This window comes from Coregonus lavaretus, assembly GCF_964263955.1.
Source record: "Coregonus lavaretus genome assembly, chromosome: 4".
Classification (NCBI taxonomy): domain Eukaryota; kingdom Metazoa; phylum Chordata; class Actinopteri; order Salmoniformes; family Salmonidae; genus Coregonus; species Coregonus lavaretus.
In genome coordinates, this window is record NC_139991.1 from 8874165 (window position 1) to 8946253 (window position 72089).

Consider the following 72089-nt stretch of genomic DNA (forward strand, 5'->3'; position numbering starts at 1 on the left):
TGTAGCCCATTCCAGCCTTGTGTAGGTCTACAATCTTGTCCCTGACATCCTTGGAGAGCTCTTTGGTCTTGGCCATGGTGGAGAGTTTGGAATCTGATTGATTGATTGCTTCTGTGGACAGGTTTCTTTTATACAGGTAACAAACTGAGATTAGGAGCACTCCCTTTAAGAGTGTGCTCCTAATCTCAGCTCGTTACCTGTATAAAAGACACCTGGGAGCCAGAAATCTTTCTGATTGAGAGGGGGTCAAATACTTATTTCCCTCATTAAAATGCTAATCAATTTATAACGTTTTTGATATGCGTTTGTCTGGATTTTTTTGTTGTTATTCTGTCTCTCACTGTTCAAATAAACCTACCATTTAAATTATAGACTGAAAATGTATTTGTCAGTGGGCAAACTTACAAAATCAGCAGGGGATCAAATACTTTTTTCCCTCACTTTAGGTCAAAGGTGAAAGCTTTTCAGAGAAGGATATTTATTTTGAAGCGTAGGAGTATTCCTTTCACTGATTTACACATCTACAGTAATAATAAGACTAAAATGTCTTTATCTACAGTGCCAGGGCTGTAGGGCTGCAGTCTCTCTCCTTTTCTCTCTCTCTCCTCCCCTACTCTATCTTGGCACAACTTAAAGGTAATTTCATATATCCTTATTTATGCCCACTGAATATATCGTTTTCAGGATTGTTTTCTAAGGGGGGTAATCCCTGTGCTTTAAATCTTATGTAATTAAAAACATTGCTGAGGAAGACAATCTCCAATACACAGACTGGGGGGGTTGCTATCCTCTGATTGCAAAGTAATGACTGCCAACTTTGAGCAAAAGATGTCATTATTACAAAGATGGAATAGTGTGCCGTTTGGCCCTGGCTGATGTAAGGTACAGTAATGCTGTCATTGATGATCATTTGTTCCCTTAAAATGAAGAAGTAACTGATACATTCTTAGGGATTTTTCTACCTACCAGAATTATAGTTGAGTTGCAGCTGAGGCAATCATTTTAATGCCCTAACGTACTTCCCCCACTTACATTATTGCCTCTAAATTGGTCACTCCTGAATGTGGAAATCTCTATTGCATTATAACACTATGTCTAAGAGAATAGACAGCTGCTGGAAAGGAGGTTGCACTCCTTGCAGTGCAGCCTCAATACTACAGCTGACTGCAGCAGAGTTTCTGGCATTACCAAAGATGGGGAAATTTAAGTTGTGTTCAGTACAGTTCTGCTCCAGATTGCTGAGCCTGAGATGGGGAGATGACGCAATCTGAGGTTTTCTATATGCATTGATTCATAAATAAGATGAATTTGTCATTTTTTAGCTCTTTCTGTTATTCCTGCTTTTTAATGCAGAGAGACCTTTCCCTCTCCACCCCCTGCTGGGTAACAGTGGTGGAGCAGAGACATTCTGTATGCTGAGATACAGCGTTGGATGTGGAGGGAGCAGATTGAGAATGTATCCCATCCCCATACACTAAAGGGCTGAATGAGGCTGTGTGTGTGTGTGTGTGTGTGTGTGTGTGTGTGTGTGTGTGTGTGTGTGTGTGTGTGTGTGTGTGTGTGTGTGTGTGTGTGTGTGTGTGTGTGTGTGTGTGTGTGTGTGTGTGTGTGTGTGTGTGTGTGTGTGTGTGTGTGTGTGTGTGTTACAACTACAGAAGAAACACTCTCATGGGGGTTAAACAGAGCTCTGGACACGGCCCATGCAGCTCTGTCCACCTCTCCACACCTCTCCTCATGAAGTCTTTGGCCTGGGGCTACATACAGTACCTAACAGAAACAGTGACCTATGAATAATGTAAAATAATAACTACCTTAAGATTGGGCATAACTCTAAAATAAGGCCTATTTTTGTACTATATATATGGTGCAGTGTAATTTTCTTGTAATTTAAAGATTTTTTTTGCTCTTGTTAAATTTGTCCTTTTTATTTAATTGATAGATTCTATGAAAAATAAAGATCTATGCAAACTTCAGGATTTGTCATGTGCTTTTCTATGTGATTGATGGATAACTGTATTACAAAAATCTATATTGTGATTGATACCTGTATGACAATCATCAATATCGTGTGTCCAGCTAGATTCAATTGAGCAGAGTACTTTATTTCACCTGAGTACTGTGCTCCAAGAGAATACAATGGCAGTTCAATAGAGTCAAATAGCCCTACAGGAGTTGTACCATTGTGGTAGATGAAAAGAAAAGTATAACCTGTTTCTTACATCAGCAATACTGTGTATCGCACCAAAAGAGCTACGGTATGTGGCCTTTTGGTTGGGTAGGTTACCTTCTAAATGTAATCCGTTACAGTTACAAGTTACTTGTCCAAATTTGTAATCAGTAACGGAACTTTTGGCTAACGCTACCCAAACTCAGTAACGTACTTTCAGTTATTTCTGGATTACTTTCCCCTTAAGAGGAGCAGGTTAGCGTTTTTCGTCATTAATCTTTTTCTGGAGGCAGCTCTGCAGAGTGGTCACTAGCTGGCACAGGTACAGTCATAAAATATGATTTTAAACCTAACCTTAACATTAACCACACTGTTAACCCCTAATACTCCCCCAACCTTGCCTCCACCCTTCTGGATGTTTGACTGCTTTTTGCAAAGGAATGGTTCCCGCAGATCACATGCACAAGTTGCCCCAAGGTTCGCCAAAGTATACGTCGTCTGGTCTTTACACGACTTCAGGAAGAACTACTTCTAGGGGTCTCGGCGCTACTGCACAGGTACATTGAAAACGGAGAAATACAAGAATTGGCTTTGGTGCTTAGCTGTGAAAACCATTGGTGAAAACCCTAACATTTCGGTGTCTAAGCACTTATGACACTACTGTGGAGGACCAAACCTACCGTAATTATAATTAAATTAAGAAATAAATGCACACAAATAGATACAGAAATATGTGAATGCACACAAGTGGTGGAAAAAGTACCCAATTTTCATACTTGAGTAAAAGTAAAAATACCTTAATAGAAATTGACTCAAGTAAAAGTGAAAGTCAACTAGTAAAATACTACTTGAGTAAAAGTCTAAAAGTATTTGGGTTTAAATATACTTAAGTATCAAAAGTAAATGTAATTGCTCAAATATACTTAAGTATCAAAAGTAAAAGTATAAATCATTTAAAATTCCTTATATTAAGCATACCAGAAGGCACCATTTTCTTGTTTTTTTTATTTACAGATAGCTAGGGGCACACTCTAAAACTCAGACATCATTTACAAACGAAGCATTTGTGCAGTAGAGCTGACCAGGGATGTTCTCTGGATTAGTGTGTGAATTGGACAATTTTCCTGTCCTGCTAAGCATTCAAAGTGTAACAAGAAGTTTTGGGTGTCAGGGAAAATGTATGGAGTAAAAAGTACAACATTTTCTTTAGGGATGTAGTGAAGTAAAAGTTGTCAAAAATATAAATTGTAACATTTTATTTAGTTAATCTGCATGTTTGTCATCTGATTTCTTGGAGCCTGGTGGAGATGGATGCAACCATACTACAAGGCAGGACATTTTTCTGCATCCAGGTTGAGGCTTTCGATCAGCAGGAACATGGAGCACTCTGTCTCAGTAAAGGCGGCCGCATTCTTCCCTGCCGAAACAGTTGACAAAAATCTGATTTTGAGCTAAGAAAGTAACCAAATTTGTTTTTGCGTTGGCATCACCTGCTATGTGGTTAGATTCACCAAACTTATATCTGGTTTATAACCAGTGTGTGTAGACATATTTGATGTGAGTTAGCAATGCTAAAGTTTGAAGTTGTAGCTATATTTGAAGATAGCTAATGGCTGCAAGGGTCAGGGTTAGTTGGAACAAGCCTAAGGAGGTCTGGGTACTGGGAATGCAAATGATGGGCCCACCAAGCCTGTACCCCAGGACTACCATACCACTGTCACAACTGTGACTCTGATTGAGTGAACATGTCCAACATTCACTCACACACCGCTCACATACACACACACAGTCTTGTACAACTAACCTTGTGGGGACACACAATTCAGTCCCATTCAAAATCCTATTTTCCCTAACCTTAAACTGAAAACCTAACCTTAACCCTAAACCTAATTCTAACACTAATTCTAACCTTAATCCTAAACCCCCTAGAAATAGCATTTGACTAACAAAATGTCCCCAGTTGGTCAAATTGTTCATTTACTATTCTTGTGGGGACTTTTGGTCCCCACAAGTATAGTTAAAAGTCCACACACACACGCAAAAAAAACGTATTTTTGGAACACTTCATGTGACATTTCACATGTGAATTCATGTGTTTTTAGAACAGTTCATGTGACATTTCACATGTGAAAAATGTGTTTATGATACACACACAGTGCTTTTAACAAAGTGTTTTCATCTTACATATTTGACTATGTTGTGTATGTTTATTTATACAGTCATTATTATTCAATGTGTCATCTGGGATTTGAACTCAAAACCTCTTGGTTCACGGCATTATGATATTTCTGCTACGCCACCACACCTGTATGCCTGCACTTTGGACTACAAAGTAAATCTCAGCTTTGTTAAATATACACTCAAGAAAAACTATGATATTGTATTTATCGTAGTGATTCAGGAGTAATATTGAAACTGAATAATATGCCCCACCAACATTAGACAACTATACAGAAACCCTAAAATTGCTGAAATAAGTCAATTAAATCAATGATGAGAGAATAGTCAGATTAACTGATAACTAAAATAGCAGTGCAGATGGCACATTTGCCAAGTACATAGATGTATTATAGGCAATGAATGTGTAGGGAAATGCTACAGACATTATTGCTCAGCAGAACGATCAGCACACCTCAAATCAAGAGGTTGTGAGTTCAAATCCCAGGTGGGGTTATGTTTTAGATGAACAGCTTACCACTTACTTTAAAACCACCATAACATTACTTTACTTATAATTGTTTGCGATGGTTTGGGACCATCACGTGACGTCCTGACTAACTGGTAAAACAAATGTCTTGAGAACATCCACGTGCTTAATCTACATCACTTTTGTTTTGAACAGACTTCGGCGTGGGCTTGGAACGGGGAACCTGGCTCACGCCCGGGAGGAAGCCCGGTTCCAAAATGAATGCAATCACTTTTTACCTGAGGCAAACTTCTCCCACCGGGGCAACCTGTGTCAGATAATCAAATCCCTTCAATATCTCATGTGAAGTGTTCCAAAAACACATGATTTCACACATGAAATGTCACATGTAGTTTCATGGTATCACATGTTGAAATTTCGCATCCCCATGTCACATTTATTTAACATGTGCTCACGTTGTCACATGTAGTTTCATGTTATCACATTGCTTCACATGTGATTTCACACGTTCACATGTGGAATTCATTAGTTTTTTCCATAAGGGACACCACAAACATTCAATTGTTTAGTCCAGATGTTGTTGTTTAGTTGTCAAGGGTCAGTTAATGGAACGTAGAAATAATAAACATTTTATGATTTGTATTTTATTTCTGCTGCATAAAATGTTAAACATGGCAATGTCGTTCTCAATAAAGGCTTTAAATATTTATTTGCATGTCCTGATTTATGCATTTTTCAAACTGTAACATTTCACCCCAAGCCCTGTTACAACTGACCTGGGAGGTGGAGTAAAGACAGTTCCCTGTAGAAGGATGCAACTATCAAGGCTTTCAAAAGGCCACATTTTGGGGATGACCAAATGCAATAAAGTTTTGTTTCATAGCATGTTTGTCAAGTTGGTCTTCACACTCACTTTTACTAACTTCTGTGGTAACTTCAACACAGACAACACTTGGAGCTTATTATTCAAAAGGTCTAAAGTAAATGCAAGTCTCATTTCCAGGCTGAATACATTTTTATTAATGTATATCAGATACATCACACAGGCATGTCAACTAAAATATATATCCCAGACAAGATTGAAGAATGGGACAAGTAGACAAAGTGAATATAAGTCAGTGATTGCGTCCATAGCAGTTTGTATGAATTTACATAGAATACATGTTGACAGAATGGAGAGAGAGACTGTTGCTCTACTCCCAGGTAAAGCCCTTGCTTCCGGTACCATTGAAGGCCACAGTTTTCAGTCAGGCAGCTTGAAGATGTCCCCATCCAGGCCCATGTCACAGCATGCAGTGGGCTGATAAGGAGATGACAAATGCATTATGTACCTTTTATCACCAAAGCCATGTTAGCATTTACTGCACATGTTGCTGAACAATTTAACCCTTTTGTTAGTGTCACTGATATATGGAAATTCACATACAATATTCAGTTCATAAGCATTGATTAATACCTCTAGGGCAGGGGTAGGCAACCCAGGTCCTGGAGTGTCCGCAGGCACTTCATCTTTTCACCTGGAAGACAAGGTGTGTTGAATTTAGGCAATCACTGAACTGATCAATTAGGCCAGTTGATCAGGGCTGTGTTCAGCACATAAAAACCTAATTGAACATTCAGTTGAAGGGCGCTGTACTGAACGACCAGTTGAAAAACAGGGAGGGGTTGGATTAAAAACACCCACTGAACGGCACAAACGTATCTCAAAGTCTGTTCGAAACTGTTTTGGGAAAACCTTGCGTTCAGTACAAACCGTTCCGCAACGTCGCAAACGTTCCAGCGAACTTAAAGCAACTCTGGTGTGCGGCACTCCAGGAACAGGGTTGCCTACCCCTGCTCTAGGGTCATGTGATGAAACGACTGCTGTGCAAGGTATTGGGCAACAGCTTTCTTCCAGGGCCCATATCCACAAAGCGTCTCAGAGTAGGGAGAGTGATCTAAGATAACCTCCCCTTTGTCAATGTAATTGTACTAAGGCAAAACGTATCCTAAAATCAGTACTTTGTGAACATGGGCCCTAGCCTGTCAGCAATGTCACATTTTCCTAGAGAGATTTACACGGTTATCAAAACATCACGCCTACACGAAACACAGCCCTTATTTTAAGTGTTTCGAAAATCCCCAATGAGGAAAACGATTGGAACCATTTCCCTGTTTGCCCGCTAGGTTTTATGGGTATTACTCTATTGACGTCATTAACAAGTCCTTTCATTTATATTTATGGTGCATTCTTATGCATGTACATCTCATACTTTTATATTTCATTGTGCTGTAGGCAGGTGTTCTAGAGTATTTTCAGAAAGTATAATTTTGGATCATGAGAATGTCACTAGCGCAAGTAGGACAACCGCTGTTCAAGCTAATGCTGTGTTCCAATTTACAGTCACCTGCTTACTTGCAATTATTGTCCCGTTTATCCACCCAGTTAATGAGCTGCTATGTTCTTGTACCGTGCTGTACCCATAGACATTAAAACCAGGGCTGTACCAAGCCATCCGTCCCGAAGAGGACGCAGTCACTCACCTCCCCAGTCAGTCCCGCTGTGGTAGGACAGCGCTGGCTTCCTGCTTTCAGATTTTTCCTGATGTGAGTTTGGTCGCGGTGCCTGACCAGTGATATAAATACTACCTCACTGTAACAGTTCCTGTCCGCACAATTAATGCCTCCTCGATAAGAATCGTCATAGCCTACAAATGCTATAAATACTTGCAACGTCGGAGTGGACTGCTTGCAATAACCTGAGGTGAGAATATTCTTTCAGACGACGTAGGCTCATAGTCGGCTACACTACAGTATACTATTATTGAACTCGTAATGATAGCCTACATGGGGTATTGATAATGATACAATTTGTATCGGACTTAATAGCTAACTACACATGCACATCTCCCTATGAAGTTAGACAAAGGATTTTGTGTGATCGAATTTCGATCAGGGTAAACTCATCAGCAGGGCGGTTTTACATGTTCAGGTGTAGGTTTCGTCAACACATTCCTCATCCCTGTTGTATGTACACAGAACAAATATACAAACGCAACATGCAACAATTTCAAAGGTAATATAAGGAAATCAGTCAATTAAAATAAATAAATTAGGCCCAAATCTATGGATTTCACATGACTGGGAATACAGATATGCCTCTCTTGGTCACAGATACCTTTACAAAAAAAAAAGTAGGGGCGTGGATTAGAAAACCAGTCAGTATCTGGTGTGACCATCATTTGTCTCATGCAGTGGGACACATCTTCACATAGAGTTGATCAGACTGTTGATTGTGGCCTGTGGAATGTTGTCTCACTCCTCTTCAACGGCTGTGCGAAGTTGCTGGATATTGGCGGGAACTGGAACACATACACGTCGCTCCAGAGCATACTGAACATGCTCAATTGGTGACATGTCTGGTGAGTGTGCATGCCATGGAAGAACTGGGACATTTTCAGTTTCCAAGAAATGTGTACAGATCCTTGCGACATGGTGACATACATTATCATGCTGAAACATGAGGTGATGGCAGCGGATGAATAGCATGACAATGGGCCTCAGGATCTCGTCACGGTATCTCTGTGCATTCAAATTGCCATCGATAAAATGCAATTGTGTTTGTTGTTCATAGCTTATGCCTGCCCATATCATAACTCCATCCCCACCATAGGGCACTTTGTTTACAACGTTGACATCAGCAAACCGCTCACCCACACGACGTCATACAAGTGGTCTGCAGTTGTGAGACCGGTTGGACTTACTGTCAAATTGTCAATAATGACGGTGGAGGCGGCTTATGGTAGATAAATGAACATTCAGTTCTCTGGCAACAGCTCTGTGGACATTCCTGCAGTCAGCATGCCAATTGCACGCTCCCTCAACTTAAGACATCTGCACATTTTAGAGTGGCCTTTTTTGTCCCTGGCACAAAGGGCACTTGTGTCATGATCATGTTCTTAATCAGCTTCTTGATATGCCACACCTGTCAAGTGGATGGATTATCTTGGCAAAGGAGAGTGGTTATGGATGATGCCAGAGTTCCACAGTAGGCTGCACTATATTAAGCCTCAAATCCAACTTATTTTACCGTTCTTCTCTGTAATAGTGTAATAATTCACTTAGTAAAATTACGTACCCTAAAACCAATAAACAGTTTAGAACCGTGTCACACTTGTCAGCTGTTCTGTATATCAAGAGGAAGTGCTGCCTAACTGTTTTCCCCCTTGAAAATAAATCACTGGGAAGTGAAACCCTCCACATGCCACATTTGCTTAGAGTTACACAACTACAACTTGTTTTAATAATCAGTTGTGTAGTCTTGGAATTATTTAAACCCCTTTCCTCTTGCCTCACTAAGTTTAACTAATTCACCTGACTACAGTCCAGTAAAGAAAGTACACCCAAAGTCCAGAGTCTAATCAAATCAAATCAAATTGTATCAAACACATGCACCGTTGTAGACCTTACAGTGACATGCTTACTTACAAGCCCTTAACCAACAATGCAGTTTTAAGAAAAATAAGTGTTAACTAAAAAATAACAAATAATGAAAGAGCAGTAGGAAGGCTATATACAGGGGGTACCGGTACAGAGTAAATGTGCGGGGGCACAGGTTAGTCGAGGTAATTGAGGTAATATGTACATGTGGGTAGAGTTCAAGTGACTATGCATAGATAATAAACAGATAGTAGCAGCAGTGTAAATTTTTAGGGCCACCCTCTGACACCGCCTGGTATAGAGGCCCTGGATGGCAGGAAGCTTGGCCCCAGTGATGTACTGGGCCGTACGCACTACCCTCTGTAGTGCCTTGCGGTCGGAGGCTGAGCAGTTGCCATACCAGGCAGTGATGCAACCAGTCAGGATGCTCTCGATGGTGCAGCTGTAGAACTTTTTGAGGATCTGAGGACCCATGCCAAATCTTTTCAGTCTCCTGAGGGGGAATAGGCTTTGTCGTGCCCTCTTCACAACTGTCTTGGTGTGTTTGGACCATGATAGTTTGTTGGTGATATGGACACCAAAGAACTTGAAGCTCTCAACCTGTTCCACTACAGCCCCATCGATGAGAATGGGGGTGTGCTCAGTCCTCTTTTTTTTTTTTCGTAGTCCACAATCATCTGTCTTGATCACATTGAGGGAGAGGTTGTTATCCTGGCACCACACGGCCAGGTCTCTGACCTCCTCCCTAAAGGCTGTCTCATCGTTATCGGTGATCAGGCCTACCACTATTGTGTCGTCGGCAAACTTAATGATGGTGTTGGAGTCATGCCTGGCCATGCAGTCATGGGTGAACAGGGAGTACAGGAGGGGACTGAGCACGCACCCCTGAGGGGCCCACGTGTTGAGGATCAGCGTGGCAGATGTGTTGTTACCTACCCTTACCACCTGGGGGGCGGCCCGTCAGGAAGTCCAGGATCCAGTTGCAGAGGGAGGTGTTTAGTCCCAGGGTCCTTAGCTTAGTGATGAGCTTTGAGGGTGCTATGGTGTTGAGCTGTAGTCAATGAAGAGCATGAGACTGAGAGGATAAATCCCATGCATTCTCATTCAGTTTTTCTTTTAATCTTCCTGCACCTTATCAGCCAGATCACGTGTGTGGTTCATTCTCCCACATCCACCCCAGTATCTACAGTCTACAGTTTGACTGGGTTCCCACTGCTCTGGGTGCAGATCTGATGGGGTTTGGAGAGGACCTGTGGTGTCCCCAGGCCCACACGGCCCTGATGCGGCTGCAGGACTCGGAGCTGCGTCTGATGGAGGTGATGAAGAAGTGGATGAGCCAGCGGTCCAAGAGTGACCGGGAGTTCTCTGTTCAGCTGCACCAGATGGCTGCCATGGTTGAGAAACTGGAGGGGCCCCAGCCTGGGGGAGGACTGGACTACATCAGCCAGCTCAACCAGGTACTCTACGGGTCCTTCCATTTGATTAAGTAAAAATAACATTGCCCGCGCCTCTTTTGATTTGAATGAAACCTTCTATAAATATTTGCTCATCATAGAAGTGGTCCGAAAGTAACTTTTTGGACCTGAATGCCAAAACATTTAGGAGGTAGAAGTGCTCAATGTTGACCCACTTTGCATACCCCACCCTACCATGAGAAATCCATGTCTTCATCACTGGAAAATATAAAAGGTTGGGTTTGATATCATTTAAAAGCATACAAACAGGGTTGTCATTATTTTATATGTTCTTGAAAAAACATTATTTTTAATAACAATGGTACTTTTTGTAACCTTTTAATATAAATTATTAAAAACACGTAAACTCCGATTTTTTAAAATTTTCGCATATGTTGTAGCTTAGACCCTATTTTACATCATCTGAGGTGTTTGTATTGTGCCTGCCATCGGTTGATACACAGCATGCTCTTGAGGATAGGGTGGGTGACAGTTGTTTTAAATTATACTGTCAATCTTCCATAGGAAACATATTGAAATATAGATAATATAATAGGCATTCCTATTTAAGTTGACATTTGACGGTGGGTGGCCATCTTTGTGGTAGTAATTGGAAGTAAAAATGATTATATTTCAATGATGTACCGGCTAAATTGCAGTGGTCTGGGATATGTCCGTTCTATGAATTCTATTTCTATGATTGAAATTACACCCACCCTGTATTCAAAAGTATACTGTGTCTCAACCGACAATATAAACATCTCAGATTATGTAAAATAGGGTCTAAGCTACAACATAAGCCAAAACCAAAAAAATCGTAGTTTACTTGTTTGTAGGTAATTGACGTTAAAGGATAAAAAAAGGAAATGTTTTGTTTGACAACCCTGTTTTTAAATGATGTCAAACTCAACCGTTTATCTTTTCCAGTGATTAAGACATGTACAGTATGTCTCATGGTCGGGCGGGGTAGGCAAAATGGGTCAACTTTGAGCACCTCTATCTCCTAAATGTTTTGGCATTCCGGTCCAAAAAGTCCCTTTCTGACCACTTACTTCTACCATAGGCAAATATGAATGGGAAGTTTCATTCAAATCAAAAGGAGTGCGGTCAAAAAGTGATTGAAATCAAATGGAATGACCCCTACACTATATCAGTGGGTTTTAGCAAGCTCACTGGTTTGGACATTAGACTACATCCACCCCCAGCTGCAAAGTGGTCTTGACCTTTCAAACAGTATTGATGATTGATTAGGGCCAGTAGATAGCGATACGCAGAGTATTCTCTTTATTCATTCTGTCTCTCTCTGTCTCTTTCTCTCTCTCTCTGCCCTCCTCCCTCTTTCAGTCGTGGGGTGTGCTGGTGTCTCAGACGGAGAGTTTGAGTCGTGTGATGCGGCGGCAGTCTGAGGACCTGCAGGTTGGGCCCCTCAGCAAACTGACCCTGCTGATCAGAGACAAGCAGCAGCTCAGGAAGACTTATGCAGAGCAGTGGAGCCAGCTCAGCCAGGAGCTCAGCAGGGTCAGACACACACACACACACACAAACACACACACACACACGACTGCACGTACACACACACAAACAGATGAACATATCACTCTGTAAAACTAAATTTGCCCTGATAAATATTACCAGGCACTTTGTAGTCCTCCGCTAAACACCTTGTCAGTTTGCTTTCAAAATGTGAAGTAGCTTCCACTTTCACATACTGGCTTTAAGCTATATGCTTGTGTTGAGAAATATGCAGTAGCCTACAGTGTTGAAAATAATCACCCACATTTACTGAGAGTGGTGCTATTTCTCAGTCTTGTTCATAGCTCATACTGTATCTGGTTTGTTTGTTAATGTGTTAAGATGGTTTCTTTGGTTACCACTCTATTTTAGAGACAGTTTACATATCTACAGTGGGGAGAACAAGTATTTGATACACTGCCGATTTTGCAGGTTTTGCTACTTACAAAGCGTGTAGAGGTCTGTAATTTTTATCATAGGTACACTTCAACTGTGAGAGACGGAATCTAAAACAAAAATCCAGATAATCACATTGTATGATTTTTAAGTAATTAATTTGCATTTTATTGCATGACATAAGTATTTGATACATCAGAAAAGCAGAACTTAATATTTGGTACAGAAACCTATGTTTGCAATTACAGAGATCATACGTTTCCTGTAGGTCTTGACCAGGTTTGCACACACTGCAGCAGGGATTTTGGCCCACTCCTCCATACAGACCTTCTCCAGATCCTTCAGGTTTCGGGGCTGTCGCTGGGCAATACGGACTTTCAGCTCCCTCCAAAGATTTTCTATTGGGTTCAGGTCTGGAGACTGGCTAGGCCACTCCAGGACCTTGAGATGCTTCTTACGGAGCCACTCCTTAGTTTCCCTGGCTGTGTGTTTCGGGTCGTTGTCATGCTGGAAGACCCAGCCACGACCCATCTTCAATGCTCTTACTGAGGGAAGGAGGTTGTTGGCCAAGATCTCGCGGTACATGGCCCCATCCATCCTCCCCTCAATACGGTGCAGTCGTCCTGTCCCCTTTGCAGAAAAGCATCCCCAAAGAATGATGTTTCCACCTCCATGCTTCACGGTTGGGATGGTGTTCTTGGGGTTGTACTCATCCTTCTTCTTCCTCCAAACATGGCGAGTGGAGTTTAGACCAAAAAGCTATATTTTTGTCTCATCAGACCACATGACCTTCTCCCATTCCTCCTCTGGATCATCCAGATGGTCATTGGCAAACTTCAGACGGGCCTGGACATGCGCTGGCTTGAGCAGGGGGACCTTGCGTGCGCTGCAGGATTTTAATCCATGACGGCGTAGTGTGTTACTAATGGTTTTCTTTGAGACTGTGGTCCCAGCTCTCTTCAGGTCATTGACCAGCTCCTGCCGTGTAGTTCTGGGCTGATCCCTCACCTTCCTCATGATCATTAATGCCCCACGAGGTGAGATCTTGCATGGAGCCCCAGACCGAGGGTGATTGACCGTCATCTTGAACTTCAACAGTTGTTGCCTTCTCACCAAGCTGCTTGCCTATTGTCCTGTAGCCCATCCCAGCCTTGTGCAGGTCTACAATTTTATCCCTGATGTCCTTACACAGCTCTCTGGTCTTGGCCATTGTGGAGAGGTTGGAGTCTGTTTGATTGAGTGTGTGGACAGGTGTCTTTTATACAGGTAACGAGTTCAAACAGGTGCAGTTAATACAGGTAATGAGTGGAGAACAGGAGGGCTTCTTAATGAAAAACTAACAGGTCTGTGAGAGCCGGAATTCTTACTGGTTGGTAGGTGATCAAATACTTATGTCATGCAATAAAATGCTAATTAATTACTTAAAAATCATACAATGTGATTTTCTGGATTTTTGTTTTAGATTCCGTCTACCTATGATAAAAATTAAAGACCTCTACATGCTTTGTAAGTAGGAAAACCTGCAAAATCGGCAGTGTATCAAATACTTGTTCTCCCCACTGTATGTAGAGCCTTTAGCCTCTGGTCTTGTCAAACAGGAACTGGCATAGGTTGCAAAGAAAGCTGTTTTAAACTCTGGGCTTGAAATGGTTAAAATAACCACAAATGTGTGAATTTAATGTGTTCCCTTTTCATCAGTGTGGATATGCAGCAGGCGCTCCTCTTTGAGATACAGAGCTGCACAGTTAATGCAACTTCATTAACAGACAGCACTCAGTTGAAATTAAAGCCAATGGGCTGTAACTGAGTTTGGCCATTGTTGTCTAATTGAGAATTTTTCTTGCATAGTAAATGCATTTTGATGAGCAAAAGCCATCGGGGACTTTAATATGACAATAGTTTTTGCCCTTTCCATGGTTTCTATCATTACCCTATTACGGCGCGCAAATGATGTGTTAATCTTGAATGAATTGTTGGGTTTATGGGTTGCAGTTTGTACATTTCCTGGGTCAGGTTTTGCCTTAGTACCCTGTACAGTGCATTACAAACAGGTCACCGGCCTAATGCAGACATCCTCAGCACTTTGCAAGATACAGTGCATTTGGAAAGTATTCAGACCCCTTCCCTTTTTCCACATTTTGTTACGTTACAGCCTTATTCTAAAATGAATTAAATAAAAACATTTCCTCATCAATCTACACACAATACCCCATAATGACAAAGCAAAAACAGATGCCTTATTTACATCAGTATTCAGACCCTTTGCAATGAGACTCAAAATTGAGCTCAGGTGCATCCTGTTTCCATTGATCATCCTTGAGATGTTTCTACAACTTGATTGGCGTCCACCTGTGGTAAATTCAATTGATTGGACATGATTTGGAAAGGCACACACCTGTCTATATAAGGTCCCACAGTTGGCAGTGCATGTCAGAGCAGAAACCAAGCCATGAGGTTGAAGGAATTGTCCGTAGAGCTCCGAGACAGGATTGTATCGAGGCACAGATCTTAGGAAGGGTACCAAAACATTTCTGCAGCATTGAAGGTCCCCAAGAACACAGTGGCCTCCATCATTCTGAAATGGAAGAAGTTTGGAACCACCAAGACTCTTCCTAGAGCTGGCCGCCCAGCCAAACTGAGCAATCGGGGGAGAAGGGCCTTGGTCAGGGAGGTGACCAAGAACCCAATGGTCACTCTGACAGAGCTCCAGAGTTCGTCTGTGGAGATGGGTGAACCTTCCAGAAGGACAACCATCTCTGCAGTACTCCACCAATCAGGCCTTTATGGTAGAGTGGCCAGACGGAAGCCACTCCTCAGTAAAAGACACATGACAGCCCGCTTGGAGTTTGACAAAAGGCACCTAAAGACTCTCAGACCATGAGTAACAAGATTCTCTGGTCTGATGAAACCAAGATTGAACTCTTTGGCCTGACACCATCCCTACGGTGAAGCATGGTGGTGGCAGCTTCATGCTGTAGGGATGTTTTTCAGCGGCAGGGACTGGGAAACTAGTCAGGATCGGGGGAAAGATGAACGGAGAAAAGTACAGAGAGATACTTGGTGAAAACCTGCTCCAGAGCGCTCAGGACCTCAGACAGGGCTGAAGGTTCACCTTCCAACAGGACATCGACCCAAGGCAAACAGCCAAGACAACGCAGGAGTGGCTTCGGGACAAGTCTCTGAATGTCCTTGAGTGGCCCAGCCAGAGCCCGGACTTGAACCCCATCGAACATCTCTGGAGAGACCTGAAAATAGCTGTGCAGCAACGCTCCCCATCCAACCTGACAGAGCTTGAGAGGATCTGCAGAGAAGAATGGGAGAAACTCCCCAAATACAGGTGTGCCAAGCTTGTAGCGTCATACCTAAGAAGACTCGATGCTGTAATCGCTGCCAAAGGTGCTATAACAAAGTACTGAGTAAAGGGTCTGAATACTTAGGTTTTTAGACAGTTTTGCTGAAGATAAACTGAAATATCACATTTACATGTTTTTGCTTTGTCATTATGGGGTATTATGTGTAGATTGATGAGGGTAAAAAACAATTTCATCAATTTTAGAATAAGGCTGTAACATAACAAAATGTGGGAAAAGTCAAGGGGTCTGAATACTTTCCGAATGCACTGTATAATTAAACCTTTTGTGAAACATCACAGCACAGTTGAAAAATATATGGCTAATAGAAATCAAAACTGGATGGTTTTCAGAGATAGATGGGAGGGATTGAGTGGAGTTGAAGGATGGGACTAAAAACAAATGAAAGATTACTATTGTAAAATATACTGTGTCTGTAAATTGTATATAGTATGTAGAAACCTAATTGTTGTTCATTAGTTTACTCCAATTAGGGGAGGGATGGTAGGGTTAGGGGAAATAATAAAGGAAAATATATTTACAATATATATATATATATACACTACCAGTCAAAAGTGTGGACACACCTACTCATTCAAGGGTTTTTCTTTATTTGTACTATTTTCTACATTGTAGAATAATAGTGAAGACATCAAAACTATGAAATAACACATATGGAATCATGTAGTAACCAAAAAAGTGTTAAACATATCTAAATATAATTTAGATTTTAGATTCTTCAAAGTAGCCACCCTTTGCCTTGATGACTGCTTTGCACACTCTTGGCATTCTCTCAACCAGCTTCATGAGGTAGTCACCTGGAATGCATTTCAATTAACAGGTGTGCCTTGTTAAAAGTTAATTTGTGGAATTTCTTTCCTTCTTAATGCATTTGAGCCAATCATTTGTGTTGTGACAAGGTAGAGGTGGTATACAGAAGATAGCCCTATTTGGTAAAAGACCAAGTCCATATTAAGGCAAGAACAGCTCAAATAAGCAAAGAGAAACGACAGTCCATCATTACTTTAAGACATGAAGGTCAGTCAATACGGAACATTTCAAGAACTTTGAACGTTTCTTCAAGTGCAGTCGCAAAAACCATGAAGCACTATGATGAAGCGCTATGATGAAACTGGCAACTGGTAACCCGGAGTTACCTCTGCTGCAGAGGATACGTTCATTAGAGTTACCAGCCTCAGAAATTGCAGCCCAAATAAACATCACTTCACAGAGTTCAAGTAACAGACACATCTCAACATCAGCTGTTCGGAGGAGACTGTGTGAATCAGGCCTCCATGGTCAAATTGCTGCAAAAAAACCCACTACTAAAGGACATCCAATAAATAGAAGAGACCTGTTTGGGCCAAGAAACACGAGCAATGGACATTAGTTTGAGATTTTTGGTTCCAACCGCCGTGTCCTTGTGAGACGCGTTGTGGGTGAACGGATGATCTCTGCCTGTGTATTTCCCACCATAATGCATGGAGTAGGAGGTGTTATGGTGTGGGGGTGCTTTGCTTGTGACACTGTCTGTGACACTTAACCAGCATTGCTACCACAGCATTCTGCAGCGATACGCCATCCCATCTGGTTTGGGCTTAGTGGGACTATCATTTGTTTTTCAACAGGACAATGACCCAACCCTCCTCCAGGCTGTGTAAGGGCTATTTTACCAAGACGGAGAGTGATGGAGTGCTGCATCAGATGACCTGGCCTCCACAATCCCCCGTCCTCAACCCAATTGAGATGTATGAATCGGACCGCAGAGTGAAGGCAAAGCAGCCAACAAGTGCTCAGCATATGTGGGAACTCCTTCAAGACTGTTGGAAAAGCATTCCAGGTGAAGCTGGTTGAGAGAATGCCAAGAGTGTGCAAAGCTGTCATCAAGGCAAAGGGTGGCTATTTGAAGAATCTCAAATATAAAATATATTATTTTGATTTGTTTAACTATTTCTTTATTACTACATTATTCCATATGTGTTATTTCATAGTTTTGATATCTTCACTATTATTCTACAATGTAGAAAATAGAAACAAATAAAGAAAAACCCTTGAATGAGTAGGTGTGTCCAAACTTTTGACTGGTAATATATATATATATATACACTGCTCAAAAAAATAAAGGGAACACTTAAAAAACACATCCTAGATCTGAATGAATGAAATAATCTTATTAAATACTTTTTTTCTTTACATTCTTTACATTCTTTAAATGTGCTGACAACACAATCACACAAAAATTATCAATGGAAATCAAATGTATCAACCCATGGAGGTCTGGATTTGGAGTCACCCTCAAAATTAAAGTGGAAAACCACACTACAGGCTGATCCAACTTTGATGTAATGTCCTTAAAACAAGTCAAAATGAGGCTCAGTAGTGTGTGTGGCCTCCACGTGCCTGTATGACCTCGCTACAACGCCTGGGCATGCTCCTGATGAGGTGGCGGATGGCCTCCTGAGGGATCTCCTCCCAGACCTGGACTAAAGCATCCGCCAACTCCTGGACAGTCTGTGGTGCAACGTGGTGTTGGTGGTTGGAGCGAGACATGATGTCCCAGATGTGCTCAATTGGATTCAGGTCTGGGGAACGGGCGGGCCAGTCCATAGCATCAATGCCTTCCTCTTGCAGGAACTGCTGACACACTCCAGCCACATGAGGTCTAGCATTGTCTTGCATTAGGAGGAACCCAGGGCCAACCGCACCAGCATATGGTCTCACAAGGGGTCTGAGGATCTCATCTCGGTACCTAATGGCAGTCAGGCTACCTCTGGCGAGCACATGGAGGGCTGTGCGGCCCCCCAAAGAAATGCCACCCCACACCATGACTGACCCACCGCCAAACCGGTCATGCTGGAGGATGTTGCAGGCAGCAGAACGTTCTCCACGGCGTCTCCAGACTCTGTCACGTCTGTCACATGTGCTCAGTGTGAACCTGCTTTCATCTGTGAAGAGCACAGGGCGCCAGTGGCGAATTTGCCAATCTTGGTGTTCTCTGGCAAATGCCAAATGTCCTGCACGGTGTTGGGCTGTAAGCACAACCCCCACCTGTGGATGTCGGGCCCTCATACCACCCTCATGGAGTCTGTTTCTGACCGTTTGAGCAGACACATGCACATTTGTGGCCTGCTGGAGGTCATTTTGCAGGGCTCTGGCAGTGCTCTTCCTGCTCCTCCTTGCACAAAGGCGGAGGTAGCGGTCCTGCTGCTGGGTTGTTGCCCTCCTATGGCCTCCTCCACGTCTCCTGATGTACTGGCCTGTCTCCTGGTAGCGCCTCCATGCTCTGGACACTATGCTGACAGACACGGCAAACCTTCTTGCCACAGCTCGCATTGATGTGCCATCCTGGATGAGCTGCACTACCTGAGCCACTTGTGTGGGTTGTAGACTCCGTCTCATGCTACCACTAGAGTGAAAGCACTGCCAGCATTCAAAAGTGACCAAAACATTAGCCAGGAAGCATAGGAACTGAGAAGTGGTCTGTGGTCACCATCTGCAGAACCACTTCTTTATTGGGGGTGTCTTGCTAATTGCCTATAATTTCCACCTGTTGTCTATTCCATTTGCACAACAGCATGTGACATTTATTGTCAATCAGTGTTGCTTCCTAAGTGGACAGTTTGATTTCACAGAAGTGTGATTGACTTGGAGTTACATTGTGTTGTTTAAGTGTTCCCTTTATTTTTTTGAGCAGTGTGTATATATATATAAATAATATGGGGGATTTGAAATGATGCAGACAATTACATTGATGGAAGCCACAATCTATCTGCAATATTAAAGCTGATCTATTCCCTAAATTATTTATATTTTTTAAATAGTTAAAATTAACCTTAGATCAGTGGTCGATCGCAATCGACTGGTTGATCTCCAAGGCATTCCTAGTCGATCACCAAACATTTCTGTAAATAAAACTACGATAAAGCCTTGCGTTCCTATTTTTTTTATTTGTTTCGTGCTGTTGGCAGTAGGTGCACTTGATTCAGCAGCCCTAGCACCGGGAAGGCAAAGTGTTCTCATTTTGAACCATTTCATGTGTCTGTAGATAGAACTCCACCTACCCGGCGGACGCAGAGAGCTAATTATGTGCACTGTCATCGTCACAGAAAAGTTGATCCTGTGAGATTCAAAAACTTTTATTAAAACCATGACTAGAAAGACTCAATGAATACAGCAAAGATCTGCTGTTTTTATGAGTAAGTTCATGTTTAAGTTGTTATTCAACACTGTCAACACTTTGTTCATCACGTTTATAAGCCATAAAATACGCATTCTCCCTACTTCCACTCATGCTACAACCAGCACTGCAGCTGCAATGAATGAGTGTAGCAAAGTTTCGATAAGCTTGCGTTGTTATTGTTAGTGGCTTGTCTTTTTTTTTTTATCGAGGAATATTTCACTTTCTCTGGTCATAGGAATACCAACATGAATTGGTGCATGAGGCAGAAATAATGCAGTGCGACTTGAGTTTTGCCATCAGCTGGAAGACTCTGTCCTCTTTCTCAGCGGAGAAAACAACAACATTATTATGCTCACTCAGCTCACTGCCTCAAGGAATACAACAGATGATCTATTACCAGTGTGATCATATACCTACATTTTTAAAATATCATTTCAAAATTATCTGAGAAGAACATCATTGGCAGGGCAATTCAAGCATAGCCAATATGCACTGATAATGTATTGGGCCTATAGCCTACTGCACAAACATCATTGCTACAGAACTGTTTTTAATTGGTTAATGTTACATAGGCCTACGTTTTTTAAAGTCATGTTAAAAAAAATAAACATGCTTGCATTTTGACTCCGAAAGTGATCTTGACTCAGAAAAGGTTGGAGACCACTGCCTTAGATGGTGGCTTAGTGGAAACGTTAAGGGTAAGGAAATGCAGGAAGACCAGTTTCTGTTACCAGGGCCTCTCTGACGTAACCAACCACTTCCTGTGTACTTCTACCTCTGAGATGAGCGGTGTTGGGCCTTTCCTGTCTGGTCTTTCTCCTCTCTCTCTCATCTGTCTGTTTTGTCTCAGAGGTGGCAAATCCTGTTTACTGGAGGGCCACAGTGTGTGCTGGCTTTATTTCAGCCTAGTACTAATATACCTGATTCAACTGTTAAAGCTGGTTCAAACAAAAGCCTGCACTGTGAAGGCACTCCCGCTTTTAACAAACCACACCCGTATCACTTGTTTGTACAGTATCACCTCCACCCCTTTTAAGTACATTTGTGATCCCCTCCTTTCCCTCTCTGATGACCGTGCTGTGTGGTTAGGTGACAGGATGAGTAGAAATGTATTTGAGGACTCTCATTGTCCTCAGAGAGTGGCTGAATATCTCTCTACGCATCCCATTTGTTCTTCAATTTATGCACCTTGTTTGGATGGTGAAGTAACTCCAATACACCCTTTCCATTTGTCAGGTGACCCAGACGGAGCTGGAGAGGCTGAAGGTCAGCTACAGACAGCTGGTGAGGGATGCAGTGCAGGCAAAGAGGAAGTACCAGGAGACCAGTAAAGGTGGGGAGGCTCAGTCTGTCTGGCTCTGTCTCATTTCTCCAAACAGCACAAATACACTCTCACTCTGACTGGCTGAAATGATTACATGCTGGACAACAGATGACCATTACCTCCTGATAGTTCTGTTTAGACAACTGGTGTCCTAATGATTCACCGAATTAACACAGTTGATCATATTAGTAGTGACTATTTGTCATGTGTGTTGTTTTTCCACTTCTATGCTACAGATGTGTGTTCTACTGATATATCGTGTCTTATGTTTGTTTAGATAAAGAGCGTGAGCGGGCGAGGGAGCGCTATGTGAAGGCTACTCTGAGGCTCCATGAGCTTCATAATGAGTATGTGCTGTCAGTCAGAGCAGCTCAGGTGTACCATCAGCACCACTACAGCCAGGCCCAACCTGCCCTGCTCATGGCACTACAGAGCCTACAGCAGGAGATGGTACTCGTACTGTAAGTGTGTCTCTGTGTGTGTGTGTGAGGGGAAAGCACAACTCTCAGCCAGTGACTTCTCAGTCAGTGATGAGATCATATTGTGTGTGTGTGTGTCCAGCGCGGTAGGGAAGTACTGACTCTATGGTCATCCCATCGTTACACTGCATGGTTTTGTATCTCACCTAATATCCTTCCCTTCAGATAAGATTTCAAGCACTCATGGGAAGTTTGATATAATAGTTTCTGGCTGTTGTCCAAATCCACATAATGTAATCTAAACTGGCCCTGGAGACCCACAGGGTGTGCAGGCTTTTGTTGCAGTCCAGTACTATACATACCTATTTAATAACTGATCATCAAGCCTTTGATTAGATGAATCAGGTATGTTAGTGCTGGGCTAGAAAAAAGCCTGCAGACCCATTGGTTCCCCAGACCAGGGCTGAATAATACTGCCCTGACCACAGACTTTTGCCCTGTAACCCAGGAAGGAGATCCTGCAGGAGTACTATGACATGTCCAGTATGCTCAACCAGGAGGTGGTGTCTGTCCACAAGGAGATGTCTACTGCTCTGAAGGCCATAGAGCCACACAGAGAGTACGAGAGCTTCATCCAACAGAACAGGTATTCAGCTGCAAGCCTCTGTCTCCTGTCTACTGTCTACTTTCTTGAACTAACACTTGCACTTGTCTTTTCTTACTAGTACTGACTTTGCTGACAGCTACTTATTGAGGAAAACATTGCTTGCTATGACTGTCAGATGCAGTTCTCTCTCTTAGTGCATTCATGTTAAGGTAGCTAACTGTAAGTTGCTCTGGATAAGAGCATCTGATAAATGACTAAAATGTAAATGTTCTGATCTTAGTGCGGTCAAGAGGCTGAAAGGTTGACCGTGTGTGTGTGTGTGTTCAGGTCTGTAGGGGAGGTTCCGGTGTGTGTAGAGTTTGACTCTGGTCTTCTGGAGGACTCTGATCGGCTAAAGGCTGGAGAGCTGGAACTAAATGAGCTCACAGTGGAGGGTATCCAGCACAGGTTAGTTTACACACACACACACACACACACACAATCTCAACATCCCTCCTCCCTCCTCTTCACTTCCTCTCTCGTCACCCCTTCATCTCCCCTCTTACACCTCATCTCTCCCCATGTCTCTCACCCTCTACCAGGCTGACTGCAGTGGAAGAGGAGCTGCTATCTCTAGCTGGTACTGTGAGTTCCCAACAGGCCTCAGTCAACCAGCTGGAGTTGGAGCTGGAGGCAGAGGAAGAGGGCATCAAACGGGGTCAGAGGTGAGGTGATATCCACATATACAGGAAGGTCCAACTTCACATGGGTAAGCATACTTGGTAGTTACTTACGCAGGTACAGTGTAAATAGATAGTACTTACAGCTGTTATACCTGATAATATGGTAATTTATCCTGGGTCTAAACAGGAAATAATTATATTTCTATGGTCTGAACCAGGATAAAGTTGGCTCTGACTGCACCAAACCACTGTCTTCACCAACACTGACTGAAAAAAATTGAGTCATGTATTTTGGCATTGCCCTGCGTCATATCTTTGCAGTGTGTTGGTGTATCTCCTCTCAATGGTGGTGTTCATCTGCAGGCAGTCTGTCCTATCAGAGTAGTTTAGTCTGCTCTCCTCTCCTCTCTGCTATGGCTGGCTAAGCTGGATGCTCTCTGGGGGACAGACTCACTATGCCTTATGAATATAACATGGTGATATGAGGAGACTTTTCAAGCTTGTCCTCTCATTTGTCTTGGTTTAGATGCCTGTCCATTGTTATTAGAAGTGACTAATAAGCTCTTAGTGCATAGATGGAGCAGCTGTGTTGACTGACACGAGGCTAATGTTCAGTGGTGCCGAGGGAAACATGCCTCTTCTTAAGGAGTCATGGGTTTGATGAAACACTTTGGAAATCAACAGAGACAGACAGGAGTGACTGAATGCTTCCTGGATTAGTAAAGAACTCTTTTACCCAAATGGTGATGTTAGTTAATGTAGCAGTGCAATATTTGAAGGCTGAGTGAGTAAGAATTTTGTCCACAAATATACCCACATTTCTATTATATGTAAATAGTTTGTGTTTAGTGAATGCCATAATGTTGTTATTTTGTTAGATACTCCCTATTAGCTGAAATATTTTTTCAAAGCCATTTTAGCTGTCGCGCTAGCTGTTTGTTCCAAACAGATTCACAAATCATGGGAATTTCTCACGCTATGAAGAAGTCTCCTTCCAAGGCACGTGTTGCTAGGCAACCCCCCTGCACTTGCCTGGGCAGGTCTGCTCCCTCCATGGCTAAAGCCAGTGTGAGAAACATGCTAACAAATGTTTGTCCTATGAACTAAATAAATACTGCACTCTGACCCACAAAACTTATTTACTAGATTCATGATAGTGTTGTTAGACAAAGCAAGGAAAGTGAACTTCAAAAGGTTTCATTGGAATTTGCAGCTGTTGGTAAGTAATGAATCTGCTAGCTTCTGACATGACTTACTGCATCTTTAACCCTACTTCTCCCCTATAGAATATCTCATTTAAACTATACTGTTGGTGAGTGTCCTGCAGAAGTGATATGGTCATGGCTAAGGTGTAGGAGATGGGCCAGTTAACCAGCATTCTTATGTAAAACCATCAGACATGTCAGTTATGCTGTAAATATATTGACAGTGAGGCGACAGTCAATGGAATTGTTATTATGTTGAAATGGAGACACATTGTTCCACAGTAACATCACAATGTTTTGTTGATGAGCTGACAGGCTGCTCCTCTCTCTGCAGGGTGTATCAGTTCAGTAAGAGGCATGCGCTGGAGGAGAGCCGACAGCAGGTGATGCTGTCCCTGGGAGCTAGAACCAGGCTGGAGGCCCAGAGGTTGCTGCTGAAGGGGAAGCTGGAATGGCTGGGGTCCAGTGAACCCCCACCTGCCCTGGGGCTGGAAGAGGACCGTATCTCCCTCTCCTCCATCACCTCTAGTGTAGGCCCTCTCTCTCTCTCTCTCTATCTGTCAAACACACACCCTCTGTATATCTGATCACTGCCACTCATCTGAAAGAGATACCATGCTTCCTGTGGTTGAGATTATCTCTGTCCCTTGCTTCTGTTTTATTGTCTTGTCTCCCGTGGGAACCTGACCTGTGATTGCACTCATTGTGTAAGATCTTGTAAAACATGTTGAAATGGGCTAAAAGTTCATTTCTAGTTCTCCATTGTTTTTTCAGGTTCTGCTCATTCATTATCAGATGTGATTGTTGTGTACCTTAGTTTATTAGCTTGGTAGTTTGCTGCTTTCTAAGTTAGACAAATACGTAATCACTAAAAAGTGAATGTACTGTGGGCTTATGAAAATCAGTGGGCGATATATAAAAGCTTTTGAAATCACATTGTTATGAAAACGAAAGAAATGAAACAAAAGGTTAATTGGTTTGTCTTGCACTGACTCTATGCACACTAACAATACTATATATACACTATATATAGACTCACTCACAAACATTGCACTGACACTCTCACACAAACCAACACATTCACATACACTACAAACACACATTTTACAATCATCAAATGCTGCTGCTACTCTGTTCTTTATGTTACTCTTATTATCTATTCTGATGCCTAGTCACTTTACCCTGCCTTTATGTACACGTCTACCTCAAATACCTCATACCCCTGCACAGTGACATGGTACTGGTACTGCCATTATATAGCTTCATTTTAGTGTATTTTATTCCTCTTGTGTTACTATTTGTATTTTTCTTATTTTCTTATTTTTAACTCTGCAACGTTGGAAGGGCTCGTAAGCTAGCGTTTCACGATAAAGTCTACACGTGACAAATACAAATTGATTTGATTGAGTACAGCACAGTAAAGAAAATCAGAGTATAGGTCAGTACTTTACTGTACAGTACAGTAGAGCACACTAGAGTACAGTATAATTTACTGTATAGTACTGTACTGAACTCTACTCTGCTGTACTGTACTCTACTGTAATGTACAAACTTGTGAAACATAGACGTCTATGATTGGTACAGATTTGGTGCGGTCCGGACCAACCAAATGTTGTCTCGTTTTGGGGTGGAGCTCATTAGAATAATAGCCAGTATGTAGAATAATACCCAAACATGCAAAGGAGGATATAACATGTTTCTACATTTGTGTACCTATTCAGGATACATCACCATGAAGATAATGCATTTCTGTATAGTACAGATCAGGGACCCATGATGTCATTCTGTTACCGTCACTCTGTTACCGGGTGTTAATCCACTTCACTTACTGTACTTAAATATCCAAAATATATTTTTTCAAACTCAAGGTGTCGTTTCATAGCTGACACCTTTTAATCTTAATTTGGAGTAGATATTTAACCGAGTTTTTGGAAAATGTGGTCACATAAAAAAACTGAAGATTTTACCGTCATTCTGTTACCAAACTTTACATCTGCACTGATTTTCGAGTAAATGTGTTTTTGTAAAATTCTGTGTAAATGTTTAAAAGTAGTGCTTGTGCATAGTTGTATGACTTGTTTAACTTTACAATCAATGGTTTTTGTTTGGCATACTTTGAAAGTAAAACATCTCAGCGTCATACTGCTATCGTGGAATTGCCCTTATCTAACCTTACAGTTAAACTACAAGGCATCTGAACTACAGACTGACTCAACCAGTCTGTTCTGTACTGAGAAAAACCTATCCTCATCTCATTCAGACACAGCCATCTCTATTGAAACAGAGGCATGATTGAGGATTCTGGTGCTTTGCATACTTTGCTGTGTCATTGTGTTGACTCAAGTGCATTCCTTCACCCATTTTCATAATGCTGTTTTATCCAGAGCCACCCTAAAGCAAACAAGTATTTTGTTCTTTGACATTCTCTTCTCATCATTTGTGTAATGTTTTGTAACATTCTCTCCTCATCTGTGGATTATGTCAAGTGTTTCTGAGTGCTGTTACACATTATTGTAAAGACAGGTAGTGGTGGTGATGAGCATTCCTAAAAGAGAGGTTGATGATGGTTGTGCTCTGTTTTGTTTCAGGAGAGGGACGGCCTCAGAAACCTCAGTGTGGACGGCATCATAAGCCACCTTAGCGGCCTGTTCAAACCCAAATACACGGTCAGTGATGTAACGTACACAGTCAGTGTTCATAAATAATCAGCTATGGTCATACATAGGACACAGTCAGTTATAGTCATACCACTGATGCAGCATACACAATCTGTTATGTTCACACACGGTCAACTATGGCCATAGATGGTCAATGAGGCATCAATTGTGATCACCCCTCTCACAGATGGACCAGTTCTGTTTCCCCCACCTACTGCCTTTGATTTATCTGTCTCTGTCTATTAGTCAGACAGTCAGACTGTTCCCTTGTCAAACAGCAATTGGTTGTGTTTTCTCTGTAAGTAATGGTTTTCTCTGTAAGCCTAACTGTTCAGAGTAGGAATCCAGTAGTGAAACGCCTTGTTACTCATCTGGCTTTCCTCTATTTTTATCTATCTTATCTCTAGAGATGTTTGTTTAAAATGTTGTAGTATGCCTTATCTTTTCATCTGAACAATAGTATCTTTTTGAATTGGCGCCATGTTGTCTGTAGTAAAAAAATAAAAAGACTAGCTATCCATGTGTGGTCTTTAGAGATGTATTGTTTTTGAGCGGTGTATTTTGTATCTCCTGATTTAATGTATTTTGTAGCTGTATCTACCTTGTATCTAGTCTCCTTAGCAGTGTATTGTTACCCTGTCTATTTATTCTACTGTGATGTAGTTGTAAAAAAATAGGTGGGTAAACTCTGATTGCCGGTTGTGGTGAAAAAAGTAACCCTTGATGTACTTTAGTAGTGTTTGTTCTCCCTGTGCTGAATCTCATCTAGAGATGTGAGTCTCTTGCATCTCAAACCGCACTAATCTCTCAATGATTTATGAATGAGTCTCAGTGGGCGCTGCATGCCCAGGTCCCCCCTTGACCTTGCTGTGTGAACCCCCTCCAGGTGCCCCCTGCCCTGTCCCCAGTCCCAGAGGTAGAGCGCCCCCTGGAGCAGCAGGACTGGTACCACGGCGTCATCCCCAGGCTGGAGGTCCAGGAGCTGCTGAGGAGCGATGGAGACTTCCTGGTCAGACAGAGTCAGGGCAAACAGGAGTACGTCCTCTCTGTCCACTGGGCTGGCTCTTGCAGGCATTTCCTTATCCAGAGCACAGACGTGAGTGTGTGTGTATTTACAATATGATCATGTCTGTACAGTTTTTGTATGGTTATATAGGGGCGGCAGGTAGCTTAGTGGTTAAGAGCGTAGTGCCAGTGACCGAAAGGTCGCTGGTTCTAATCCCCGAGCCGACTAGGTGAAAAATCTGTCGATGTGCCCTTGAGCAAGGCACTTAACCCTAATTGCTCCTGTAAGTCGCTCTGGATAAGAGCGTCTGCTAAATGACCAATTTATTTATATTTATTTATTTATAAAGTGTGTGTGTTTAGAATATGTACCGCCTGGATGGAGAGGGATTCCACACCGTTCCCATGCTGATGAATCACCTGGTCTCGTCACACCAACACGTCACCAAGAGGTCTGACATTGTCCTGAAGAGACCTGTCCTAAAGGTAACACACCTGCTGCCCACACACACACACACACACACACACACAAACAAACAGGTAAACTGTAATCTATTTTAGATCCTGTTTTACCTTTGTTGAAAGGTCCCTTGTTTTGTTTTAGTGTGTTTAATTCAAGGTTCTCCAATAATGTATTTGTCTAAGTATTTCTTAAATATTAACGTTTCACTTACCTAAATAATGATTAAATTACACTCCCACATGTTTAGTTATTATCTTTCTCTAGTAGTACTGTAATGACATAATGGACTCCTTTATTTTTATTTTTTTGTCTTTCATTTATCAGGGAGTCATACTGAGACTGTCCCTTTTACAGATGAATTACATACCATTTTATCTCAGATGGTGTTCTAAATCTGTCCTTTGCAGGACTACTGTAAAAACCCTCAGCTGCCCTTCTCATTCTGTGCTGTGGGACAAGAGGCTGTTGCTTAATGCTTCTAACAGGTTGAGAAGTCAGGGGCCTAGCAAAGTGTTAATGGGGCCCCGTGTCTCCGGTCCTGTGTGTTGGTGTTGATTGGACCTGTGGGATTAACTTTATGTCTGTGGGAGTAGGGAGATGTGTGAGTCAGGGGGTGCTCTTGTATGTATATACACTGCTCAAAAAAATAAAGGGAACACTAAAATAACACATCCTAGATCTGAATGAATGAAATAATCTTATTTAAATACTTTTTTCTTTACATAGTTGAATGTGCTGACAACAAAATCACACAAAAATTATCAATGGAAATCACATTTATCAACCCATGGAGGTCTGGATTTGGAGTCACCCTCAAAATTAAAGTGGAAAACCACACTACAGGCTGATCCAACTTTGATGTAATGTCCTTAAAACAAGTCAAAATGAGGCTCAGTAGTGTGTGTGGCCTCCACGTGCCTGTATGACCTCCTTACAACGCCTGGGCATGCTCCTGATGAGGTGGCGGATGATCTCCTGAGGGATCTCCTCCCAGACCTGGACTAAAGCATCCGCCAACTCCTGGACAGTCTGTGGTGCAACGTGGCGTTGGTGGATGGAGCGAGACATGATGTCCCAGATGTGCTCAATTGGATTCAGGTCTGGGGAACGGGCGGGCCAGTCCATAGCATCAATGCCTTCCTCTTGCAGGAACTGCTGACACACTCTAGCCACATGAGGTCTAGCATTGTCTTGCATTAGGAGGAACCCAGGGCCAACCGCACCAGCATATGGTCTCACAAGGGGTCTGAGGATCTCATCTCGGTACCTAATGGCAGTCAGGCTACCTCTGGCGAGCACATGGAGGGCTGTGCGGCCCCCCAAAGAAATGCCACCCCACACCATGACTGACCCACCGCCAAACCGGTCATGCTGGAGGATGTTGCATGCAGCAGAACGTTCTCCACGGCGTCTCCAGACTGTGTCACGTCTGTCACATGTGCTCAGTGTGAACCTGCTTTCATCTGTGAAGAGCACAGGGCGCCAGTGGCGAATTTGCCAATCTTGGTGTTCTCTGGCAAATGCCAAATGTCCTGCACGGTGTTGGGCTGTAAGCACAACCCCCACCTGTGGACGTCGGGCCCTCATACCACCCTCATGGAGTCTGTTTCTGACCGTTTGAGCAGACACATGCCCATTTGTGGCCTGCTGGAGGTCATTTTGCAGGGCTCTGGCAGTGCTCCTCCTGCTCCTCCTTGCACAAAGGCGGAGGTAGCAGTCCTGCTGCTGGGTTGTTGCCCTCCTATGGCCTCCTCCACGTCTCCTGATGTACTGGCCTGTCTCCTTGTAGCGCCTCCATGCTCTGGACACTACGCTGACAGACACAGCAAACCTTCTTGCCACAGCTCGCATTGATGTGCCATCCTGGATGAGCTGCAATACCTGAGCCACTTGTGTGGGTTGTAGACTCCGTCTCATGCTACCACTAGAGTGAAAGCACCGCCAGCATTCAAAAGTGACCAAAACATCAGCCAGGAAGCATAGGAACTGAGAAGTGGTCTGTGGTCACCACCTGCAAAACCAGTCCTTTATTGGGGGTGTCTTGCTAATTGCCTATAATTTCCACCTGTTGTCTATTCCATTTGCACAACAGCATGTTACATTTATTGTCAATCAGTGTTGCTTCCTAAGTGGACAGTTTGATTTCACAGAAGTGTGATTGACTTGGAGTTACATTGTGTTGTTTAAGTGTTCCCTTAATTTTTTTGAGCAGTGTATGTAGGCCTATGTTTTTTGTGTGTGTGGAATTGCGACCTTGTAGTGTGTGCAAAACCCTGTGTTTGTGCCTGCATGCGGTCAGGCTTCTATTCTGCCCCTCCTGAGCATGTTGGAAGTGAATGGACTCTAAGCATCCACCTGCTCTGCTCACCACTCTGTGTACCAGCTGTCTCAGCGTTTTGCAGTCACTTAGGATCCATCAGATTTTAATGAGCTCCCAAGATCCACATACTCATACTTTCTCCAACCTCCTCCAGAATGCTATACATACCACACCCACATACATTACCATGCCTGCATTCAAATGTTCTCTAGAGTATAGAGCTTCATGCATACTGTACTACCAACCTTGCTGCGCATCAAAAGGTCTCCAGTGTTTTGCACACACTACAAGGCCTCAATTCTACACACACACACACACACACACACACACACACACACACACACACACAGTATTTTACACTCTTACAATGCAGTTTTAGAAGTTGGTCCGAAATGCCTCTAACAGGCTGCACAGAGAGTCTACCCATTCAGAAGGAACAGCAGCACCTGTGTCTCTGATTGGTTCCTCTGTCTCTCTACCTCCAGGACAAGTGGGTTCTGGAACACGATGATGTCATCCTGGGGCAGAGCATTGGCCGGGTGAGCTCACCACCTGTGGAATGTCTGTTTGGAGTTATGAGAGACTATGATTGTCAGGTTGGCGTTCTGTTTTTGTTTTAGCCAAGATACAAAATGAAGCCTGATGTGTGTCTGTTGTCCAGGGTAACTTTGGGGAGGTGTACAGTGGTCGTCTGCTTTCTGATAACACTCCGGTAGCTGTGAAAGCCTGCAGAGAGAACCTGGCCCCAGAACACAAGAACAGGTTCCTTATGGAGGCCAGGTCAGTCTGTTTCTTTCTCTCTTTCTCTCCCTCTCTCGTTCTCTTTCTCAGTCTCTCTCTCATTCACATTGACCTTGCTCTCTCTCTGCTGTGCAGGATCCTGAAGCAGTATGACCATCCTAACATAGTGAAGCTGATTGGTGTGTGCACACAGAAACAACCCATCTATATCATTATGGAGCTGGTACAGGGTGAGCCAATCTGTCGAGAGCCTTTACACTCTAACCATAGCTACAGTACATTCTATCATTACAATGGACTAATAAAGTGTGCTTGACTGTGTGTGTGTCTATTTTGCCAGGGGGAGACTTCCTGTCCTTCCTGCGCTGTGAAGGTCACAACCTGAAGTCAAATATGCTGGTGAAAATGGCAGAGAATGTGGCGTCTGGCATGGAGTATCTGGAGAGCAAGAAATGCATCCACCGGTGAGAGGCTAGGGAGATGGATCTAGTCTTCTCAGACATGGAGCTGAATGAAGGCTGACATACAATGTGACAAGATTACATTGCCTTTGATTGCACAATTTATTCTAGATGATGAAACAGATGGAGGTTTTCAGGACAGTGAAGTTAACCCAGTGTGCAGGGGTTACTGGAGCCTGTAGCGTAGGAACGACCTTAGGAGTGTTAAGCTGCTGTGTCTCTGTGGAGGTAGTAGAGGAGCAGAGGACAGAGGGCTCAGAGCCCTGGCTCCTGGCTCATCAGAGGAGTGCTGGATAATTAACCCAGCAGGGGCACATCCAGGCTGGATGCTCCAGCCCCGTTACCCCTATCACTCCTCCTAACACTGCATGTCAAACTGCCTCCGCTCAGTACTACACCCTGCATCAGGGAGCCCACAGATGACAAGAGCGGCTGATTTTCTCTCACTTATTTATCGTCTGTCTTTTGTTTCTCTCTCTCTCTCTGTGGCTTGTCTTCTACCGATCTCTTCCACTTCGATTATATCGCCCCCTCTCCTCTTGCTCTCTGTCTTTCTCCTCTTTTCCTTACCCCCTTTCTCTCTCTCTCTCTCTTTCCTCTCTCTCTCTGCAGGGACCTGGCAGCCCGTAACTGTCTGGTGGGAGAACAAAGCAGGGTGAAGATCAGTGACTTTGGGATGTCTCGCGAGCAGCAGGATGGGGTCTACTCTGCCACTGGGGGCCTCAAACAGATCCCTGTCAAATGGACAGCCCCCGAAGCCCTCAACTATGGTACGTCCCATCTGGCCCTGCCTGCCGGCCACAACACTGACAATCATCTTTCTCTCCCCTCCTCTCTTTATTCATCAATCTCTATCTGCATATCCCAAGGCTAGAGATAACCCACTAGACATGGCAACAACCTGTCAACTCAGCCATCATTCCTCACCCTGTGATCAGTGTACTGCTTTTGTATTTCTCTGAAATATCATCTGTCTCTAACAGACACACTAAACTGTGCTCTCTGGGGTTGGAGTGCTTGTGAAACAGAGTTCTGTCAGAACATGTCAGAACATACCATTTGGGGCTTAGAGGAAGCTTCATTTTCAAAACTCGATCACTACTTTTCTCAGGCTGTGATTGTGGAATAGCATACAGTAGTAGTACAGTTGAATGGGTATGGGATCTCTCCAGGATCACCGTCAAATGGAAAAGCTGTCTCAATGCTGCCCCCTGCCTGTGTTTCAGGGAGGTACACCACAGAGAGTGATGTGTGGAGTTTTGGAGTTCTCCTATGGGAGATATTCTCCAGGGGAGTCACCCCTTACACCAACATGACCAACCAGCAGACACGGGACGAGGTGGAGAAAGGTACAGCTAGTCAATGAGATTTCTAACACATTAGTCAGAATTTGGAGTTGACTGTACTTCATGCTCTGTAGGAGTTTCAAGTTTTAATGTCACATGCACAAGTGCAGTGAAATGCCTTTCTTGCAAACTGAAAACCCAACAATGCAATAATCAATAACAATGTAATACTACAAAAAAACACACAATAAATAAGAAGAAATATGAAGAACACAATAAGTAAGTAAGCATATTATATACAGGGTCAGTTCCAATACCATATTTACAATGTGCAGGGAGACTGGAGTGATGGAGGTAGTAGATACAGTGGGGGGAAAAAGTATTTAGTCAGCCACCAATTGTGCAAGTTCTCCCACTTAAAAAGATGAGAGAGGCCTGTAATTTTCATCATAGGTACACGTCAACTACGACAGACAAAATGAGGAAAAAAATCCAGAAAATCACATTGTAGGATTTTTCATGAATTTATTTGCAAATTATGGTGGAAAATAAGTATTTGGTCAATAACAAAAGTTTCTCAATACTTTGTTATATACCCTTTGTTGGCAATGACACAGGTCATATGTTTTCTGTAAGTCTTCACAAGGTTTTCACACACTGTTGCTGGTATTTTGGCCCATTCCTCCATGCAGATCTCCTCTAGAGCAGTGATGTTTTGGGGCTGTCGCTGGGTAACACAGACTTTCAACTCCCTCCAAAGATTTTCTATGGGGTTGAGATCTGGAGACTGTCTAGGCCACTCCAGGACCTTGAAATGCTTCTTACGAAGCCACTGCTTCGTTGCCCGGGCGGTGTGTTTGGGATCATTGTCATGCTGAAAGACCCAGCCACGTTTCATCTTCAATGCCCTTGCTGATGGAAGGAGGTTTTCACTCAAAATCTCACGATACATGGCCCCATTCATTCTTTCCTTTACACGGATCAGTCGTCCTGGTCCCTTTGCAGAAAAACAGCCCCAAAGCATGATGTTTCCACCCCCATGCTTCACAGTAGGTATGGTGTTCTTTGGATGCAACTCAGCATTCTTTGTCCTCCAAACACGACGAGTTGAGTTTTTACCAAAAAGTTCTATTTTGGTTTCATCTGACCATGTGACATTCTCCCAATCCTCTTCTGGATCATCCAAATGCACTCTAGCAAACTTCAGACGGGCCTGGACATTTACTGGCTTAAGCAGGGGGACACGTCTGGCACTGCAGGATTTGAGTCCCTGGCGGCGTAGTGTGTTACTGATGGTAGGCTTTGTTACTTTGGTCCCAGCTCTCTGCAGGTCATTCACTAGGTCCCCCCGTGTGGTTCTGGGATTTTTGCTCACCGTTCTTGTGATCATTTTGACCCCACGGGGTGAGATCTTGCGTGGAGCCCCAGATCGAGGGAGATTATCAGTGGTCTTGTATGTCTTCCATTTCCTAATAATTGCTCCCACAGTTGATTTCTTCAAACCAAGCTGCTTACCTATTGCAGATTCAGTCTTCCCAGCCTGGTGCAGGTCTACAATTTTGTTTCTGGTGTCCTTTGACAGCTCTTTGGTCTTGGCCATAGTGGAGTTTGGAGTGTGACTGTTTGAGGTTGTGGACAGGTGTCTTTTATACTGATAACAAGTTCAAGCAGGTGCCATTAATACAGGTAACGAGTGGAGGACAGAGGAGCCTCTTAAGGAAGAAGTTACAGGTCTGTGAGAGCCAGAAATCTTGCTTGTTTGTAGGTGACCAAATACTTATTTTCCACCATAATTTGCAAATAAATACATAAAAAATCCTACAATGTGATTTTCTGGATTTTTTTTCCTCAATTTGTCTGTCATAGTTGACGTGTACCTATGATGAAAATTACAGGCCTCTCTCATCTTTTTAAGTGGGAGAACTTGCACAATTGGTGGCTGACTAAATACTTTTTTTCCCCACTGTATGTATAGGGATAAGGTGACAAGGCATCAGGATATAAGATAAACAGAGTAGCAGCAGCTTGTATGTGAGTGCGTGTGTGTAGAGTCAGTATAAATGTATGTGCATATTAGGTGTGAGTGAGTGGTTGGAGTGAGTGTGTAGGACCCCGTGAGTGTGCATAGATGGTGCAAAAATAAAAAGGTCAATAAGGATACAAGGTTAACTCAGATTGTCCATGTAGCTATTTTAGGAGTGGAGATGCAATATTGTAGAAGTGTATAGAACAGACATGACTCTGGGTAGAATATGGAGTTAGGTCAGCTCTATACAGGAGTCCAAAACATTTCACCCCTCTGGATAAACCCCAGGTGAAGCCAACCTGATGTCCAATCATGTTCTACTGTCCCGTCTCCTAGGATACCGGATGCTAGCCCCAAACTCCTGTCCTCCAGATGTGTATGCCATTATGTGTCGCTGCTGGCAGTACGACAGCAGGAACCGGCCATCCTTCAGCAAACTCAGGACCGAACTCAGTGCCTTATACCACAAAGTGTCCTTACTCAAGTGACTTGTTTGATTCTCTTTTACCTTTTCATATGAAGCATATGTTGCCTTTATTTAATATACATTGATTATAGAGAAAACCAGTTGCTATGTGATCTTGATTTTACCATATTTAAGTAGTGATAATGCACCAGGCTGTGAGACCACAGGTAATGTAAGTACACAGGACGTGTGTATTGAAAACATTGGTACCATGTTCTACAAAGTAGAATATTCTATATATGTTGAATGTTGCTATTGTTTACTGTATTACATTACTGTAAATGTACAAATTGAATGTTCCTATTATATCAGCTTTAAAGAGTTGATAGGATATCTTTCTCTGTTGTCTTGTCTTTTTTAATATACACTGAACAAAAATATAAACGCAACATGTAATGTGTTGGTCCCATTTTTCATTAGCTGAAATAAAAGATCCTGGAAATTGTCCATAAGCACAAAAAGCTTATTTCTCTCAAATGTTGTGCACAAATTTGTTTACATCCCTGTTAGTGAGCATTTCTCCTTTGCCAATATAATTCATCCACCTGACAGGTGTGGCATATTGAGAAGCTGAATAAACAGCATGATAATTACACAGGTGCACCTTGTGCTGGGAACAAAAGGCCACTAAAATGTGCAGTTCTGTCACACAACACAATGCCACAGATGTCTTAAGTTTTGAGGGAGCGTGCAATTGGCGTGCTGACTGCAGCAATGTCCACCAGAGCTGTTGCCATTTCTCTACCATAAGCCGTCTCCAATGTCATTTTCGAGAATTTGGCAGTACGTCCAACCGGCCTCATAACTGCAGACCACGTGTAACCGCGCCAGCCCAGGACCTCCAAATTCAGCTTCTTCACCTGTGGGATCGTATGAGACCATCCACCCAGACAGGTGCTGAAACTGTGGGTTTGCACAACCGAAGTTTCTGACAGTTTGTGCAGAAATTATATCTCAGGGAAGCTCATCTGAATGCTCATCGTCCTCACCAGGGTCTTGACTAATGGCAGTTTGACATTGTAACTGACTTCAGTGAGCGAATGCTCACCTTCGATAGCCACTGGCACGATGGAGAAGTGTGCTCTTCATGGATGAATCCCGGTTTCAACTGTACCAGGCAGATGGCAGACAGTGTATGATGTCGTAGTGTAGGCTCTGTCGTATCCGGCCGCGACCGGGAGACCCATGGGGCGGTGCACAATTGGCCCAGGGTAGTGGAGGGAATGGCTGGCAGGGATGTAGCTCAGTTGGTAGAGCATGGCTTTGCAACGCCAGGGTTGTGGGTTCGATTCCCACGGGGGGCCAGTATGAAAAAAATAAAAAAATTATGTATGCACTCACTAACTGTAAGTCGCTCTGGATAAGAGCGTCTGCTAAATTACTAAAATGTAAATGTAAAATGTGTGTGAGAGTGATTTGCTGATGTCAACGTTCTGAACAGTGCCCCATGGTGGCGGTGGGGTTATGGTATGGGCAGGCATAAGCTACAGTGAGGGAAAAAAGTATTTGATCCCCTGCTGATTTTGTACGTTTGCCCACTGACAAAGACATGATCAGTCTATACTTTTAATGGTAGGTTTATTTGAACAGTGAGAGACAGAATAACAACAAAAAAATCCAGAAAAACGCATGTCAAAAATGTTATAAATGTATTTGCATTTTAATGAGGGAAATAAGTATTTGACCCCTCTGCAAAACATGACTTAGTACTTGGTGGCAAAACCCTTGTTGGCAATCACAGAGGTCAGACTTTTCTTGTAGTTGGCCACCAGGTTTGCACACATCTCAGGAGGGATTTTGTCCCACTCCTCTTTGCAGATCTTCTCCAAGTCATTAAGGTTTTGAGGCTGACATTTGGCAACTCGAACCTTCAGCTCCCTCATTAAAATGCAAATTAATTTCTAACATTTTTTACATGCATTTTTCTGGATTTTTTTGTTGTTATTCTGTCTCTCACTGTTCAAATAAACCTGACTGATCATTTCTTTGTCAGTGGGCAAACGTACAAAATCAGCAGGGGATCAAATACTTTTTTCCCTCACTGTATGGACAACGAACACAATTGCATTTTATCGATGGCAATTTGAATGCACAGAAATACCGTGACAAGATCCTGAGGCCCATTGTCATGCCATTCATCCATCACCTCATATTTCAGCATGATAATGCACGGCCCAATGTCGCAAGGATCTGTACACAATTCCTGGAAGCTGAAAATGTCCCAGTTCTTCCCTGGCCTGCATACTTACCAGACATGTCACCCATTGAGCATGCTTGGGATGCTCTGGAGCGACGTGTACGACAGCGTGTTCCAGTTCCCGCCAATATCCAGCAACTTCACACAGCCATTGAAGAGGAGTGGGACAACATTCCACAGGCCACAATCGACAGCCTGATCAACTCTATGTGAAGGAGATGTGTCGCGCTGCATGAGGCAAATGGTGGTCACACCAGATATTGACTGGTTTTCTGATCCACACCCCCCTACCTATTTTTAAAAGGTATCTGTGACCAACAGATGGATATCTATATTGCCAGTCATGTGAAATCCATAGATTAGTGCCTAATTTATTTATTTAAATTGACTGATTTCCTTATATGAACTGTAACTCAGTAAAATCTTTGAAAATGTTGCATGTTGCGTTTATATTTTTGTTCAGTGTATTTAAATGAATTAAAATCCTCGGATCATGATGATGCCTGTGTTTTCTACTGCTTTTGGGGCGGCAGGTAGCTTAGTGGTTAAGAGCGTTGTGCCAGTAACCGAAAGGTCGCTTGTTCTAATCCCCAAGCCTACTAGGTGAAAAATCTGTCGATGTGCCCTTGAGCAAGGCACTTAACCCTAATTGCTCCTGTAAGTCGCTCTGAATAAGAGCGTCTGCTAAATGACTAAAATGAAAATGTTTTGAAAATGTGGCCACTGGAGCGCAGCGCTGTGTGTGTGAAAGACTGATCCACTTACAGTGAGGCTAGTGATGAGACAATTAACATGTAGATAACTGTGATAGGTGATTTGAAGGAGTCAGGCGCAGGAGGGTAAATCACAGAATACAGAGTTTATTCCGTAGTACAGAGTTATGCTGGATACCGCAAAACAGGCGCACTGGAACAAAAACAGGCACGGGGAAAATATACCCCGGCAATACAAGATACACGTAGCTCAACCGTGCTACTCTCTCCTCACATTAAACAACCACCCACAAGGACAAGGGGGGCAGAGGGAACACTTATACACGTACTAATGAGGGGATATGAACCAGGTGTGTGAAATAGACAAGACAAAACAAATGGAATGATGAGATATGGAGCGGCAGTGGCTAGAAGGCCGGTGACGACGAACGCAGAAGCCTGCCCGAACAAGTAGAGGAGGCAGCTTCGGAGGAAGTTGTGACAATAACTACTGTATGGTATGTGACATACCCTCTGAACGGGACCTTGTCTACATTTACATTTACGTCATTTAGACATTGATACTGGCACTGTCACATTCTCAGATTCTGGATCTTTATTTCTAGTGCATTGTGCTGCTCATTTGATTCCAGATTCTTAGACTGGCCTTTGTCTACAGGCAGCAATATGTTTTTATTCAGATCTTTCATGTCAAGACCTTTCATCATTAATACCTTTCACAACAATGATAAATGACAAGAGAGGAAACAGTAGCCTGTTCCTAGATCTGTTTGTGCATTAGCCAACTTGACACACAATGATAGAAGGGTTTGCTAAAGCACATACAGATCTGGGACCAGACTAGCAAAACAGAGGGCTGAAAAACAGCTAAAAGACAAAGGTGACACTCGTGACTCATCTCTATAGCTCTGGATTGTAAAAGGTCATGGCAAGGTCGGCAAATAGCATGACAATCAAGATAAGTGATTTGTGAGCAACTTTCTCATTGTTACCAAATATGTCGCATTATTCCACCTGTCTAAGCATGAGTGAGAATGTACTATATCAATAACCATATCTGTGGATATTGTGTCTAACATTGGCATTTTTTATTGTATTTTTATTTTACATGTGTATAAGATAAAAAGCATGGAGATAAAAAAAAAATAGAGGTTTATAATCCTGGTAAGCAGTGGTCAGCCCATCCACCGACCGATCCAGGGAAAAGACAGATGAACCTACAGTAGAGTAGCCCAAGTGCTTTGGATCCTGTCTGATGAAGAATGCAGACGTCTAATATGGCAGAGCTTAATAACCATTCATCCTCTGTTGCTCTAACAGGAGCAATACCTACACAGTCCTGGAGGAGTGGCAGCAATTCACTCATCACCCATCTTCAGCAAATAGCATGACAGACAGCCAGCTAGGTGATAAAGATGTCACATGCTCTGTGATAGTGCAACTGTCCTGAAAAGCACCTCGCCAGTTAAGCATGTTCAGTCACTTTCTGCGTCACCTGATTGTCTCATGATGAGTGTTTTCGGTCTCTATAGAGAACAACAAACAAAGCGAACCCATCTGATATTTATATCATTGACTCCAGTGGATGAAAGTAAAGTGTGGCAACGGCCTTTTTCTCTTTTCAGTTATAACACCCGTTTTTTCCCCTCAAACACACATATGTGATCAATAGCAGGTAGCCACAGGCAGTCATTATTAACTACAAAAATGAAAACGCATAAACACAAACTTTGAGTTAGTTTGAGTTAAAGATGTTGCAACTACCCATTTAATGTGTACAAAAGTGAAGACTGCTTTTGAATGTAGGACCAAATGCACTCTGTTCCAGGAATCAACGCACACCAATTTCTCATATCTCACTTAAAACAAAGAGTGATATTGGCCCTACTTTTATACACATGAAATGGGTAGCTGCAGCTGCAACATCTTTGAATTAAATTAGCTTTGTGTTAATCATATTCATTGTTGTAGTTAAATAGGAACTGCACCCGCTGATTTGGCCTCATTTTTTGGCTTGCTCCTCAAGAAATGCTGGCGGCCATGACAGAAGCCAAATGTGAGTTGGCTTGTGGGTGTTTCTTTGGTGTGTCCTTGCCACACCCATCTGTCAAAACCTTGCCTGCAGCTGTTTCCCCCCACTAAATCACAACAAACAAACCTCCTGCAATTTGAGTTCAATAACTACAGGCAGATAGATGTATGTTGAGATGCCGGATGAAGCTTTGAATAGGTCAGTAGCCTACAGAGTAATATGAGATGAAAGCAATTGCTGAATTTATGTAGATATTCTAAACTATGTGTTTTGATAACTTTCAAATGTAATAACAGGTCAATGTACAATAAACAACCTTTTACATAATACCATAGAAGCGGTGTTCTGCTAATATAACAATGTGCACCTTTCATTGTCATTCCCAGGCATTTTGTCTGGTGGTAATAGGGCTACTTTGGCAAACATGTCATAGTTTGCCAAAGTAGCCACAAACTTCTTGTGTGGTGTCCCGTATACAGCAGGAATTCCCTGATCCTGGTGCAGAATACACAGAGTTTCTCCCTCCCGATATTGACTGATACCCTTCAATTCAAGAATAAAAAAAGACAATACAAGTAAAAGTTGTCTAGTAAAATTGTAATGCTGAGTGCCAGGTCTCTGCAAGTCTCCAAGTGCTGGCTCCATAGATGCATCTTGATATCGGACAAAAATACACTCACTGGACTGTTTATTAGGTACACCCATCTATGTAGTACCGGGTGGGATCCCCCTTTGCCTCCAGAACAGCCTGAATTATTCTGGGCATTCTACAAGGTGTCGGAAATGTTCCACAGGGATGTTGGTCCATACTGACGCGATGGCATCACGCAGTTTCTGCAGATTGGATGGCGGTACATTCATGCTGCGAACAGCCCGTTCCATCTCTATTGGATTGATGTCTGGCGACTGCGCAGGCCAGTCAAGTAAACTGAACTCGCTGTCATGTTCCAGGCAATGTTTTTCCACTCCTCAATTGTCCAGTATTGGTGATCGCGTGCCCACTGGAGACCCTTCTTCTTGTTTTTAGAAGATAGGAGTGGAACCCTGTGTGGTCGTCTGCTGAAATAGCCCATCCGTGACAAGGATCGACGAGTTGTGTGTTCCAAGATGCCATTCTGCACACCACTGTTGTACTGTGCCGTTATTTGTCTGTTTGTGGCCCACCTGCTAGATTGCACGATTCTTGCCATTCTCCTTTGACCTCTCTTGCCAATCTCCTTCGGCCACCCACAGGACTGCCGCTGACTGGATGTTTTTTGTTTCTCAGTAAACCCTAGATACTGTTGTGTGTGAAAAGCCCCTTAAACCACTTGAGTGTTGCTTTAGCCCTTATGCTTAGGGTCATTGTCCTGCTGGAAGGTGAACCTCCGTCCCAGTCTTAAATCTCTGGAAGACTGAAACAAGTTTCCCTCAAGAATTTCCCTGTATTTAGCGCCATCCATCATTCCTTCAATTCTGACCAGTTTCCCAGTCCCTGCCGATGAAAATCATCCCCACAGCATGATGCTGCCACCACCATGCTTCACTGTGGGGATGGTGTTCTCGGGGTGATGAGAGGTGTTAGGTTTGCGCCAGACATAGCATTTTCCTTGATAGCCAAAAAGCTCAATTTTAGTCTCATCTGACCAGAGTACCTTCATCCATATATTTGGGGAGTCTCCCACATGCCTTTTGGCAAACACCAAACGTGTTTGCTTATTTTTTTCTTTAAGCAATGGCTTTTTTCTGCGCACTCTTCCGTAAAGCCCAGCTCTGTGGAGTGTATGGCTTAAAGTGGTCCTATGGACAGATACTCCAATCTCCGCTGTGGAGATTTGCAGCTCCATCAGGGTTATCTTTGGTCTCGTTGTTGCCTTTCTGATTAATGCCCTCCTTGCCTGGGCTGTGAGTTTTGGTGGGCGGCCCTCTCTTGGCAGGTTTGTTGTGGTGCCATATTCTTTCCATTTTTTAATAATGGATTTAATGGTGCTCCGTGGGATGTTCAAAGTTTCTGATATTTTTTAAAAACCCAACCCTGATCTGTACTTCTCCACAACTTTGTCCCTGACCTGTTTGGAGAGCTCCTTGGTCTTCATGGTGCCGCTTGCTTGGTGGTGCCCCTTGCTTAGTGGTGTTGCAGACTCTGGGGCCTTTCAGAACAGGTGTATATATGTATTGTATTTTATTTAACTAGGCAAGTCAGTTAAGAACAAATTCTTATTTACAATGACGGCCTACACCGGCCAAACCTGGACGAGGCTGGGCCAATTGTGCGCAGCCCTATGGGACTCCCAATCACGGCCGGTTGTGATACAGCCTGGAATCAAACCAGGGGGTCTGTAGTGACGCCTCAAGCACTGAGATGCAGTGCCTTAGACCGCTGCACCACTCGTTATATATACAGCTGTGGAAAAAATTAAGAGACCACTGCAAATTGTTCTTAAATCAGCATCTCTACATGTATGACAGCCATTCCATTCCAGTGTCTGTTGACTTCCAACACAGGCACACCTCATTCTACTGAATTAGATATTGATTAGGTGATCACATGAACCAAATCTTATTTAACGAGAAAAGTATAAAAACCACTGCTGTGGTCATCACTATCCTCATGCAATAGGACCAGCTGGATGGCAAAAACAGTGCTAATAGTACCTCAAAAGTAATATTAATCAAAAAATAACTATTGACCATGCCATGGCAGAGGGATACAGTGAGCGTCAGGTTGCTTCCATCCTTAAAATTTCAAAGACGGCAGTTCATAAGATCAAGGTCAAGCAGCAGACATTGGGGACAACAAAGCTACTGACCGGGATGACTGCCAACTCATTCAAATGTCACTCAACAACCGTAGGATGACATCAAGTGACCTACAAAAAGAATGGCAAACGGCAGCTGGGGTGAAGTGCACGGCGAGGACGGTTCGAAACAGGCTCCTAGGGGCAGGGCTGAAGTCGTGCAAAGCTAGAAAGAAGCCCTTCATCAATGAGAAGCAAAGAAGAGCCAGGCTGAGGTTTGCAAAAGACCATAAGGATTGGACCGTAGAGGACTGGAGTAAGGTCATCTTCTCTGATGAGTCCAATTTTCTGCTTTGCCCAACACCTGGTCGTCTAATGGTTGGACGGAGACCTGGAGAGGCCTACAAGCCACAGTGTCTCGTAACCACTGTGCAATTTGGTGGAGGATCGGTGATGATCTGGGGGTGCTTCAGCAAGGCTGGAATCGGGCAGATTTGTCTTTGTGAAGGACGCATGAATCAAGCCACGTACAAGGTTGTCCAGGAAGAAAACTTGCTTCCTTTTGCTCTGACATTGTTCCCCAACTCTGAGGATTGGTTTTTCCAGCAGGACAATGCGCCATGCCACAGAGCCAGGTCAATCAAGGTGTGGATGGAGGACCACCAGATCAAGACCCTGTCATGGCCAGCCCAATCTCCAGACCTGAACCCCATTGAAAACTTCTGGAATGTGATCAAGAGGAAGATGGATGGTCACAAGCCATTAAACAAAGCCGAGCTGCTTGAATTTTTGCGCCAGGAGTGGCATAAAGTCATCCAACATCAATGTGAAAGACTGGTGGAGAGCATGCCAAGAAGCATGAAAGCTGTGATTGAAAATCAGGGTTATTCCACAAAAGATTGATTTCTGAAGTCTTCCTAAGTTAAAACATTAGCATTGTGTTGTTTAAAAATGAACATTAACTTATTTTCTTTGCATTATTCGAGGTCTGACAACACCGCATCTTTTTTGTTATTTTGACCAGTTGTCATTTTCTGCAAATAAATGCTCTAAATGACAATATTTTATTTGGAATTTGGGAGAAATGTTGTCAGTAGTTTATAGAATAAAACAAAACAAATATTTTTTACCCAAACACATACCTACAGTGGGGAAAAAAAGTATTTAGTCAGCCACCAATTGTGCAAGTTCTCCCACTTAAAAAGATGAGAGAGGCCTGTAATTTTCATCATAGGTACATGTCAACTATGACAGACAAATTGAGAAAAAAAATTCCAGAAAATTACATTGTAGACCAAAGAGCTGTCAAAGGACACCAGAAACAAAATTGTAGACCTGCACCAGGCTGGGAAGACTGAATCTGCAATAGGTAAGCAGCTTGGTTTGAAGAAATCAACTGTGGGAGCAATTATTAGGAAATGGAAGACATACAAGACCACTGATAATCTCCCTCGATCTGGGGCTCCACGCAAGATCTCACCCCGTGGGGTCAAAATGATCACAAGAACGGTGAGCAAAAATCCCAGAACCACACGGGGGGACCTAGTGAATGACCTGCAGAGAGCTGGGACCAAAGTAACAAAGCCTACCATCAGTAACACACTACGCCGCCAGGGACTCAAATCCTGCAGTGCCAGACGTGTCCCCCTGCTTAAGCCAGTAAATGTCCAGGCCCGTCTGAAGTTTGCTAGAGTGCATTTGGATGATCCAGAAGAGGATTGGGAGAATGTCATATGGTCAGATGAAACCAAAATATAACTTTTTGGTAAAAACTCAACTCGTCGTGTTTGGAGGACAAAGAATGCTGAGTTGCATCCAAAGAACACCATACCTACTGTGAAGCATGGGGGTGGAAACATCATGCTTTGGGGCTGTTTTTCTGCAAAGGGACCAGGACGACTGATCCGTGTAAAGGAAAGAATGAATGGGGCCATGTATCGTGAGATTTTGAGTGAAAACCTCCTTCCATCAGCAAGGGCATTGAAGATGAAACGTGGCTGGGTCTTTCAGCATGACAATGATCCCAAAGCGAAGCAGTGGCTTCGTAAGAAGCATTTCAAGGTCCTGGAGTGGCCTAGCCAGTCTCCAGATCTCAACCCCATAGAAAATCTTTGGAGGGAGTTGAAAGTCCGTGTTGCCCAGCGACAGCCCCAAAACATCACTGCTCTAGAGGAGATCTGCATGGAGGAATGGGCCAAAATACCAGCAACAGTGTGTGAAAACCTTGTGAAGACTTACAGAAAACGTTTGACCTGTGTCATTGCCAACAAAGGGTATATAACAAAGTATTGAGAAACTTTTGTTATTGACCAAATACTTATTTTCCACCATAATTTGCAAATAAATTCATGAAAAATCCTACAATGTGATTTTCTGGATTTTTATTTCTCATTTTGTCTGTCATAGTTGACGTGTACCTATGATGAAAATTACAGGCCTCTCTCATCTTTTTAAGTGGGAGAACTTGCACAATTGGTGGCTGACTAAATACTTTTTCCCCCCACTGTATAAATAGTAAAACCAGAGAAACTGATAATTTTGCAGTGGTCTCTTAATTTTTTCCGCAGCTGTATATACTGAGATCATGTATCAGATCATGTGACACTTCGATTGCACACAGGTGGACTTTATTTAACTAATTATGTGACTTCTGAAGGTAATTGGTTGCACCAGATCTTATTTAAGGGCTTCATAGAAAAGGGGGTGAATACATATGCACGCACCACTGTTCCGTTATTATTATTATTTTTTTTTTTTTGAAAGAAGTTATTTTTTTCATTTCACTTCACCAATTTGGACTATTTTGTGTATGTCCATTACATGAAATCCAAATAAAAATCCATTTAAATTACAGGTTGTAATGCAACAAAATAGGAAAACCGGGGATGAATACTTTTGCAATTCACTGTAACTCCAATAATCTCCAAACTTATCAGAAGCCTATCTCCCCATCCTTCAGCGTTACCTGAGTTTTTTTTTGGTCCACACATCACGATGCAGGAAAACTCATGACACTGCCAGGCGTTTTGCATCAGTGTGTGACATCTTAAAAGTGAGTTATCACATGACTAGCCATTGTGAAGGGTTTCACGTCAGTGTGGTATGATGAAGTGTATCTCTGTTGTAGATCAATGCTCTCTGTCAGCAGGCTATCAGGAGTGTCAAGATTTACTTTGAGTGAGCGTGGGTCACTGTCAACCAGAGATACAGTGGGGGAAAAAAGTATTTAGTCAGCCACCAATTGTGCAAGTTCTCCCACTTAAAAAGATGAGAGAGGCCTGTAATTTTCATCATAGGTACACGTCAACTATGACAGACAAATTGAGATTTTTTTTCTCCAGAAAATCACATTGTAGGATTTTTAATGAATTTATTTGCAAATTATGGTGGAAAATAAGTATTTGGTCAACTACAAACAAGCAAGATTTCTGGCTCTCACAGACCTGTAACTTCTTCCTTAAGAGGCTCCTCTGTCCTCCACTCGTTACCTGTATTAATGGCACCTGTTTGAACTTGTTATCAGTATAAAAGACACCTGTCCACAACCTCAAACAGTCACACTCCAAACTCCACTATGGCCAAGACCAAAGAGCTGTCAAAGGACACCAGAAACAAAATTGTAGACCTGCACCAGGCTGGGAAGACTGAATCTGCAATAGGTAAGCAGCTTGGTTTGAAGAAATCAACTGTGGGAGCAATTATTAGGAAATGGAAGACATACAAGACCACTGATAATCTCCCTCGATCTGGGGCTCCACGCAAGATCTCACCCCGTGGGGTCAAAATGATCACAAGAACGGTGAGCAAAAATCCCAGAACCACACGGGGGGACCTAGTGAATGACCTGCAGAGAGCTGGGACCAAAGTAACAAAGCCTACCATCAGTAACACACTACGCCGCCAGGGACTCAAATCCTGCAGTGCCAGACGTGTCCCCCTGCTTAAGCCAGTAAATGTCCAGGCCCGTCTGAAGTTTGCTAGAGTGCATTTGGATGATCCAGAAGAGGATTGGGAGAATGTCATATGGTCAGATGAAACCAAAATATAACTTTTTGGTAAAAACTCAACTCGTCGTGTTTGGAGGACTAATAATGCTGAGTTGCATCCAAAGAACTCCATACCTACTGTGAAGCATGGGGGTGGAAACATCATGCTTTGGGGCTGTTTTTCTGCAAAGGGACCAGGACGACTGATCCGTGTAAAGGAAAGAATGAATGGGGCCATGTATCGTGAGATTTTGAGTGAAAACCTCCTTCCATCAGCAAGGGCATTGAAGATGAAACGTGGCTGGGTCTTTTAGCATGACAATGATCCCAAACACACCGCCCGGGCAACGAAGGAGGGGCTTCGTAAGAAGTATTTCAAGGTCCTGGAGTGGCCTAGCCAGTCTCCAGATCTCAACCCCATAGAAAATCTTTTTTTTTTTTCTCTTTCCACCATAATTTGCAAATAAATTCATTAAAAATCCTACAATGTGATTTTCTGGAAAATATAATCTCATTTTGTCTGTCATAGTTGACGTGTACCTATGATGAAAATTACAGGCCTCTCTCATCTTTTTAAGTGGGAGAACTTGCACAATTGGTGGCTGACTAAATACTTTTTTCCCCACTGTAGCTGTCTGTCTCTCATTCCTCTACGCTATCACCTATCTCATGAAAACATACTGTATGTCTCTGTAACAGTCTGAGGAAAGAATGTACATATGCATCAACCAAGGTGCACGAACAAAGGAGCAAACTGGAAATGTCAGAGATACTCTGATAACTCTTGGAGGACAACTATAAAAATACATATTTATTATTAAAACCTAGTAAACCTCCAAACTGTAAGGGTTATTAGTGACATCCAGTTATTAATCACCTGTCGAAGGATGTATTCTCTGTGATGTGAGCCAAGGGAAGCTTCACTCTGAGCCAATGTGTTGCTCAGACTGCAGCAGTATCCTTTATCACATAAATCATGTTTGATTAGTTATCACAGTAGAGATGGTATGAGTGATGAGGAGCTTTCTGAGACAAAGGGAAAATCACTGGGCTTGGGCCTTAATGGAACTTTTACTGTTGTTCCTGTTTTCTTTGGCTTCTATTCTATTACTGTGTTATAGCAATGCTATAATGCAGAATGGGTGGATTATAAATCTTCTTGTGTCGTAAATCCCTGATTTAAAGGAAAAATCCACTCTAAAATGATATTTTGGTATTCTTTTCATTCTACTGTTGATACAGTCCCCAAATGTTTTGCATGTCAGCAGTCAAGTTTTCAAGACACTGCATTGCAGTGCTAGCTGTGCCACTAGAGATCCTGGTTAGAATCCAGGCTCTGCCGCGACCGGGAGACCCATGGGGCGGCGCACAATTGGCCCAGCGTCGTCCAGGGTAGGGGAGGTGTCACGGTTTCGGCCGAGGCGGCTCCTCCTCCTTGTTCGGGCAGGTTTCGCCGGTCGTCGTCTCCGGAGTACTAGCTGCCACCGCTCGATGTTTCGTGTTTGTTTGGTTTTGTCTGTTAGTCACACCTGTTTTGTGTTAGGTCTCATTTAGCACCCTATTTAGTTTCCTTGTTGTTAGGTTTGTGTTGTGTGTGTGATTGTTCGTGTCGTGGTTGCGCTACCCGTGTCGGTACGCTATTTTCCTGAGCTTCCTCCTTGTTGGTTTGAGGAGAGATTTACGCACCTGTGTGTGCGCTTGTTTTTACGCCTGTGTGCGTCTTTTGCCTCCGGGCTGTTTTGGAGTACTTTTCGTGCTCAGTAAAGTCTTGTTGGACTTACCCTCTGCTGCCTGCGCCTGATTCCACACCACACCCATACACAGCACCGTGACAGAATCACACACCATTAGATGGAATCAGCAGGAGCACCCGTCGACCCCATGGAGGAGCGTCTCCTTGGACACGAGCACCGGATCAACCGTATCGGGCACGCCTTGGAGGGCGTCATGGACACCCTTCGTCGATGGGAGACCAGCGGGGTTCCCATAGCCCCACCTATCGCACCATCACCTTCACCACCGGACAACCAGCCCGTCCATCGACCGGAACCCAGTGGGATTCGGCTCTCGCTCCCGAGGGCGTACGACGGCACCGCTGCCAGGTGTCAGGGGTTCCTCCTACAAGTGGAGCTCTACATTGCCACCATACACCCGGCGCCCTCGGGATACGAGAGCGTTTCCGCCCTCATCTCCTGTCTCACCGGCAAGGCGTTGGAGTGGGCCAACGCCGAGTGGAGGGGAATAGACGCCGCCACCGTCACCTATGCGGAGTTCTCCCGTCGCTTCCGTGCGGTCTTCGACCATCCACCAGAGGGGAGAGCGGCGGGGGAACGTCTATTCCACCTCCGACAGGGGATGAGGAGCGCTCAGGCGTTCGCGCTGGAGTTCCGGACTCTAGCGGCTGATGCGGGGTGGAATGAGAGGGCCCTCATAGACCACTTCCGATGTAGCCTTCGGGAGGACATCCGCAGGGAGTTAGCCTGCAGGGACAGTACACTAACATTTGACCAGCTGGTGGACATGGCCATCCGACTGGACAACCTGCTGGCGACCCGCGGACGTCCCAGGTGGGGGCCCCCCATTCCACCCTCCAGCGCCTCCGAGCAGTGTCCGATGGAGCTTGGAGGTGCTGGCGCTAGAGGGAGAAGAGGTAGGAGCCCGAGGGGGGCAGTCTCCTGCACCAAGTGTGGGCGCGGAGGGCACACCGCGGCTAGGTGCTGGGGAGGGTCCCCTGGTGAGGGAGAGAGCAGGTCGTACAGTGGGGAGTCCACCCAGGTGAGTAGGCGCCCTACTTACCCAGAGCTTTCTGTCGTTCACATTACCTTACCTGTTTGTTTCCCACAGGTTGCACCTCGGTCCCAGCATAAGGCGCTAGTCGATTCAGGCGCAGCTGGGAATTTTGTAGACCGGAGATTCTGTGTTAAGTTAGGGATTCCCCTCCTTCCAGTCGACAAACCCTTTCCTGTACATGCCCTAGATAGTCGTCCGTTAGGATCTGGGTTGGTTGGGGAGGTCACAGCGCCACTTCGGATGATGACGCAGGGGGGTCATGAGGAGACGATTCAACTCTATCTTATCGACTCTCCTGCGTATCCGGTGGTACTGGGGCTTCCCTGGTTGATGACCCATGATCCTACTATTTCGTGGCGAGAGAAAGCTCTTAAAGGGTGGTCTGCTCAGTGTGAGGGGTTATGTCTGGGTGTTTCCGTAGGGGCGACCTCGGTGGAGAGTCCGAACCAGATGCCAGCACTGCACATTCCTCCTGAGTATGAGGATTTGGCGCTCGTGTTCAGTAAGACCAGAGCGGCACAGTTGCCACCTCATAGACAAGGGGATTGTGCGATAGACCTCCAGACAGGAGCAGCGCTTCCGCGGAGCCATGTGTATCCTTTGTCACAGGAGGAGAAAAGGGCAATGGAGACTTACATTGCCGAGTCTCTGAGACAGGGATACATACGGGCCTCCACTTCTCCCGCGTCCTCGAACTTCTTTTTTGTGAAGAAAAAGGATGGAGGTTTGCGTCCGTGTATTGATTACCGCGGTCTCAATCAGGTGACGGTGAAGTACAGCTATCCACTTCCTCTGATTGGGACCATGACGGAGTCCTTACACGGGGCAAGGTTCTTCACAAAATTGGATCTCAGGAGCGCATATAACTTGGTGCGCATTAGGGAGGGCGATGAGTGGAAGACAGCATTTAGTATTACATCCGGCCATTACGAGTATCTCGTCATGCCATATGGGTTAATGAATGCTCCATCAGTCTTCCAATCGTTTGTAGACGAACTTTTCCGGGACATGCAGGTGCAGGGAGTAGTGGTGTACATAGATGATATTCTTGTGTACAGTGCTACTCGGGCCGAGCATGTAGCCCTGGTGCGCAGGGTATTGAGGAGACTGTTGGAGCATGACCTGTATGTCAAAGCTGAGAAATGTCTGTTCTTCCAGGAGTCAGTTTCCTTTTTGGGTTACCAGTTGTCTGCGTCAGGGGTGAGAATGGAGGTGGACCGAGTGTCCGCCGTGCGTAATTGGCAAACCCCAACTACGGTTAAAGAGGTGCAGCGGTTCTTGGGTTTTGCGAATTACTACCGGAGGTTTATCCGGGGTTTTGGACAGGTGGCAGCTCCCATAACGTCTCTTCTGAAGGGGGGTCCGGTGCGCTTGCAGTGGTCAGCTGAGGCGGACAGGGCCTTTGGGAGACTGAAGGACCTGTTTACCTCGGCCCCGGTGTTGGCGCACCCGGATCCCACTTTACCCTTCCAAGTTGAGGTGGACGCGTCTGAGGCCGGTATCGGGGCAGTTCTTTCTCAACGATCCGGTACACCACCTAAGCTCCGCCCCTGTGCTTTTTATTCTAAGAAGCTCAGTCCGGCGGAGCGGAATTATGACGTATGGGACAGGGAGCTGTTAGCCGTAGTACAGGCCCTAAAGGTGTGGAGGCATTGGCTTGAGGGGGCTCAGCACCCTTTCCTCATTTTGACCGACCATCGTAACCTGGAGTACATTCGGGCAGCTAGGAGACTGAATCCTCGCCAGGCTCGATGGACTATGTTTCTCGCCCGGTTTGTGTTCAAGATCACTTACATCCCTGGGTCCCAGAACGGGAGGGCAGATGCTCTGTCCTGTCGGTATGACACGGAGGAGAGGTGCGTGGAGTCCATTCCCATACTACCGGAGTCTTGTCTGGTGGCACCGGTGGTGTGGGAGGTCGATGCGGAGATCGAGCGGGCGTTACGCACCGAGCCTAGTCCTCCACAGTGTCCGGTGGGTCGGGTGTACGTCCCGCTCGAGGTCCGGGATCGGCTGATTTATTGGGCTCACACGTCCCCCTCCTCTGGACATCCGGGTATTGGCCGGACGGTGCACTGCCTTAGTACGAAGTACTGGTGGCCAACGTTAGCCAGGGATGTGAGGGTTTATGTCTCCTCCTGCTCAGTATGTGCCCAGTGTAAGGCGCCCAGACACTTGCCCAGGGGTAAATTACAGCCCCTGCCCGTTCCACAACGACCCTGGTCTCACCTCTCGGTGGATTTTGTTACCGATCTTCCCTCCTCCCAGGGGAATACCACCATCCTGGTCGTTGTGGATCGGTTCTCGAAGGCCTGTCGTCTCCTTCCCATGCCGGGTCTTCCTACGGCCCTACAGACCGCTGAGGCTCTATTTACTCACGTCTTCCGGCATTACGGGGTGCCCGAGGATATAGTGTCCGATCGAGGCCCCCAGTTTACCTCCAGAGTCTGGAGAGCATTTATGGAACGTTTGGGGGTCTCGGTGAGCCTTACCTCGGGTTACCACCCGGAGAGTAATGGGCAGGTTGAACGAGTCAACCAGGATGTGGGTAGGTTTCTGAGGTCATATTGTCAGGGCCGGCCGGAGGAGTGGGCGAGATATGTGCCCTGGGCCGAGATGGCACAGAACTCTCTCCGCCACTCCTCCACCCAACTAACCCCTTTTCAGTGTGTATTAGGGTACCAGCCGGTTCTGGCACCATGGCATGAGAGCCAGATCGAGGCCCCCGCTGTGGATGAGTGGGTGCGGCGCTCGGAGGAGACGTGGGACGCTGCATCGTGAGTGGATGAGTGGGTGCAGCGTGCCATACGTCGACAGAAGACGAGCGCCGACCTACACCGCAGTGAGGGGCCAGTGTACGCACCTGGAGATCGAGTCTGGCTCTCAACCAGAAACCTGCCCCTCCGCCTGCCCTGCCGGAAGCTGGGTCGGCGGTTTGTGGGGCCTTTTAAAGTCCTGAGGAGATTGAACGAGGTGAGTTACAGGTTAGAACTACCTATTGATTACAAGAATATTAACCCCTCGTTCCATGTGTCTCTCCTCAGGCCGGTGGTAGCTGGTCCACTCCAGGACTTTGAGATTGAGGAGACTCCTCCGCCCCCGTTGGACATCGAGGGGGCTCCGGCGTACACGGTTCGGACCATCCTGGATTCGAGACGCCGGATGGGGGGTCTCCAATATCTCGTGGAGTGGGAGGGGTACGGTCCGGAGGAGCGGTGCTGGGTGCCAAGGAGGGACATTCTGGATCCGTCCCTGATGACCGAATTCCATCGTGGTCATCCTACGCGCCCTGCTCCGCGTCCCCCTGGTCGTCCCCGAGGCCGGAGGCGGCGCGGAGCCGCGCGTCAAGGGGGGGGTACTGTCACGGTTTCGGCCGAGGCGGCTCCTCCTCCTTGTTCGGGCAGGTTTCGCCGGTCATCGTCTCTGGAGTTCTAGCTGCCACCGCTCGATGTTTCGTGTTTGTTTGGTTTTGTCTGTTAGTCACACCTGTTTTGTGTTAGGTCTCATTTAGCACCCTATTTAGTTTCCTTGTTGTTAGGTTTGTGTTGTGTGTGATTGTTCGTGTCGTGGTTGCGCTACCCGTGTCGGTACGCTATTTTCCTGAGCTTCCTCCTTGTTGGTTTGAGGAGAGATTTACGCACCTGTGTGTGCGCTTGTTTTTACGCCTGTGTGCGTCTTTTGCCTCCGGGCTGTTTTGGAGTACTTTTCGTGCTCAGTAAAGTCTTGTTGGACTTACCCTCTGCTGCCTGCGCCTGATTCCACACCACACCCATACACAGCACCGTGACAGGAGGGAATGGCCGGCAGGGATGTAGCTCAGTTGGTAGAGCATGGCGTTTGCAACGCCAGGGTTGTGGGTTCGTTTCCCACGGGGGGCCAGTATGAAAAAAAAGAATCTATAAAAAATAATGTATGCACTGTAAGTCACTCTGGATAAGAGTGTCTGCTAAATGACAAAAATGTAAATGTAAAGAAATATGATGCAAAACGCAGAGTGGATTTTCCTTTAAGGCAGCAAGGTGGAAAAATCTGCCGTTCTACCCTTTAGCAAGGCAGTTAACCTACAGCAACAACTGCTCCCCAGACACCAATGACGTCAACGTCGATTAAGGCAGCCCCCCGCACCTCTGATTCAGAGGGGTTGGGTTAAATGCGGAAGACACATTTCGGTTGAATGCATTCAGTTGTACAACTGACTAGGTATCCCCCTTTCCCTTATCTTCACATCTCCGATGCTGTGTCATTCATATTCACTGTCTCTCTCCTTCACAGCTATAGCCTGGTCCAGGATCTATGCTATCATTCCAACTCCTTGTCACGGAAAACAATGAAAGACATGACAATTCCATAAGTAGTTGGCATCCAGGCAATCACAGCTACGTTTTAGGAGAGAGGGCCCTGTTGCTTTCCACTGTACATCTTCTCTTATCCTCAGAGCTCAAGTGCTTTTAGATCCCTCAGTGGTGTCAGAGATGGTTAATAGTGTTATTGTATGGCAGCATTGGCAGGCAAACCACATTCACTGTTTTGGGCAGAGAGGGGTAAGAAAGCAAAACCCAGAAATTGCCTGAAGAATCTGTGGTGCGCTGTTCTGTGACTCACCTGCCTATTGATTGGCAGCTCTCCATGAGATCTTATGCTACATCACTGGTGGAATGTATCAGCCCGTGACAATGACAGTAGAGGACACCACACCATGTGATAGAGATAATTGTAGGAATGTAGTTTTGAAGATAAAGATCTAAATGCCTCCATAATATCCCTTGGTCACATTCTTTCACTGATTATTTTTGTTTGTGAAACGTTTGTATAACTCACCTTGGCCCAACTGAATTTAAGGTATTCTGGAGGTACTGGAGGCTAGTGGCTATGTCTGACATTCACTCAAACTTTTAATTAAAACAAACACTGAAAAAACCTGAACTTTCTTTAAGGCATTGCCCTGGTTTAGTCTGTCTCTAATGGTTAGTTATTCAAAGGCTGTTCAGGCTCATAACAATGAGGAGGTGAGACCCAGTCATACATTTATTTTTTAATAAGGTTGTTGTATTATTCCAAACCATCAGAGAACTCCTTATTAGACAACTTATTAGATATGCAAGGCACTTTCATCCTCGTACAATTTCTTCTTTTTGTTACAGACAACATATTTTGTTGAAGTTATATCCTGTAGTTGAAGCCTCAGTGCCAGTCGGTTTGTGCTATCATACCAACTCCTAGTCACTTATTATCATGCCAATGTTATGGTTGGCTTGATAATGACAGCAATGAAGTTGGCATTGGCAAGACCACAAACAGAGATGGGACCAGGCTACCATAGTTGAACACTGGGGATAACATTGTAAAGAGACACCTCAAAACTAATCTGAAATGCAATAAGCAAAATGGAAAATTGATTAAAAAAAATGTGTGCTACTATAGCACATAATAATTGCATTTCATGTTGATTACAGTACAATATAAATTTAAGTTTTACCTAACAGTTTTTTATGCGTATGTCGCTAAAATCTTGTACAGTACCAAGACCATGAGTTTGTCCATAAATTCACTTCTGATTATCAACTGTCAGAAACTACAGTAGATGTTAGAATAGCAAAATAAACGCTCCAGGGCCTTGGTCATAGTTAAGATAAGAGTTGTCAGCGAGACACCAACTAAGACAGCAACCAACATCACGCTGTGTGTGTGTCTGTCACGCGTCTTCTTATCAGGCCCCATGTGCACGCGTCACCTGCATATCTAGAAAACACATGCAGTTAGGAGGATGTCCTCTTCTAGTACAGGTGTACAGGCCCTTAGTGATACAGTATACTGAGTTCACTAAGGGTTGTTTCAGAAGAGGAATATTAAATAATACTGTATTTCATCATATATACAGTAGTTGGCCTATGTGATTAGCTACCGGTGCCTTTAGAAGATGTTGAAATGAATATAAAAGATTCAGAAAAGCTTCTTTTTTTATGACTGATCAATGAAAGTAGAGTTTGGTAGGGGCTCAATCAAGACAAATTATAACTCAATATCACAGCTAAAGTTTGGGCCCTACTCAAAACCACATCAGGGAGTCTCCAAGGTAAACGAAACAACATTGATCCCTATCAAGGTCCAGGTGAGAGTCATTTTGTTTACTGAACATTTGTTTCAGGATTAGATTAGAATTTCTAATTCTCACACTCCTTTATTCGCTCCCTACTCTGAACAAAACGTTCAGATTCCAGATTCCATTTAATTGAAAAGCCATTTCATTCAATATACTTTGTTCAAAATACATATTCAGTAGCAAGATTATCTTACCCCACATTATAAATAATCAATAATGACAGACTTCCGGGAGTATCAGGCCTTTGACCACTGCCAGTTACCTCTTAGTGTTCTGGTCTCTGCTAGGTACATACTGTATAAACCAGCCTGATACAGGCCTGCTGTTCAGGGAAGCCAGTGTGCACATGGAGTTATCTGATGCCCTTATAGCCTCAGATACACCTCATTACCACAATAATATTGGTCTATATGTGTCTATTTAAATTGATATAGACATAAACCAAACATTTGGTATGTTATCCAGCAGCATACAGTGAGGGAAACAAGTATTTGATCCCCTGCTGATTTTGTACGTTTGCCCACTGACAAAGACATGATCAGTCAGGTTTATTTGAACAGTGAGAGACAGAATCACAACAAAAAAATCCAGAAAAATGCATGTCAAAAATGTTAGAAATTAATTTGCATTTTAATGAGGGAAATAAGTATTTGACCCCTCTGCAAAACATGACTTAGTACTTGGTGGCAAAACCCTTGTTGGCAATCACAGAGGTCAGACGTTTCTTGTAGTTGGCCACCAGGTTTGCACACATCTCAGGAGGGATTTTGTCCCACTCCTCTTTGCAGATCTTCTCCAAGTCATTAAGGTTTCGAGCCTGACGTTTGGCAACTCAAACCTTCAGCTCCCTCCACAGATTTTCTATGGGATTAAGGTCTGGAGACTGGCTAGGCCACTCCAGGACCTTCATGTGCTACTTCTTGAGCCTCCTCCTTTGTTGCCTTGGCCGTGTGTTTTGGGTCATTGTCATGCTGGAATACCCATCCACGACCGATTTTCAATGCCCTGGCTGAGGGAAGGTGGTTCTCACCCAAGATTTGACGGTACATGGCCCCGTCCATTGTCCGTTTGATGTGGTGAAGTTGTCCTGTCCCCTTTGCAGAAAAACACCCCCAAAGCATAATGTTTCCACCTCCATGTTTGACGGTGGGGATGGTGTTCTTGGGGTCATAGGCAGCATTCCTCCTCCTCCAAACACGGCGAGTTGAGTTGATGGCAAAGAGCTCGATTTTGGTCTCATCTGACCACAACACTTTCACCCAGTTCTCCTCTGAATCATTCAAATGTTCATTGGCAAACTTCAGACGGGCCTGTATATGTGCTTTCTTGAGCGGGGGGACCTTGCGGGCGCTGCAGGATTTCAGTCCTTCACGGCGTAGTGTGTTACCAATTGTTTTCTTGCTGACTATGGTCCCAGCTGCCTTGAGATCATTGACAAGATCCTCCTGTGTAGTTCTGGGCTGATTCCTCACCGTTCTCATGATCATTGCAATTCCACGAGGTGAGATCTTGCATGGAGCCCCAGGCCGAGGGAGATTGACAGTTCTTTTGTGTTTCTTCCATTTGCGAATAATCGCACCAACTGTTGTCACCTTCTCACCAAGCTGCTTGGCAATGGTCTTGTAGCCCATTCCAGCCTTGTGTAGGTCTACAATCTTGTCCCTGACATCCTTGGATAGCTCTTTGGTCTTGGCCATGGTGGAGAGTTTGGAATCTGATTGCTTCTGTGGACAGGTGTCTTTTATACAGGTAACAAACTGAGATTAGGAGCACTCCCTTTAAGAGTGTGCTCCTAATCTCAGCTTGTTACCTGTATAAAATACACATGGGAGCCAGAAATCTTTCTGATTGAGAGGGGGTCAAATACTTATTTCCCTCATTAAAATGCAAATCAATTTATAACATTTTTGACATGCGTTTTTCTGGATTTTTTTGTTGTTATTCTGTCTCTCACTGTTCAAATAAACCTGACTGATCATGTAGGCTGTAAATGAGTATCTTTTCTATTGCACTGACCTTAAATTCTATCAATAATGCACCAACTAAGTTGCAAGCTAGGGGTAGAAGATTTGGTACTGCAATTTGCATAGCCTTGGTACTCATCTCAACATTATTAGGTTACATGAATTATGTCTGCTTAAATGGGTTAAAATTATAATTTGTTTTTCCAAACATACATATTTAAATACATGTTAATTAATGCATTACAGACAGTGGATAGGGCAATATCCACCCCAAGATGCACATGCAGTTCAGGCTATGCTCAAACCCTACCTCCTAACCTGAGCACTCCGTTCAGCCACCCCTGGTCTGCAAAAACGTAACTTACACATAGAAATAGCGCACATAAAACATATATATCGCTTCTTAGACTTGCTTTCAATGAGAATGACAGATCTATAACTCACATTTCAATGTGAATTTGGTCTGGTCGCCCAAAAAGTTACATATAAAATTTTTAAATGTTGTATATATCTGTCTTTTGACTACAAAAAAATGTCAACCATGACCTACAGTATTTGTGGTTTCCCTGACCTTCTCTAATGTATAATGTTGTTTGAAATGAATACTGCTATATCAGTTCTGCTTTGTAATGTGTTCTCAGGGCAAGTCGTATTATTCTGTAAGTAAATCTCTGACACTACATTAAGTATGAAATATTACATTACTTTAGGTTGCATTATGAATGGAATAGCGGTCGTACAATATCATACGAATTATAGGAAGTATATCATCATACGTCTTACCCGGTTGTACAGTACAATAGCATACGAATTGGATGACTTAACTTATCATACATCTTGGAGGATGTATAGGATTATACGGAGGACGTAAAGTACTATTCCACTTTCTCTGAGAACAGGTTGCTTGTTGCGCAGTAACAACAAAGGAGATCTCTTCTAACAACAAAAAATGGCAACCAAATTTCTTTTTTTCAGGTTTTCCTCTTAACCCTCTAATGCAACATGTTGTTTGTGACAAACAATCAAATGCACGGGACTCTCTGCTGCCTTTGGGACAGCTTCATGCCAGATGTCATATGTCAAGGTGTCAGAGGGCAGGAAGGGGGAGGGAGGGTTTGTCGCTGGGTAGGGCAACAGCTGGCACACACTGGGGACACACCTCTCCTCTGTCCCATATATATACCTGTACTGGTACAGCCTGTATTCTCAGGGTCACAGCCACACTCAGGGCAGGTCAAAGAACATCACTCTCTCAGCACTCACTCAGCCACCACCATGGGGAATTGCAGCCAGGGATGCCAAGACTTCATCTCTCGGCCTAAGAACACCAACATCCGTCTTAGACTGCCGGTAGTCTGCTTCGTCTGGCAGATCGCCATGATCATCCTCTTCGGAGTATTCATCCGCTACGACGAGGAGTCGGACGCACACTGGGTAGAAACCAAGGCCCATGACAACATCACCAGCGACATAGAGAATGACTTCTACTTCAGATACCCCAGTAAGTACATTCATAATCACTGTACTGCCTGGTGCATCCTTTAGGTTGACAATATACAGTAAATGTATGATTCATGGTTTCATCTTCATTGCAATGATAAAGAATCAGGTTATTAATAAGTGGCATGCTTGCTGTTTGATCAGATAATAACTTTTGATCTCTATGATGTTTGACAATTTCCCCTGTGAAATCCCCTAGACAACAATCTCAGTCTCAGTTATTTTGAAAGCATCTATTCATTAATGGACTAATGCAGTGACAGTCCAAATTTGCCTCTCTAACTTGGGTTAAAACTACGTATCCTCTTTACCAAATGTTGGTCAGTGGTTATTTCCAATTTGTCTGATTCTAGCTTGGTTTATACCAGCTTCTGATGGTGCATCTTTGCTGATAGCCAGGCTGAATGAGTGACAAGTTAAGTTTGATAATTGTGATGTTATGTGGCATCTGTTTCATCTTGTAATATGATGTGTTTTGATTTGTCAGGGATTATATCCTACCTGTAGCTCTGGCATGTAAACTGATAGGGTGTGTATCCTAAACCTGCTAATCTGATGATGACATATCCAATTGAACATGTCGAGTTAACAACTTTAAAACTTTGACCAAATGGTACAGAACATCAGGGCTGGTTTGATCAAAAACTATGCAACTACTGAGAGCCCCTTGAATTGGATGCAATAACATGTTGCATTAACTATTAGGATTTATTTCACACTTTGAATAATGATCTCGCCCCCCCCCCCTCTCTCTCTCTCTCGCTCTCTCTCTCCATCTAACCCTCCTCTCTCCAGGCTTCCAGGATGTCCATGTGATGATCTTTGTGGGTTTCGGGTTCCTCATGACTTTCCTGAAGAGGTACAGCTTCGGTGGGGTCGGCTTCAACTTCCTCATTGCCTCCTTCGGCCTGCAGTGGGCTCTACTCATGCAAGGCTGGTTCCACTCTCTAGACCCCCAGACTGGAAAGATCTACATCGGTATTGAAAAGTATGCAAGTGCACTGATGTGCATCTATGAGGCTGCAATTTGTTCAGTAATTAGAGTGAGAACTGATGAGGTATGCACACATAGGATCATACTGAGACAATGGCAGAATGGTTATAAGAGAAATAGACTGTACCATAGAGTCTATTAGGGTTACGCAAGCTGTCACCATGGGTTAAGCAGTGATGGGTTAAACCAGGGATGGGCAACTGGCGGCCCACGGGCCTCATGCGACCCGCGACCTCCCTTTTGTAAGCCTGCGGACAAATAAATAAAATATATTAATCATATTATTATTTTATTTTATTTTATTTTATTTTTTTGGGGGGGGGGACTCAGTCAGGGTCTCAACTTACTATTGAGAGTTAGAATAATAGAATACACAAGGTGCAATTTCAAAATGTGCATCAGCAGTCACTGAAAGAAAGCCAAGACCTTAAGGATTACTTACTGATCTAGTCATTCAGGTTTTAGTACTGTATGCATGACGGACTCTCTCACATGACTCTCCGTTAATAGTCATAACGCATCTCTGTCTCCACCCCACCCACCTGTGTCCTCTATCTGCAGTCTGATCAATGCTGACTTCTGTGTGGCGGGCTGTCTCATAGCCTACGGGGCAGTGCTGGGCAAAGTCAGCCCGGTCCAGCTGTTGGTTATGACCCTGTTTGGTGTCACTCTGTTCGCTGTGGAAGAGTACATCATCCTGAACCTACTTCATGTGAGTCCCATCAAGCACTCTCTGGACGTACAACTATTAAATCATACACACTGTATTAACCATGGTTGGATTAATGGAATTCACCCTATAACCTTGATATAGTAACTTGTTTATGTAACCTCAATGGCCTTTGACATCTGCCTACAGCCAAGTAATCACATGACTAACAAATGACTGTTTCTGTCCCCACAGGCTAGAGATGCAGGTGGCTCTATGGTTATTCACACCTTTGGAGGTTATTATGGTCTGGCCATCTCCTGGGTCCTTTACCGACCTAATTTACACCAGAGCAAGCGTATGCAGGGCTCTGTGTACCACTCCGATACTTTCGCCATGATCGGTGAGTTGCCTGTCGGAGTCAGTAGTCGTTCATTGCATAAACATATGAATGGTTCTGATTTGCCTTGTGTGTGTTTCACTCTCTATGGTGATGGTGACCTATCTTTAGTTTGTAGAAGTTTCTGTCATGGCACTGTTCCTGTTCTGACACAGTTCCTGTTCTGAAGTGTGTGTGGTGATCAGGTGTGTTTGGTGTGTTTTAACTGTGTGGTCCCTTCTCTCTCCTCAGGCACACTGTTCCTGTGGATGTTCTGGCCCAGTTTCAACTCGGCCATCACTGACCATGGAGACGGTCAGCACAGGGCAGTCATCAACACCTACCTGGGCTTGGCCTCTACTGTCCTCACCACAGTGGCCATCTCCAGCCTCTCCCAGAAGAATGGCAAGCTTGATATGGTAAGGAACCATTACTGTGTGTGTGTGTGTGTGTGTGTGTGTGTTTGCACGTACACATGTAACATTCTCTGTAACTTTGTATTTGTGACACTAACTGACAACCTCTCAGTCTACATAATCCTCCTCTGCTCTCATCTCATTGACTGACATGTATTCGAGTCTCATGACTGGTGCTCTCTCTTGCATAACAGGTTCATATCCAGAATTCCACCCTAGCGGGGGGTGTTGCCTTGGGGACAGCGGCTGAGTTTATGGTCTCTCCCTACGGCGCTCTGATCGTGGGGTTCTTCTGCGGCATAATCTCTACCATGGGCTACCTCTTCATTTCTGTGAGTCTCACCCCTGGGCACCATCCACTCACAGCTTGAAGCTAGAATGGCTTGTTTTGTAGGCGTAGTAGGTTCTGTCCAAAGAAAGTTATTACAAAACACAAAACAATTATTTACCTCTTATGAATGATGTTGGGGGCACACTCAAAAAAGAATGTATAGCACTCTAAATGGCTGCCTAATCTTTATTGGGCAGATTCCTTTGCCATAAACGGTAGCACACTATTTGGGGCTGTGTACGGGTGTGTTGTTAAAACTTGACCTGTCTCCTTCCAGCCCTTCTTGGAGAAGACACTGAAGATCCAGGACACGTGTGGAATACACAACCTGCACGCCATGCCTGGGGTGATTGGCGGGATAGTTGGAGCCATCACTGCTGCAGCTGCCAGCGAGTCAGTCTACGGAAAGCAGGGGTGAGTCAAAAGACCTGAGGGCCTGAGGCTACACTGTCAAACCACACAAACCTGAACATGTACCCTTGTTACTAGACAATCAGAACACAGATTCACCCACACCCTCTCATCAACCAATCATATCACACAGTTACTGTATGTCACAGGACATATCTTAAACGATTAATGTCATTTTACACCAAACAATTTATGTCACAGTCACAGTTTAGACTGTAATCCAACAGTTAGTTTGCATTTATTTGGAAATATACATAATCATTAGAAGACTCAACATAAAGCTTAAATATGGGACACAATCTGACTCTATATATTGTTATTTTCCGACCAGGTTGATCAACACGTTTGACTTCACTGGAGACTTTAAGAACAGAACCGTGTTAACTCAGGGTGGATACCAGGCCGCTGGCATGTGTGTGTCCATCGTCTTCGGGATTGTAGGCGGAGCTATAGTCGGTGAGTTTGGCCGAGATAGCATAGCTCAGAGATAGAGAGGAGCCATGGGCATATAAAGGGTGACCTAGAGGTGACATGGGTGCTATAGGGGGTGACGTACCTGAAGGAGAGAGACTGAAGTTGACACTATCTCCTCTGTTCACAGGTTCCATCCTGAAGTTACCCATCTGGGGCGATCCTGCGGATGAGAACTGCTTCGATGATGAGATGTACTGGGAGGTAAGGGAACAAGCCACTCTTCACCGGATGTTCACAATATAACCACTAGGTGGTGCCATTGTCTTTGATTTAGTCTCACGTGACGAACTACAGACCACCTTAGAGATCTACACTACCCTTCAAAAGTTTGGACACACCTACTCATTCAAGGGTTTTTCTTTATTTGTACTATTTTCTACATTGTAGAATAATAGTGAAGACATCAAAACTATGAAATAACACATATGGAATCATGTAGTAACCAAAAAAGTGTCAAACAAATCAAAATATATTTGAGATTCTTCAAATAGCCACCTTTTGCCTTGATGGCAGCTTTGCACACTCTTGGCATTCTCTCAACCAGCTTCATGAGGTAGTCACCTGGAATGCATTTCAATTAACAGGTGTGCCTTGTTAAAAGTTAATTTGTGGAATTTATTTCCTTGTTAATGTGTTTGAACCAATCAGTTGTTTTGTGACAAGGGGTGGTATTCAGAAGATAGCCCTATTTGGTAAAAGACCAAGTCCATGTTATGGCAAGAACAGCTCAAATAAGCAAAGAGAAATGACAGTCCATCATTACTTTAAGACATGAAGGTCAGTCAATACTGAAAATCTCAAGAACTTTGAAAGTTTCTTCAAGTGCAATCGCAAAATCCATCAAGCGCTATGATGAAACTGGCTCTAATGAAGACCGCCACAGGAATGGAAGACCCAGAGTTACCTCTGCTGCAGAGGATACGTTTATTAGAGTTACCAGCCTCAGAAATTGCAGCCCAAATAAATGCTTCACAGGGTTCAAGTAACAGACACATCTCAACATCAACTGTTCAGAGGGAACTGTGTGAATCAGGCCTTCATGGTCAAATTGCTGCAAAGAAACCACTACTAAAGGACACCAATAATAAGAAGAGACCTGCTTGGGCCAAGAAACATGAGCAATGGACATTAGACCGGTGTAAATTTGTCCTTTGGTCTGGAGTCCAAATTGGAGATTTTTGGTTCAAACCGCTGTGTCTTTGTGAGACGCGGTGTGGGTGGACGGATGATCTCCGCATGTGTATTTCCCACTGTAAAGCATGGAGGAGGAGGTGTTATGGTGTGGGGGTGTTTTGCTGGTGACACTGTCTGTGGTTTATTTAGAATTCAAGACATACTTAACCAGCATGGCTACCACAGCATTTTGCAGCGATTCGCCATCCCATCTGGTTTGGGCTTAGTGGGACCCAACACACCTCCAGGCTGTGTAAGGGATATTTTACTAAGACGGAGAGTGATGGAGTGCTTCATCAGATGACCTGGCCTAAACAATCCCCCGACCTCAACCCAATTGAGATGGTTTGGGATGAGTAGGATGGCAGCGTGAAGGAAAAGCAGCCAACAAGTGCTCAGCGTATGTGGGAACTCCTTCAAGACTGTTGGAAAAGCATTCCAGGTGAAGCTGGTTGAGAGAATGCCAAGAGTGTGCAAAGCTGTCATCAAGGCAAAGAAAGGGTGGCTATTTGAAGAATCTCAAATATAAAATATATTTGATTTGTTTAACACTTTTTTGGTTACTACATGATTCCATATGTGTTATTTCATAGTTTTGATGTCTTCACTATTATTCTACAATGTAGAAAATAGTACAAATAAAGAAAAACCCTTGAATGAGTAGGTGTGTCCAAACTTTTGACTGGTACTGTACATCTGAATTGTTATGATTTAAAAGGAGAAAAAAATGAAAAAACTATCAACTATAGTAGTCAATAAAACTATTGCATTAAATTTAAGTATGACAATAAAACTGAAATCACCTATGATTTCTTCACAGCTCCCTGATGAAGATGAAGAGCATCAGGAGAGCATCCCTCCCATTCTGGAGTACAACAACCACATTATCCACAAGCAGCAAGACCTGTAAGTCCATTCAGCATGCTCTGTTTGATCATATCACAAAAATAGTGTGATATGTTGAAGTTATAATCAAGGATTAGTTTTAAATACAGTACTTGTTTATAGATAATCCTTTCTCAAACCATTATGGTCTCTGTTGATTGTAATGACTAATCATTCCACAAGATGGAGTACTGTAGGAAAAAATGTGTGTTTCACATTCTAAGTCTGTGATTTTCTTTGTCTCTTCACAGATCTGAGTCCAACTTCTCTGTAGAAAACTGTGAAAGCTAAATACAGAAATGTTAGGACACCACTACCCAAACACGTGCTGCTGGACCACGGAACAACCACGGACCAACCACGGAAATCCAACAGACAACTGCACTCCCCCTAAATGAAGACACCTAAACAAGGCACCTTTAAGACACGCTTTATTGAATCTTATGTTAAGGTCATTAGATACATTTGAAGCCATTTGATACTGTATGTGCCTCCGTCCCCCGTCACCCACACCATTAGATCACATAGACACTTCCTGGATGGTTATGTACTGTCATGAAGCACTGTGTGCTGAATTCTGGCAAAATGCTGATCTATTGAAAGGACCTCAAAGATCTGCACTTAATCCACATTATGGATGTCCAACTATAACCTACTACACAAAATGGCCAATAAAGCTTTTCCTGAGCATTGGTATACTCTGTAATATATGTATTTACACAAAACAATCACACGTTGTGAAATCTTTGATCACAACCACTCTGAATTGAATGAGGATGAGGAAAGGATTTTTTATGAAATTACTTTGACCAATCCTCATTTTGTAGCCTTGTATGTTGTACATTTTTTTCCCATTTTATTTTGTCTGAGAAAAATGTGTTTTAATACAGCTGGTGCATATGTAAGGAGGAAAGTAATTTAACTTTTAGTTAATCGTGAATATCTTGTTTATAGTGCTTTGTAAAAACCCAAAAGGGGTTTGCTCTATTTTCCCAATGCAGGAGTACCATTTGAGCCCCCAATGTGATCATTTTCTTTGTTTGGGATAAAGATTTACAGTATTTAACCAAGGAGTCAGTGATGAGTAATAGAAGTACATTTAAACTTTACTTGAAAGTTTTTGGTAACATAATGTATTTAAACAGCTTTTAAAGCTATGTATATGCAAACACATTTTCATCACTATCTCTAATGATTGAATGGATCCCCTGCCTTCTGAGATGCCCTCTATGTCTTCCACCTCTTAATTATGTTTTTACTGTACTGTTGTCTGAGTGACAGAAGTTATTTAGATGTTTTATGTAAATCTTATTCTATACATAAAATCATGTTTATTTAAATGTTGCTACTCATATAACTTAATAAATCAAATGTGATGTGAGATATACCATGTTTGCCTCTTCTCCTTGAAGATAGCTCCACAGCCTTGCAAGATGGATGTTAGGATGTGTATATCTGATGTCATGCTCAGTGTGAATGAGAAGATACTGTACACAAGATGTACATACAGACCAGCATGATCAACATGTACCGTCACAGGTGGGACCTTTTGAATATCCACCACTATGGTGAGGTAATGAAGGGCTTAAATCAATGAACTGCAGTCAGGAATTTTGGAGAGGGCAAATGCTTTTCACTGCACACAAAATTGCTTTTTCGCAGCAGGTTAGGAAAATTAACATAGCACGTTAGGAGACTGAGGTTAAGGTTAAGATAAAGGATTTGGGTTAGAGTTAGCAAAAATGATCTCCTAACCTGCTACGAAAATCTGTATCGAAGTGCCGTGAAAAGTGTGTCCCCCTTTTGGAGAGACTACTACTATGGGGCCTACACCATTTTACCATGTCTGTTTGAGGATGATGAATTGTTTGATGATTGTTTGAAAGTCATGGTAAGTCTTCTATTTCAAATCAGTAATATTATTGAAATTGTTTTGAATATATGAATCATGTCAATGTAATTGACTGTAGGTATAACAAGATGCTTTGGGACAGGCTACAACTAAGGAGAGTTTGAAAGGAGGTTTATTATGTAAGTTGCCTCTGAAATTGATCTAATGTCTGTACAGTGAGGGAAAAAAGTATTTGATCCCCTGCTGATTTTGTACGTTTGCCCACTGACAAAGAAATGATCAGTCTATACTTTTAATGGTAGGTTTATTTGAACAGTGAGAGACAGAATAACAACAAAAAAATCCAGAAAAACGCATGTCAAAAATGTTATAAATTGATTTGCATTTTAATGAGGGAAATAAGTATTTGACCCCCTCTCAATCAGAAAGATTTCTGGCTCCCAGGTATCTTTTATACAGGTAACGAGCTGAGATTAGGAGCACACTCTTAAAGGGAGTGCTCCTAATCTCAGTTTGTTACCTGTATAAAAGAAACCTGTCCACAGAAACAATCAATCAATCAGATTCCAAACTCTCCACCATGGCCAAGACCAAAGAGCTCTCCAAGGATGTCAGGGACAAGATTGTAGACCTACACTAGGCTGGAATGGGCTACAAGACCATCGCCAAGCAGCTTGGTGAGAAGGTGACAACAGTTGAAGCGATTATTCGCAAATGGAAGAAACACAAAATAACTGTCAATCTCCCTCGGCCTGGGGCTCCATGCAAGATCTCACCTTGTGGAGTTGCAATGATCATGAGAACGGTGAGGAATCAGCCCAGAACTACACGGGAGGATCTTGTCAATGATCTCAAGGCAGCTGGGACCATAGTCACCAAGAAAACAATTGGTAACGCACTACGCAGTGAAGGACTGAAATCCTGCAGCGCCCACAAGGTCCCCCTGCTCAAGAACGCACATATACAGGGCCGTCTGAAGTTTGCCAATTAACATCTGAATGATTCAGAGGAGAACTGGGTGAAAGTGTTGTGGTCAGATGAGACCAAAATTGAGCTCTTTGGCATCAACTCAACTTGCCGTGTTTGGAGGAGGAGGAGGAATGCTGCCTATGACCCCAAGAACACCATCCCCACCGTCAAACATGGAGGTGGAAACATTATGCTTTGGGGGTGTTTTTCTGCTAAGGGGACAGGACAACTTCACTGCATCAAAGGGACGATGGACGGGGCCATGTACCGTCAAATCTTGGGTGAGAACCTCCCTCCCTCAGCCAGGGCATTGAAAATGGGTCGTGATGGGTATTCCAGCATGACAATGACCCAAAACACACGGCCAAGGCAACAAAGGAGTGGCTCAAGAAGAAGCACATTAAGGTCCTGGAGTGGCCTAGCCAGTCTCCAGACCTTAATCCCATAGAAAATCTGTGGAGGGAGCTGAAGGTTCGAGTTGCCAAACGTCAGCCTCGAAACCTTAATGACTTGGAGAAGATCTGCAAAGACGAGTGGGACAAAATCCCTCCTGAGATGTGTGCAAACCTGGTGGCCAACTACAAGAAACATCTGACCTCTGTGATTGCCAACAATGGTTTTGCCACCAAGTACTAAGTCATGTTTTGCAGAGGGGTCAAATACTTATTTCCCTGCTTATTTCTCTGCTTATTTTTTGAGTGCTCCAACTTGTTTAACAGGAATGACTCATTTTTGGCTAGTGCTTCAGTGGTAACTTAAAGGTGGGTTTGAAAAGTGTGTTGCGCTCAAGTCTTTTCCTCATAGAAGTGCTGTGAGTCATTTGCGTGCTGTGAATCACTATTACTCTGAGCATACCTACCAGGAATCAGCTTTGGACCTTTATTGTGTGATGCCATTGCTCACCCTGTGTTAAAATCTGAGCTAGTAAAAAAAACTAAAAATGCTCCAGTGCCTTGAGCCACAACCAATCTGAGAGGTACAGTTGAAGTCGGATATTTACATACACTTTAGCCAAATACATTTAAACTCAGTTTTTCACAATTCCTGACATTTAATCCTAGTAAGAATGTCCTGTTTTAGGTAAGTTAGGATCACCACTTTATTTTCAGAATGTGAAATGTCAGAATAATAGTAGAGAGAATGATTTATTTCAGCTTTTATTTCTTTCATCACATTCCCAGTGGGTCAGAAGTTTACATACACTTTCGGGTAGCCTTCCACAAGCTTCCCACAATAAGTTGGGTGAATTTTGGCCCATTCCTCCTGTGGGTCAGACGTTTACATACACTCAATTAGTATTTGGTAGCATTGCCTTTAAATTGTTTAACTTGGGTCAAACGTTTCGGGTAGCCTTCCACAAGCTTCCCACAATAAGTTGGGTGAATTTTGGCCCATTCCTCCTGACAGAGCTGGTGTAACTGAGTCAGGTTTGTAGGCCTCCTTGCTCGCACATGCTTTTTCAGTTCTGCCCACACATTTTCTATAGGATTGAGGTCAGGGCTTTGTGATGGCCACATCAATACCTTGACTTTGTTGTCCTTAAGTCATTTTGCCACAACTTTGGAAGTATGCTTGGGGTCATTGTCCATTTGGAAGACTCATTTGCGACCAAGCTTTAACTTCCTGACTGATGTCTTGAGATGTTGCTTCAATATATCCACATAATTTTCCTTCCTCATGATTCCATCTATTTTGTGAAGTGCACCATTCTCTCCTGCAGCAAAGCACCCCCACAGCATGATGCTGCCACCCCCGTGCTAAACGGTTAGGATGGTGTTCTTCGGCTTGCAAGCTATCCCCTTTTCCTCCAAACATAACGATGGTCATTATGGCCAAACAGTTGTATTTTTGTTTCATCAGACCAGAGGACATTTCTCCAAAAAGTACGATCTTTGTCCCCATGTGCAATTGCAAACCATTGTCTGGCTTTTTTGTGGCAGTTTTGAAGCAGTGGCTTCTTCCTTGCTGAGCTGCCTTTCAGGTTATGTCAATTTAGGACTCATTTTACTGTGGATATAGATACTTTTGTACCTGTTTCCTCCAGCATCTTCACAAGGTCATTTGCTGTTGTTCTTGGATTGATTTGCACTTTTCGCACCGAAGTACGTTCATCTCTAGGGGGCAGAATGCGTCTCCTTCCTGAGAGGTATGATGGCTGCGTGGTCCCATGGTGTTTATACTTGCATACTATTGTTTGTACAGATGAACGTGGTACCTTCAGGCGTTTGGAAATTGCTCCCAAGGATAAACCAGACTTGTGAAGGTCTACAAAACATTTTCTGAGGTCTTGGCTGATTTCTTTTGATTTTCCCATGATGTCAAGCAAAGAGGCACTGAGTTTGAAGGTAGGCCTTGAAATACATCCACAGGTACACCTCCAATTGACTCCAAGGATGTCAATTAGCCTATCAGAAGCTTGAATTTTCCAAGCTGTTCAAAGGCACAGTCAACTTAGTGTATGTAAACTTCTGACCCACTGGAATTGTGATACCGTGAATTATAATTGAAATAATCAGTCTGTAAACAATTGTTGGAAAAATTACTTATGTAATGCACAAAGTAGATGTCCTAACCAACTTGCCAAAACTATAGTTTGTTAACAAGAAATTTGTGGAGTGGTTGAAAAATGAGTTTTAATGACTCCAACCTAAGTGTATGTAAACTTCCGACTTCAACTGTATGTAGCAGGGTACTCTGTCCTGTCTCACGAGGCACACGCCGATGTCATTGTGACCTACTCTGGCCACTTCCCCCGGTCAAAGGTGGGAGTTGGAGGGTTTAGAGAGGTTAATCCAGGGGCCTGAGGGGCTGTATTACATAACCAGAGACGCTTGTTTAGCCTTATAGGCCAACATGTTAGAGGTTAAAGGTTAGGTCAATCACTGTCACACTCGATGAAGTGAAGAGCACCCCTCTGACTAAGTGTCAGAGGCCTGGTGTTAACCCTACCATCTGTTACTCCCTCCCCTCATCTATCACCCTGTGTTTTCTGTGAACAGGTATTATTTTAATGTTTTGCTGTGTATTTTAATGTGTATATGGATGTGTAGTTTAATGTGTATATTGTATTTTGATGTGTATAGTTGTGCTAAACAGGGCACATCTGGAAAAGAGACCTTGGTCTCAGCATGACTCCCTGTCAAAATAAAGGTTAAATACGCAACTGATGTGGACTATGTCCTGTGTCTTCTGTCTGAGACTCTCTATGATATCTTCATTATAGGTCTGACAAACATGAGTATCACCATCATTGTACCAAGGCCCTGAATAACTCTCACTTTCACACTCACATACCCATAGGCATTTCTATTTCAAGAGTATCTGCATCAGGTCAAAGAGAGGGGTTATTAGTATGGCCATAAACACAGACAGAAAGCAGACCATGTCATTGCTCGCTGAGCATAATGTGTGGGTGTGGTGGGTTAAGGAGAGAGGCTGAGCTGGCCTGATAGAGGTCTGTGGCCTGTCCATTTTGGTCAGGGCCAACCTTTCCAATCCCAGTATTCTCATGGTAATGAGGCCTAACAGAGATCCCGGTCGCTGGACAGACCAGTCAATAGGGTCATTTCCTGATCCATCACCATGGTGTTTAATGAACTCTAAACACTCAGTGTGGACACTAGCTTTGTGCCTGCCTGACAAACCAGCTGGTTTTATAGAGCTTTATTTAGTGAAGTGGTCACTATAAATTATGATTTTTATATTTAAGCTTAATTATGAGGTTACTTCTCTTAACTATCAGTTGGAACATAGTAGTTCGCTGAATATTTAACAAGGGACCCTTTATTCA

General features: G+C 43.7%; 2 protein-coding genes and 1 long non-coding RNA gene across 4 annotated transcripts; 2 read left to right on the plus strand and 1 right to left on the minus strand.

Annotated features, from left to right (window-relative positions):
* Window positions 1-2286: 2286 nt before the first annotated feature.
* Window positions 2287-7409, minus strand: LOC311128632. The gene is made up of 3 exons (XR_014613216.1): window positions 7338-7409; window positions 6271-6331; window positions 2287-6114 (listed from the first exon to the last, which is right to left on the minus strand). It is a non-coding gene; the product is annotated as an uncharacterized lncRNA (long non-coding RNA).
* LOC311128616 (tyrosine-protein kinase Fes/Fps-like) lies at window positions 7360-36105 on the plus strand. Of its 2 annotated transcripts, none has more exons than XM_084160797.1 (19): window positions 7360-7557; window positions 10373-10690; window positions 12032-12205; window positions 21362-21458; window positions 21727-21910; window positions 22377-22514; window positions 22803-22922; window positions 23057-23179; window positions 24677-24872; window positions 26931-27008; window positions 27886-28095; window positions 28368-28490; window positions 31273-31326; window positions 31449-31567; window positions 31664-31758; window positions 31869-31992; window positions 32602-32759; window positions 33216-33338; window positions 35638-36105. In XM_084160797.1, exons 2-19 carry the CDS (start codon window positions 10466-10468, stop codon window positions 35787-35789), a joined length of 2493 nt encoding a protein of 830 aa, XP_084016923.1. In that variant the 5' UTR covers window positions 7360-7557; window positions 10373-10465; the 3' UTR covers window positions 35790-36105. The 2 variants fall into 2 exon arrangements, with proteins under 2 accessions (XP_084016923.1, XP_084016924.1); XM_084160798.1 differs by having other exon boundaries at window positions 7381-7557; window positions 10461-10690.
* A 24461-nt stretch (window positions 36106-60566) lies between these two features.
* Window positions 60567-66854, plus strand: LOC311128620 (ammonium transporter Rh type C). The gene is made up of 10 exons (XM_084160803.1): window positions 60567-60754; window positions 61322-61472; window positions 61665-61812; window positions 62041-62207; window positions 62399-62536; window positions 62813-62949; window positions 63278-63402; window positions 63548-63621; window positions 65414-65499; window positions 65730-66854. The coding sequence occupies exons 1-10, from the start codon at window positions 60582-60584 to the stop codon at window positions 65767-65769; spliced, it is 1239 nt and encodes a 412-aa protein (XP_084016929.1). The 5' UTR covers window positions 60567-60581; the 3' UTR covers window positions 65770-66854.
* The last annotated feature ends 5235 nt before the right edge of the window (window positions 66855-72089 follow it).

Coding starts and splice junctions, on each gene's coding strand:
- LOC311128616 (XM_084160797.1), top strand. CDS start 10,466: ATGGGGTTTGGAGAGGACCTGTGGTGTCCCCAGGCCCACACGGCCCTG. Junction 31,327..31,448: donor TGGGGCAGAGCATTGGCCGG/GTGAGCTCACCA, acceptor TCTGTTGTCCAG/GGTAACTTTGGGGAGGTGTA. Junction 31,759..31,868: donor CATTATGGAGCTGGTACAGG/GTGAGCCAATCT, acceptor CTATTTTGCCAG/GGGGAGACTTCCTGTCCTTC.
- LOC311128620 (XM_084160803.1), top strand. CDS start 60,582: ATGATCTTTGTGGGTTTCGGGTTCCTCATGACTTTCCTGAAGAGGTAC. Junction 61,813..62,040: donor CGATACTTTCGCCATGATCG/GTGAGTTGCCTG, acceptor CTCTCTCCTCAG/GCACACTGTTCCTGTGGATG. Junction 62,208..62,398: donor AGAATGGCAAGCTTGATATG/GTAAGGAACCAT, acceptor CTTGCATAACAG/GTTCATATCCAGAATTCCAC.